We start from the raw sequence: 72,089 nt of genomic DNA on the forward strand, positions 1-72,089 counted from the left end.
GAACATTGGATATGTTTAGATTTTTCGGCTCAAGCTACGAAATTATTTGTTAAGTTTGCCCCGCTGATCTTCTAGTTTGCCCCGCTGATCTTCTAGTCTCCCCCGCTGATCTTCTAGTCTCCCCCGCTGATCTTCTAGTTTGCCCCGCTGATCTTCTAGTCTCCCCCGCTGATCTTCAAGTTTGCCCCGTTCAATTTCAAATTTGTCCCGCTGAATGTCTAGGTGTCCACCCTCAATGTCTAGGTTCTCTTCCACATATGGGGCTTTGGTGTATACATATTGCGATGAAAACGGATGGACATTACATAATCCGATGAACATGATGTATTACAAATAAAACACCATCATGGGGCGTAGCAAGCGTAATCGGATTGCGTACTGAGTTAGTAGTACGTTCCCATTGTACTATGTAAACTCAGTTGGGCCTACAATGAAGGTATGTAATATATCCACACCGTCCATCCATTTTTTCATTTATTTTGAGGGGTCTAGCCCCCAAATCGAAGCATATCAAAAGATCAAGTGGATCATACCATGGGAAACAGTGGGCATAATGATTTCTACCACCGAAACCATAGCCGGCCCAACAGTGATGTTTGTTTGTTATCAAACCTATTCACAAGATCATACATATATGGATTAATAGAAAACACAATTGTAAGCTTGAACCAAAACTTCTGTGGCCCCTAAGAAATGATCAACATTAGAAGTTCAACTCAAAATTTCATGTGGTGTGGTCCATTTGAACATTGGATATGTTTAGATTTTTCGGCTCAAGCTATGAAATTATTTGTTGAGTTTGCCCCGCTGAACTTCTAGTTTGCCCCGCTGATCTTCTAGTTTGCCCCGCTGATCTTCTAGTCTCCCCCGCTGATCTTCTAGTTTGCCCCGCTGATCTTCTAGTCTCCCCCACTGATCTTCTAGTTTGCCCCGCAGAATTTCAGGTTTGTCCCGCTGAATGTCTAGGTGTCCACCCTCAATGTCTAGGTTCCCTTCCACATATAGGGCTTTGGTGTATACATATTGCGATGAAAACGGATGGACATTACATAATCCGATGAACATGACGTATTACAAATAAAACACCATCATGGGGCGTAGCAAGCGTAATCGGATTGCGTACTGAGTTAGTAGTACGTTCCCATTGTACTCTGTAAACTCAGTTGGGTCCACAATGAATGTATGTAATATATCCACACAGTCCATCCGATTCTTCATTTATTTTGAGGGGTCTAGCCCCCAAATTGAAGCATATCAAAAGATCAAGTGGATCATACTGTGGGAAAGAGTGGGCATAATGATTTCTACCACCGAAACCATAGCCGGCCCAACAGTGATGTTTGTTTGTTATCAAACCTATTCACAAGATCATACATATATGGATTAATAGAAAACACAATTGTAAGCTTGAACCAAAACTTCTGTGGCCCCTAAGAAATGATCAACATTAGAAGTTCAACTCAAAATTTCATGTGGTGTGGTCCATTTGAACATTGGATATGTTTAGATTTTTCGGCTCAAGCTTCGAAATTATTTGTTGAGTTTGCCCCGCTGATCTTCTAGTCTCCCCCGCTGATCTTCTAGTTTGCCCCGCTGATCTTCTAGTTTGCCCTGTTCAATTTCAGGTTTGTCCCGCTAAATGTCTAGGTATCCACCCTCAATGTCTAGGTTCCCTTCCACATATGGGGCTTTGGTGTATACATATTGCGATGAAAACGGATGGACATTACATAATCCGATGAACATGATGTATTACAAATAAAACACCATCATGGGGCTTAGCAAGCGTAATCGGATTGCGTACTGAGTTAGTCAGTTGGGCCCTTATAGTTTTCCCCACTGATTTTCCAGTTTCCTCCGCTGATTTTGTAGTTTGCCCCGCTGATCTTCTAGTTTCCCCCGTTGATTTTGTAGTTTGCCCCGCTGATTTTATAGTGTCCCCCGCTGATATTCTAGTTTACCCCGCTGTTTTTGTAGTGTCCCCCGCTGATATTCTAGTTTGCCCCGCTGTTTTTGTAGTGTCCCCCGCTGATATTCTAGTTTGCCCCGCTGTTTTTGTAGTGTCCCCCGCTGATATTCTAGTTTGCCCCACTGATTTTAGGGCCCGTTTGGCTGGGTGGTTTGGAAGGGATTGAATGGTATTACGGTGGATGGCATGGATTTCTAAGTAATGATGGTGTTGGCAGTGGATTGTCTTGAGATCCATGGGATTGCTATATCCCTGGATTGCTACATCCAGTCTGCTTGGCACGCCCGGCCAATGCCGGGATTAAACCTTCCCATCCCTTCCAATCCCTCGAACTAAACACGTCCCTGGCAAATTTTAACGGATTAGGATGGATTGGATGGGATTTAAAGGTAATGATGATGTTGTCAGTGGATTGTCTTAAGATCGATGGGATTGGAATCAGATCACCGACTCTGTTTGGCACGCCCGGCCAATCCCAGGATTTCGACCTTCAGATTTTACCTAAATTTACACTTTGAATATTGAAGATATGTCCTTGCAGCGGGGCAGTCAAATCTGACCTTTGATTGAGAAATGGTGACCGGAATAAAGTCCAACAAGGCCATTTGGGTGAATTAGCGAAAGCCGGGGCCAACTGACCTAAAACCAGGGTATAAAACCCTTTAACCCCTCTCTTTCACTCACTCCTACAACAATTCCAGCAACATGGACGAAGTGTGTGTGGGTGTATTCGCCGGAGACCTCGGCCCTACCGTAGTAGATGCGAAGTGTGGTTGATAAAAGGTAACAAATTCGAGCTCTCTTCCAATTTTTGTAGCTATGGCCGCATGCATGTGTCCTGACACAACTAACACAAAGAGAACCGGAAGATAAACCGTTCGGAAAATTTCAGTACTAAAGTCTTATGCTATGATTCATGCATGTGCCTCGCTAGAATCATAGCCTAAGAACTCCTTTGTTGTTCGCTAGAATCAACTAAGAGGTGAGATCCGACCCTTGACCTAAATCCTAGGTTAATTGGATTTTCTCTTTCCAACTATCCTTATAAACTTCATGTGTTGGATAGGTTCTGACGACCCTTGACCCAAACCCTAGGTTGAAGCATTTAATTTGGTTTTCTCTTTCCAAATATCCGTAAAAATACTATACATATGTTATATTTGAGGATTATATAAATATGCAAACCCACCGATGTGTATTGTGTTTGACGAAATGCCTGTGTGGGCCTGATAATAACATTACTTGCTAAGTATGGTTGACAAAATGAGTTGAAACCTGGTTTTGCTGAGTGAGGTTGACAAAAAAGAAAAATGCCATCAGGATTATCAGCCAGGCCCTAAAATGAAGGAAAAAAGAAGAAGCAAATATCAGCTTGATCCAAAACTTCTGTGGCCCACAAAAAGTTTTTAATAAATGGTCAATCACCATTGTTTCCCATGGCATGTTCCACCTGAGATTTGGATCTATTTCATTTTTTTTTTAATTTTATGGAATATGCCTTAAGTGATCTAGAAAATTACCAGATGGACGGCATAGATATAGAATATATACATCAAGATCGGCCCCACGGTGAGGGTCGCATCATCTTGGGGAGGCCAGGCTACACCTAATCCCCTCCCAATTATCAAACATTTACAGTAATCCTTTGAATGAAATATTTTACTTTGAATTCAATATCTCGTATCATTATCACATACCCCTAGTTAGTATATAAGGGGCCGACTTTTCCAAGGAATAAGGAACGTCTATTTTGTACATCAAATCTGCACATGTGAGGCCCATGTTTGTTTTATTTGCACCGTTGATTTAATGGCACCCATCTTGGATGGACCCTGCTCAAAAACTTCCAAATATTAAGATTCTATTTTTGGTCTTTTCACCGTTGAATATGAATTGTTGGTGCATTTCTTCTTAACTACGTACTTGTGTGCTAACACTAGAAGGGGCATGGTCCATCTACAATAGTGACAATTATACTTGTTGTTGCTCGAATTTGGATGGAAAAGGACTATCCTGTCCATCTACAGTGTGACCTTACCCGGTCGACCGGGTGGACCCGGTCGACCCCATCTGGCCCTAATAGCCATTTACCCGGTCGACCCCATCTGGCTCAAATAGCCGTTTACCCGGTCGACCGGGTTGACCCGGTCGACCCCATCTCGCTGTCCTATGCGCGTAGCCGGTCGACGGTTTCGACCATTAATCTGCCTAACAACAGGCCCGAAGCCCGAAGCCCGGTCGAAATGTAAGTTATATCATCCTAAACCCATTGCCTAAAACCCACTTCCTCTTCTTCCACACACCTTCTCATCTTCTAGTCACGTTCCTTTCTTCCACAATCCTAAACCCATCATCATCTTCATTCCATTCTCTAAAATCTTTCCTACTATTTTCGGTAGTAGTTTGCTACAATGAATGTCCAGCTTGCCCTGTTCAATATCCAGTTTGCCTCGCTCAATTTGCAGTTTGCCCTGATCAAATTATAGTTTGTCTCGCACAATTTTCGGTATTTCCTCGCTCAATTTCTATTTCTAGTTCATATGAAGCTTGTTTTCAATTATGTCTGATTTTATAGACGATGTTTATCTCGTGAATTTTATGTTTGATATGTTTTTAAATCCATCTCTGCAGGTGATGAAAATTCTGCCGTAATCTCCAAGCCAATATGTAGGGGATGGGAGGAATTTTGGAAAGATGTTGCTTGTCAATAACATATGATTGCTTGTCTGTAGTATGTAGATGATATTTGTCCAGGGGATGGGAGGAATTTTTGAAAGATGTTGTATTATACGGAGTATTAATTTCATTGTTGAATGTACATTGTACATTGTTGTCCCCCTCATGTACCATTACATGTTATATACATTGTATTATATACATCGTTAAATATACATTGTACGAGGTTTACAGTAATCTTGGAGTGCATAAAATTTCCAAGTCTGTGCAGATCAGTCCGCGTTCCTTCTCTAATTACGATAGCCTTCTTTAATCACGATAACCCAATTAGTTTTAATCAGCCCTTTTGCAATCAACCCTTTAACTTGAAAATTTTCTTTAGGTGTAGGTCATCTGGTATAAAGAGCTTGTCCTTCTCTACTAATCTCGTATAACTAGTTAATGCTTTTAATCACTCAATGTTCAATTAATATATATTTTTCAGCCTCATCTGTTACCATATATCAGAACTAAGGTCATTAATGGCAGTTTCATGTTTGCCCTGCTCAATTTCATGCTTGCCCCACCCAATTCCATGTTTGCTCCGCTGATTTTCATGTTTCCTCCGCTGATTTTCTAGTTTGCCCCGCTGATTTTCATGTTTTCCCCGCTGATTTTCTAGTTTGCCTCGCTAATTTTCATGCTTCCCCCGCTGATTTTCATGTTTGCCCCGCTGATTTTCATGTTTCCCCCGCTGATTTTCTAGTTTACCCCGTTGATTTTTTAGTTTGCCCCGCTAATTTTCATGTTTCCCTCGCTGATTTTCTAGTTTGCCCCGCTGATTTTCATGTTTCCCCCGCTGATTTTCTAGTTTGCCCTGCTGGTTTTCATGTTTCCCCCACTTAATTTCATGTTTGCACCGCTCAATTTCATACTTGCCCCTTCCAACTTTCCGTTTGCCCCGCTGAACGCGCATGAGGCTGCCACTGGACCAATCAAAGCAGACAAAAATTCAAGGCTTAACTAGTATTAAGCTAGGTTTCAGTGGTCTGCCTTGCTATGGATGCTCAAAACTCAGTTCCTGATCAGATTCTTCCATCCCCATCTCAATTCCAATGGCTTTCAGTGGCAAAGTTTTTAAAAAATGGACCATATTCCAATGGTTTTATCTGCCATCCCTGTAATTGATATACCTCTGAGCACATATTCCAATGGTTTTGTTATCCATCTTTTTTCCTAAATGAGATCTACATTCAAGCAAGAATAGGTTTTCAATACAAGAAATAGATATATTCCTTAATATTATTTTTAGTGTGACTTAGAAAAGTAGGAACTCATCTCAATTCATGACTATATAGTCTACAAAGTTAAATTTTTTTGCAGGCTATATAGTCTAAGATGGATCACAAGAGTTGGCCATGGAAGATTATGTGCTCATCAGAGAGGACAGTCGCTGCAACAGACTCTGTTGCGGCTTCTTTGGCTATCTCAATTGGAAATCAAGATGCATATTTAAGTTTGCCTCACTCATTTTCAAGTTTGATTTAAATTGACTGCAAACTGATTAAAACTGAATGCGAAGTGAATGAAATGGATTTTCGACCATTGACCTGATGAAATCTTGGAAAATAATCAGGTTAATTGGCTAAAGTAGCTTCCCCTAGCCCAAAATCATATATGATACATCAAGTAAATAATTTCGGTTTAGAACATATTCTTGTTAAATGAATAAAGAAAGAAATTATAAAAAGAGAGAATTATTTTTTTTATATGCTTATATATACATATTTATATAAATATGTATTAGAAAAATGTATGTAGGTAAACATAAAGTTCTTCGTGTTAAAAAAAGAAAAAGAAAAAAAGATTGGCACGACACTACTGTTGGACTGAAATCTCATTATACCTGATGAATGCCATTAAAACAAAAGAAAAAGAAATTTAAAGAAAAGAAAAGAGACATGTTTCAATCGCCTACTGTTGGAAACAAGTTATTTGAATCTTCATTAGCCCTCCTGGTCACCGTGGCTGGCATAGGGCACTACATCAAAATACCCTCACCCCACATCAACATTCTTCTCTATGGTATAACATACAGCTCCCTATTACTCTATTCATATATCCCATGATCATATAGAGCCCCCCTTCTCCACCAAACTTCACATACATCTCATCCATGTTTCTCATTCATAGTGATCTCCACCTGTGTCTGTAGCTGGCACAGGTGGTTGAAGAGCAGGCTCAATGTTGAGCTAAGGAGGTTCTTGTATCTCTTTGGCAAAGCTGGCACATTTAAGCATCTGGGTATCATACATTCTTACCATGTCAGACATGATCCCTTGAGCACATTCAACCATCTGGGTATCATACATTCCAGGCATAGTAAGCCATTGCCACACTTTGGATTTTTAACTGGTGATAAACAATTAATCTAGCACATGACTGCAGATGAGAAGTCTTCCAACGCCTCAAACAGTTTCTTACTATGTTTGTTATGTGTGAAAAAGAAAAAAGAAGAGGGTGGTATAAATGTTGGGCGAAGAGCATGTGAGCATCAATTGAAAAAGAAAAAAGAAAAATACCTTCTTCTTCTTCTTCTTCTTCTTCTTCTTCAGTAAAGTGGGTATAACATACCTATGCTTCCAGATTAACTATCTTTTCATCCCTCAACCTCAGTGCTGCCTTCTCTCTGGAAAAGCTATGTGTGTCTCATGTCAATTCATTTTGACTACTCTCGTTATGATATAAGATAAAAAATGAGATAAATCTAAAAAAATGAATTAACTACTCTCATTATGAGATAAGACAAAAAATTAGACAAATCTAAAAAAACAAGTGAGCAAGACAACTGGCCTGACCCCAACTAGCTGACCTAGTTTATCAGGTCCCTGGACCAAGGTACCTATGGCTACGGATTCACGGTACCTATGGCTACGGTTATAATCCGTAGCCATAGAGGCTGCTAAATCCGTAGCCATAGGCTGCCTTACTAAAAACAAAACCAGTGAGTTGGGGTCGACTGGGTTGGGACCCGGTCGACCGGGTCAGAGCTTGCCCTATGGCTACGGATTATAACCGTAGCCATAACTGTAGTGCTATGCACTTTTTCTCTTTTCTCTTTTTATTTTTTTATTTTTATTTTTTACATGGAGAACATTTTTCCCCTTACATTTTTCTATAATACATAATTATGTAAATATGTATATATAACTATATAAAAATATTTTCTATCTTTTAATTCATTTCTTTGTCTATTTATTTAACAAGCATATCTCCTAAACTAGAATGATTTACTTAACTTACCACATATGATTTTGGGGTAGGAGAAGCTAATTTAGCCAACCAACCTAGTTATTTTCCAAGATTCCATCTGGTCGACAATGGTCATAAGGTTCGTGATCATCCTATTTGTATTTTTCCAGGCATGGATCATCCACAGTGGAGCCCATCTGGCTAACATTCTAGATCATAAGACCATAGCCTTCACTTATACGAGCTTATGACACAAGGATACTACTTTGAAGGAGATTTTGCTAACAACATTTCATGGGTCTCCTTTGATTCTCATTTGTGGAACGATGTTCTATTGAAACACAGAAACAACTTGATGTTCATCAGGATGTTTATGTTAAAAGATGCCGTAAGAATGTATATTGATTTAGAGTTTATTATTCCAAACCTTACTCATCTTCTAAACCTATACCTAAAGACACATATTACCCAAAACCATGTACATTGAGTCTAGGGCCCACCAAAACTGAATTTCATGAGTATGGGGCATTCATTCTCCATTGCTTTCTATCATGTGGCCCATTGAGCTTTGGATCTACATCATTTTTGGGTACATGAAAGTGAAGTGAAGGGAATTGACCATGAAATGCATTGAATTGACCTTAAAGTGAAGCGAAATGACCGTAAAATACATGAAAATATGAGCGGGGCAAACTAGAAAAACAACGGGGCAAATTGAAATATGAGCAGGACAAACTAGAAAAACAGCGGGGCAAATTGAAATATGAGTGAAGAAAATTAAAAAAACAGTGGGGCAAACTAGAAAAACAGCGGGACAAACTGAAATATAAGCGGGGCAAACTAGAAAAACAGCGGGGCAAACTGAAATATGATCGAGGCAAACTAGTAATTGCCTATTTGAGGTTGCTACGGCAAAATGCATTTCTTTGTTAAGATAAAACAAGGGCTTTATTTTTTAAAAATTTTTTGGTTTGGTGAAACATGGGCTTGTTTTTAACTTGCAAAAACACAGAGAAAGATTTGTTTAAAGCTTCTTTTTCTATTAAATAAAAAAAGAATAAGGCCCTGTATAGTAGCCACTCCTGGATTTTTAAAGCAATTTGAAAACTTAGGTATAGAAATCTAATTTTATAGGCAATTGTTGTTTGGATGAAAATTAATGATATTCCATGATTAATTGGTCTAATTTGATGAAGAATATCGTGAAATTTATGAGGTTGTGAACGAGATTACAAAGTAGAAAATTCATTCATCGTCCACCAAAATTACAAAGTATGTTATACATTAAAACACTAAATAAATTACAAAGTATGCTATTTTTCAGATATGGAAAACTTGCACTTCCGGCGATTATGTCCAGTTTATTTGCATCACCCACGCTTTGTTGTTTTCGATTCCTCTCCACGCGATGGAATTCTGAGCTTTTTGGGTCTTCCAGCTAACCTCCTTTGTCCTGGGGGTTTAATTTGTGCAAAATACTCCTTGAAGCCCACTGAAATTTCTTTCCACTCAGATAGGGATAGCCTTATCTGTTTTGCTTCGAGCCATAGTGAGAAGGATATCATCCAAAAAACTGCCCCTTCATGCATTTGTCCCTTTGAGCCCAGGATATGCTAGAGAACCCGGCTGTCAGCAGGTACCTGGAACTCGAGTACCTAAAGGACCCAACCCAATTTAAACAGATCTAGATCCACTTTCTAGACCTACTTAAAGATCTAGTCGGATTTCGGTCCATCACTTTTAAACACTGTAAATTTGGTCAGGTACAGTACTTAATTGGTTACCCATTGGATACCTGATTAGTTTAATATGAATATTGTATATATAAGTGTATTACAGTATATACTAATACAAATTATCGGTATTGCTGTTATAGGGGTTGCTGGGAGTAGAAACAACGGGGCAAATTGAAATATGAGCGGGGCAAACTGAAATAAGAGCGGGGCAAACTAGAAAAACAACGGGGCAAATTGAAATATAAGTGGGCAAACTGAAATATGAGTGGGGCAAACTAGAAAAATAGCGGGGCAAACAAGAAAAACAGCGGGGCAAACTGAAATATGAGCGGGGCAAACTAGAAAAACAGCGGGGTAAATTGAAATATGAGCGGGGCAAACTAGAAAAATAGCAGGGTAAACAAGAAAAACAGCTGGACAAACTGAAATATGAGTGGGGCAAACTAGAAAAACAGCGGGGCAAATTGAAATATGAGTGGGGCAAACTAGAAAAACAACGGGGGAAACTAGAAAAACAGCAGGGCAAACTGAAATATGAGCGAGGCAAACTAGAAAAACAGCGGGGCAAACAAGAAAAACAGCGGGACAAATTAGAAAAATAGCGAAACAAACTGAAATATGAGCGGGGAAAACAAGAAAAACAACGTGGCAAATGTCGGGTCTCATTTGTCCACGTCATTTCCAAGGACTCAAGCTAACAAGATATGCCGGATTTCTCTCTCCCAATTAGACTGCGTGCTATGCTACATGACTTTTTAAAGGAGTAGTCCTATATTTTAGCTTAGTTTTTTAAAGAAAAAAATGAAGTTCTTTATGATGTATAATCACGTATATAATTAATAAAATCATAGATAGCAAAAATAAGTCCTATATTGAAATATAATAAACTAATGTAATAACAAAAATATTAGCACGTAATTGAAATAACAAACTAATGTAATAACAAAAATATTAGCACGTAATTGAAATATAATAAACTAATGTAATAAGTCCTATATTGAAATATAATAAAAATGAAGTTCTTTCTAGTTTTCCCCACTCAATTTCATGTTTGCCTTGCTCAATTTCATGTTTGTCCCGCTGAATTTCTAGTTTGACCACGAAGTGATTCAAATTGACCATGAACTGAATGAAATGGATTTTCGACCAAAGACCCGATGGAATATTGGAAAATAACTAGGTTGATTGGCTAAATTAGCTTCTCCTACCCCAAAATCATATGTGGCAAGTTAAGTAAATCATTATAGTTTAAGAGATATGCTTGTTAAATAAATAGACAAAGAAATGAATTAAAAGATAGAAAAATATTTTTATATACTTATATATGCATATTTACATAATTATGTATTATAGAAAAATGTAAGGGGGAAAATGTTCTCCATGTAAAAAATAAAAATAAAATAAAATAATAAAAAAAAGAAGAAAAAAGTGTATAGCACTACAGTTTTGGCTACGGTTATAATCCGTAGCGATAGACCCAACTCTGACCCAGTCGACCAGGTTGACCCGGTCGACCCCAACACGCTGGCTTTTTTTTCTTTTTTTTTTTTTTTCTTCTTTTTCCCTATTGTAATCCCCACCGATTTTTGTGGGTCCCATTATGAGGTATGTGTTATATCCAAACTGTCCATCTATTTGGCGAACTCGAATTAAGGCTTGAGGTGAAAAATAAGACAGATCTAGTAATCAAGTGGACCACACTGGAAAAGGCAGTGGGGAATTGAACATCTACCATTGCAACCCTTTTAGGGGTTACACAAGTTTTGTATCATTATGAAATTTGCTTTTCCTATTCATCCAGGTCTTTGTGACCCTATGAATGAACTTAGACGGGGAGGATTTCTCACAAACATCACAGTGGGCTCCACCTGAGTTTCTAATGGTTGACGCTCATTCAAAATTGTTTCCTGTAATGTGGTACAATTGAGATTTGGATATACCTAATTTTGGCCTCATACAATAAAATGATCTGGAAAAATATATGGACGGCATGGATGAAAAGTATACAACATGGTGGGGTCCACAGACCACCGACCGTCCGCGTTAGCTGGTGGCAAGGGGGAGTACCGAATCCGTTTCCGTCATAAGGAGGGGCATTTTCGTCCTGAAATTCCGACTCCGTACGAGGAGGTCCAAGTGCGTATTCTAAGTTTGTATTGCTTCGTAAAAACCGCTGGATAAAAGGTGGGGTCCACAGTCGTAAATTTCTCAGCGAACAAAAAGAAAAGACACCAGCTAACTTTTTTATTTTCCTCTAACCTTATGACGTCCCGCTTGATGCACAACAAGGTCACACTCCCACAGACGTCAACATTCCCTGGGTAATACAAAGTTCACGGGAACTCATCTACCATTCTACCAGCCGGGAGCATGCACCGCTATGTGTAATATTGTTGTACATGCCAGTTCAACCTGCATGTGTGGGATCGAAGCGGATCATGACAGCCTCTCCATGTTGAATGTTGATGCCTTGGGCAAGGAATTTTTTTTTTTTTTTTTTTTTAAAAAGGACGAAAGAAAAAAAGAAGAAGAAGGAAATAAAGAAAAAGCCAATCTGCTTAACGCGTGGGCTGTATGCATGCAAGAGAAATGGACTCTTAGCAGAAGTTTACCAAGATCCATGTTCAATGGACGGCGTGTGGACTACCCGTTCCCAATTTCGATCAACCTGCTGTCAACACAGCTAGTCCCACATGATGAGTGGCTTGGATCCCTCACATGTGTGCGAAATTGGAACATGTGAGCGGAGAGTTGTATAAGAAAAGTGCACTTGTCATTTCCCAACAATTACTCACCCTACTATTATAAATGCACAAACCAACGTAACGATCCAACACCAACATCCAACTCTTCTACTACTCTTCTTTGAGGAGGAAGAAGAAGATGAAAATTAGTTCTAGTTCCCTCTTAGCTCTCCGCTGCCTAGCTCTACTTCAGTTTTGCACCCACAGAGCCATTGGTTGGGGGCCCACAGATCCGACAGATGGGTTTGTCTCTCTTCCTCTCAACAGCTCAAACTTGGAGATTCAAAGACCCTACGACTTGCCGGAAAGTGATCGATATAGCTTCATCGATGGTGTCCACAGGCTCTGGGTTTTCGCTACAGACAAGCCTCATGCCCTCACAAGCATGACTGCACCCCGTACTGAGATTCGCATACTCGTATACCATCTTAAACACTATGACTCTTCTATATTTGCTCTTCTTTTTTCTTTTCCTTCTTCTTTTCTTTCTGCCTAAAAGAAACTAACCGAACATAAAAACAGAGAATCATAAGCTGCAGGGCACTATACCACAAGTATGGTGCTGTGCAGACCGTCTAGACGTCAGATGGTGGGATTATAACCCGAAAAATTGCACTGTGAAGTAGGTAAATTGCTTGCCTCAACCTCACAGCCTAACAGTAGACAAGGCGTGTTTCAACATTGAGTCTTGAGTCCGAGCCCAGCTTACCTATTAAAAGAAAGTTAGTGGACATCTAATCGACGGCAGAAATGAATTGTAGAAGACCGTTCAAATTCAACATCTAATTAACTGCAGAAATGAAAAGCAGAAGACTGTCCAAATTCGACCAAAATATATCCATTAATCAGAGGTCAAGATTGCAAAATAATTATGATGTCCACCAATCTACAGTGACTCATGATACACAACTAGTTACCCATGCCAACTACTACCCACCTTCTTCTTGTTTTTCCTTTTATTATTATTATTATTATTATTATTATTATTATTTTAAATTCTTAACAGCTACTAATGACAGACCATCTGATCACAATGAGAAGTGGTGGCTATTCAAGCGGATGAGATTTCGATCATAGTCTGCCCTCATTAGTAAAATTTTCACGTGCTTGCCACAACTATGTAATCATCTTCTCCCTCTTATATATCTGTTGGGGAACCATGGAAGCACAAAGAGATGAATCAAGCAAAGTATTCCAATCACACAGTCAAGTTCAAACACAAACAAACTGAATTTTACGTGAAAAAACCCTTGCGTGAAAAAACTACGGCACAATGCAAAAGTAATGCATTATGAAAGCAGAAAATTACAAGAAATAGAGATTACCAATTTGAACAAGCATCGAATCTACTCCTCAAGTCCAAGCTATGGCCTTGAAACACTTAGGAATAAATTTAGAAAACCTAAAACACCTCTATATACTCAAAATTCCCTATTACACCCGATATATATAGCCCCCATATAGTATTAAAATCGGAATAGGAAACAAATCACGCACTTACTCAATTCTGTGCACGCGCTGAATGGAACCTTCGATGGGACTTCGATGGCATCCACAATCTGTCAATGGAGTCGAATACCTTCAATGACATCGAGTAAAACACCAAAACGTTACAGCAATAAAAGCATGATTTTTTTTGAATTTTTCCGATGGCATCAAGCATCTATTGATGGCGTCAACATCTACTCAATGGCATCGAGTGGTCTGTCGATGACATCGACAGACCCTGTTATTTACAAATTTAAGACATCAACAATAATTTTCACCATGTCTTCAATTTTCATTCTACATATCTTCATATTCTCTTTTCTAATTCCGCCTTGTATCATAGCTCTATCATCGCTTCTTGTGCACACTTTGTTTTTCTTTTTCGTTTTTTCAAAGGCTAGAGAAGTTGCATAGAACTTGAACTTCTTTATAGGAACCACTTTCGTAAGCATGTTAGTTGGATTTACACTTGTGTGAATTTTCTTTAGTGCCACGCCTCCTTCCTCAAGTACCTTAATGCTTCAGTCACTCATGTGGCCCACGCGTGCATGCCACATACATGTAGACATGGAATTCACTACAAATGCTGTAATTCCAACCATGAAGTGCTTCTGATCAATTTGTAAAAGTTTCTACTCCTCTATGCCTTCATGACTATGAGTACCTCATTTGAAATTTTAAGGACACGATTAAATCCGGTGAATTTGCACTCAAATCCATCCAGTGCTCCAAGAGATATGAAACTCTTCCTCAGCTCAAGAACGTGTCTCACCTCGATCAAGATACACTCTATGCCATCAAATATCTTGATGCGCATCAATCCAACACCAACAACTTTAACAAGCATTATCGTTACCCATAAATACCTGGCCACCATCGCACTCACTGTAACTGGTGAACCAACTCCGATGAGGGGTCATCTGGTACAAATACCTCATATTCAAATTTCATTATTCGTTGAAGTACCTAGATCTTGATGCGGTCAACACATCATTACCGTTCATTTCCTCACTTGATTCCTCTGTGCTGGCCTCCTTAAAAGAACCCTCTGAATTATCTTTTCTTGCCTTAGGATTTTGACAATCCTTCTTCATGTGCCTGTACATCCCACAATTCAAGCACTCAACTTGCATTTACCATTGCCATTGGATTTAGACCTCGATTAAGAAGATCCACTGACGCATTCAGAATTCTACCCCCTTGTAACTAGTGCATTTGTAGAGAGACCCATGTCACCCATTCTCTTTCTCATCGCCTTCGACTGAAGGGCTGAGATAACGATTTCAACGATAATAGTCGATCTACCAGTGCACAACGAGTCCTTAAATGATTTATACAAAGTCAGGAGAGAATTCGACAGGATGCATGCCTGATCCTCGTCTTTCATCATTCCCTCCACATCCAACAATTTACAAATTAACTTATTGAAGTTACTAATGTGATCCTTAACATCAGCCCCCTCCGCTATCTTCATATTGAATAGCTGAAGCTTCAAGCACAATCGATTCTCAAGAGATTTCTTTACATATATATTTTTTTAATTTGACCATGTATTTTCTGCGGTTTTCTCTCTCATGACATTATAGAGGACCTCATCCATTAGGCCCAATTGGATAGATGTTCTTACTTTCTTATCTTCCCTATTACATTCATCATCTGTCATAGATTTCAGTCGCTTTTTAAGGAGAGCATTGTCCAATCCTTGTTAAACTAGGAGACCAGTCATCTTAATCTTCTATAGTTCAAAATTATATTTTTCAACATCGAACTTTGTATTATAAGCCATTGATACTATGCCTTCAGATTCAATCTACTTCCAAATGTTATCTCTAATACCACTTGTTAGAGAATTGTGGAAGCACACGAAGATGAATCAAGAAAATTATTCCAATCGCGCAATTAAGTTCAAACAGAAAGAAATTAAATTTTATGTGGAAAAACCCTTGTGGGAAAAAAACCACGACATAAAATAATAGTAATGCACTATAAAAGCAGAAAATTATAAGAAATATAGATTACCGATTCGAACAAGCCTCGAATCTACTTGTCAAGCACAAGCTATGCCCTTGAAACCTTTAGAAATCAATTTAAAAAACATAGAACCCCTCCCTATACTCCCAAGTCCCAATTACACATGATAAATATATCCTTATATAGTATCACAATCGGAATAGAAGACAAATACCACACTTACGTAATTTTGCACGCGCACTCTAGCACCTTCGATTGGACTTTGATGGCATTGACGATCTGTCGATGGCATGAAATACCTTCGATGACATCAAGTAAAACACCAAAAAATTCTAAGGATAAAATATGGATTTTTCAATAAATTTCGATGGCATCGACATTTGCTCGATGGCATTGACAGACCTTGTTGTTTATAGATTTAAGACATCAACAACAGTCTCTTGTTCTAGAAATGAAGTCATTCCTTCAATCAGGCTGTGAAAGGCATAATAAAATAAAAATAAAAAAATAAAAAATAAAAAAACAAAAACAAAAACCAAAAAAAAAACAAAAACAAAAAAAAACAAAAGCAAAACAAAACAAAACGTAGTAAAGAAATTTACATTTGATGCATGCATCATGCATATGTGCTTGATAGATGACCTAACTAACCTAATTTATGAGCCACGGAACATACAAAGCATGGTACGCTATCAATGGCAAGACTGGACATTAAACAAATGTTCCAGAAAAAAAAAAGAAAAAAGAAAAAAAATGTTCCAGAGTGATGAGAAGGATTTGAAATCCTGCGAGTAGTCCCCGTACAATTAGACAGGCCGATCATCAGCCGCGGGAGGTGTAGGACCTCCAAAGAAGGTGGTGGCCCCCACCATTAACATATTGATCAAACATTGATGCATAGTATTTAAAGTGCATATACATTGATTATTTACTTTGTCTAATCATTCCCACGCTTAAGATATTAAACGCAACTCATTTTAAATAACCAAGACTGGCCACACGTATGAGTGAATTAATAATTAATAATTTATTTTCCTAATGACCCGAACGCCATCTCCCTGTTGCTTGATCAAAATGGCCAAAATTTACACAAGGTCACCGAAAACAAATGAAGTGTACTAGGTCATCACATTGCTAATTTTTAATAGGATTGATTTGGCCCACCGTCCCTCCATTTGGATCCTTTTCAGTAGCTCCACATTACATATAAACCCCATTTTCGGATCCCGGCACCCATTCACCAGGTTCCGATCCTGGGATACTACAAGGAGGATTTCAAATCATCAGTCTGATTCATAATGAGCATAACACAAGCATAACCCACAACTAATAACCACAAGAACACCACCACAAAATCCACTATGATCAAAAACTTTTTAGTACAATGCGACAAAAGGGAAAAATACAATGTAAAAAAGAAGCAAACTCCGAAGCTCACCGCACGCTCCAACTACGCGAGACTATGGTGCGATTGCGTCTGGCGTCACCGCACGCATCAATCGTGCATAAGCTTATGGAAAGCTTAGAGGGTGGTGTAAGTGTGTGCGCAATATAAACGTACTCAAAATGCAAGGTCAGAGTGATGCGGAATCATGGTGATGAGCACATGAATGCAATCAGCCGTACAAGGCTATGCGGTGCAAGATATGAATGCTATCGGCCATAACACGGCCATGCGATGCAAGATGCAACTCAAGCATGCCAATCCTCAACATGTATCGGTACAGTTCTCATTCTGGATAATCACCGGGGTTCAATACACTCCAAATGGCACTGTCGCTCTCCTAGCCGCACAGTCCAAATGAGCGTAAGAAACCTCACTATCCGCCTGACCAATAGTCTGCCAATACCTATCCGGCACGTCGATAGCGGACCCATTCGCGAGCTGGTCAAACTCAGCCTAGTATTGCCCCCTACCCTCGGGCGAGTAAGGCCACACTCCTTTCCAACCGACCACGACACAGTGGGAGACGCGGCCTCCTGGTATTCGGCCCTCATGCGTTCGTATATCCACTCGGTCTCGACGTTGGAGTCATCCTCTGGTACCATCGGGTTTAGGGATTTTCACCCAGGGACATCTATGGTGCCCGTATGCTAGAATCAAATATTTCAGGTATACAATCCTGCCATCCACGATGTATCTGTGGAGGCTATGGCCCTGATGTCGCTAGGGCATATAGTAACTATAATCACACAAATGCAAGTGCATGAGTCACATTATCAGTCATGCAACAGTCTGTATGTACCATGCACTTATATGGGGCAACTCCGCCTATCAGGGAGCCCATAAACAGTCTGCTCGAAGGCATATGCTATGATCAATCACTCCTCATACCAGTCATACATATGATGCGTATGATGATAAATCATGTATCTATACTAAACATGCATATAGGGATGGGCTCTGCGTATCACAGAAATGGGCCTAGACGGCCTGCAGAGTATAAGTATGAACCTATCAGTGGCTTTAAGGAGTGTGACAATGCGGACATTTAACCAACATTGTCCTTACAATGTGGACGTCAAACCAACATTGTTCCCAAGGCTTAGCCGCCATAAAGCACCATTACACAAACCATAGGAAATCACACATTGCAATGGACTAATATACATCTCATTGGGCCTCGACCCATAGTTCTCAGATACATCAAATGGGCCATCTCATATGGGCCTTATATAAATCAAGTGGGCCGCATTAGTGGGCCTTATGTACATTGCAATGGGTCATACTCCATGAGCCTTTGAAAACATCACAATGGGTCTCGTAACATGGCCTTTATGGATATCAGAGTGGGCCTCGACATCGGGCCACCAATACGTCGAATGGGCCCAACCTCATGGGCCTTATATATATATCAAGGTGGGCCTCAATAATGGCCACAAATACACATCCAGGTGGGCCTCAACAACGGCCATATGGTTGAACAACTTGGATGTAACACTTGCATCATGGTGGGGCCCATATAGGCCCACCATCAAATATATATAATATTATTATAGGTAGACATATACAATATTATATATAATAATAATATAATATTATATATATATACACACATATATGTATATACATATATAGATATGTATGCCCACACACACACACTCACACACGTGCACACACACCCACATGCATACACACGTGCGAACGAACACGTGGACCCAGAAAGGGTTTCAATGGTAGAGTTCAATTCACACTGTTTCTTGTGATGTGGGCCGCCCGAGCGCTGGATTAACCTGAATTTTGAGGGGGGTCCATGTCAAATGGTGGCCCACCAAATGGACGGTGTGGATACAAAATATACATCATGGTGGGGCCCACGGATGGAGCCGTGGGTCCCTGCCTCTTGGCCGCCCGTCACCAAATGTAAAACAAATTTTTTTTTTTTTTTTATTTATTATTTTTTTTTTTGGTTTGGGGCCCACCGAGATGTGATTCACAATCCAGCCCGTCCATTATGTGTGTCCCACTTGACTGAGGGTACAGACCAAGTTTAAGCAACATACAAAACTCAGGTGGGCCCTGCCAAATGATTTTATATGTTTTAGTATGTCTTCACATGATTTTCAATGATGTGGCCCACCGGAGTTCCATATACAGCTGAATTTTGGGGTGGACGGCTGAACTATGGGGACCCATCAAATGCACGGTGTTGATGGCCGAAATGCACCAAGGTGGGACCACAGCGGGGGGGCCGTGAGCCCAGGCCGTCCGTCCGTCAGACCGTCTGGCGCAGCCGCAGGCAGCGCGCCTGCGCCTTCTGACAGCGGCAGCAACGCTGCTGCTTCTTCTCTTCTTTTTTTTTTTTGAAAAAGAGAGTTTTTGCGGTTTTTCCTAGGTGGGGCCCGCTTCAGTACGATCCACTCCATCCATTGGTCTCTGTGGCTTGATACCATCCCATAGAGTCCAATATTGAGCCTTTTTAGATGTACAGGAGCATCAGGGAGCAAATCAAAGGTACGGACACTGTTTCCTATGGTACGGCCCGCCAGAAAATGGGATCAACTTCATTTTTCGGCTCAACGCCTAAAATGAGTTGAGGAACAACATGGACGGCTCGGATCTTACATATACATCAAGGTGGGGCCTGCATGAGTGGCCCACCACTCCTTTCTTCTCTCTCTCTCTCTCTCTTTTTTTTTTTTAATAGTCCAATGTTGCAACGTCCAGCGTCCAGGGACGCTGGACGGTTTGTATATATACTCACAAAAATGTGGTGGGTCCCACGTGAATGTGGCCCACCAATACTTATACATATATTATATTATATTATATATATAATACATATTATATTATATATATTATATATATTATATAAAATATAACATATATTTACATATATATAAAGTATTTGGCCCACCTAACGGTGGATGGTGTGGATCATCACCTACAATAAGATGGGCCACACCGTCTAATGTAGAGGGACGGGTAGATGTAACACATATTGGTGGGATTCACACCATCACAAAGGAAGAGAGAGAGAGATAGAAAGAGAGATATACGGTGAGATAGAGGAACCCCGCCACTATGGGCCCTCTTGATTAAATCACATACATCCAAATGGGTCCCACCAACAAGTGGGCCCTATAATTTTAGAATAATGGCAAAACACCCACCTTATCTTCCTTCTCCTAGCTCCCTTGGACTCCTTAGCTCCTTACCTTCACTTTTAATGGAGATTGATGAAGGATGAATGGTTGAGATTGGAGATGAGAGGGTGGGTCACACTTGAAGTTGAGAGAGGAGTGTTGGATGAGTGAAATTTCTCATGGGATTTGGAAATTTTGCTAGAGAATGAGAGGGAGAGATAGAAATAATGGATGGAGGGATGGGTGGAGTGGTGGTTGTAAGAAAGGAGTGATGAGAGGTATGGTTTAGTTTGAAATTGGTGGAGAAGAGGGATGGTTGAGGTTGAAAATGAGAAAAGAGGAATGGTGAGGTGGAAAGATGGTGGACTTTTGGAAAAAGAGGGAATGGGTGAGGTACTTTGAGGTATGGTTGCATTTATGGTTAATTAGTGGGACTAATTGTGTAGAGATTCCCTCGAAATCCGCAACGCGCGGTGTTTCTTCGGAATAAACGCTGATCGGCATCTTCTTACCTGGGTATCGGTTCGGTGCGCAAGTCACGGCGTTGGAACCGCGGCGACGACGCGATCACCAAGACATAAGTTTCGGATCGAGCCGACGTCGGTGTGCGGGACCTGACTTAGGATCGTGCGCAAATACCGAATACGGTGCGAAGGTTGCCGGAATTTGACCAGAAGGACCGCGGAAGCTAATGAAATGGTACGGATTAGGACACGGGTCTTACAGCTCTCCCCACCAAATAAAAATTTCGTCCTCGAAATTTAAACAATAAACACAAGAAAAATAAATCATAGGAGAAGAGGAAGCAAAGCATCGCCATAAAAATATCAGAGACAGCATACAACATACAACATACAATCAATCATAAAAAAAGATGAGGATAGCGCTCTCGAATCTCAGCCTCGCGCTCCCAAGATGCCTCATCCACAGAATGGTGACCCCACTGAACCTTCACCAAGGGAATGACCTTGGTTCGGAGGACCTGCTCCTTCCGATCAAGGATACGAACTGGCTGCTCGATGTAAGAAGCGTCCTCACGAACCTCCAACGGCTGCCAATCGATAACAGGAACTATGTCTGACCCACACTTCCTCAACATAGAGACGTGAAAAACGTTGTGGACGCCAGACAACTGAGATGGTAAGGCAAGCCGATAGGCCACAGCGCCAATGCGCTCAGTGATCTCGAAAGGTCCTATGAATCTCGGGGCAAGCTTACCCTTCGCTCCAAATCTAACTACGCCCTTCATAGGCGAGACCTTGAGATACACATGGTCCCCTACATCAAACTCTAAGGGACGACGCCGGCGATCAGCAACACTCTTCTGCCGGCTCTGCGCATCCTCTGCCTGATAATATCAATAACCTCTGATGTCTCCTGCACAAGCTCGGGACCTAGGAGACGCCGCTCTCCAACCTCGGTCCAACAACTCGGAGATCTGCATGGTCTGCCATATAATGCCTCAAAAGGAGCCATGCCAATGGTCGCCTGATAGCTGTTATTGTATGCGAACTCAGCCAATCGCAGATGCTCATCCCAGCTACCCCCGAAATCAATCGCGCAGGCCCGAAGCATATCCTCAAGGATCTGGTTGACCCTTTCGGTCTGGCCATCGGTCTGCGGATGATACGCGGTACTGAGCTGCAAATCAGTGCCCATAGCTCTCTGAAAACTCCTCCAAAACTGAGACGTAAACCTCGGGTCTCGGTCAGATACGATCGAGACTGGTACGCCGTGCAGTCTCACAATCTCCTCAATGAACAACCTTGCAAGCCGGTCTAAGGGCCAAGTCGCACGAATCGCAAGAAAATGTGCCGACTTCGTCAGACGGTCCACGACAACCCAGATAGCGTCATGACCGCGCTGAGTCCTCGGCAAACCCATAATGAAATCTGTAGATACGTGCTCCCACTTCCACGTCGGGATGCTCAACGGCTGCAATAGACCAGGGGGTCTCTGATGATCGGCCTTGACACGCTGGCATGTGTCACACTCGGCCACAAAACTAGCAATCTTGCGCTTCATCCCTGCCCAATAATACTGCCTCCTCATATCACGGTACATCTTCGTCGAGCCAGGGTGGATAGAAAATCGCGATCGATGTGCCTCGGTCATAAGATCTCTGCGCAACTCAGGAATATCCGGGACACACAATCGGCCTCTAAAGCGAAGTCCACCATCAGCACCCATCTGCCAATCTGTCTGACTCTCAGATGCCGCATCTGCTCGGTAACCCTGTAACGACTCATCTGTCTGCTGAGCCTCGATCACCCTTGCGACAAGAGAGGGTTGAATCGACAGGCTCGATAACTGAACGATAGAAGACTGCAGACCAAAATCAAAGTCGTACTCTGCTATATCCTCGAGCATCTTCCACTCCTGAATCATCATATGTGCCACCAGGCCTCGTGGCTGACGGCTAAGGGCATCCGCCACCACATTCGCCTTGCCTGGGTGGTACTGGAGGTCAAAATCATAATCCTTCAGAAGCTCCATCCAGCGTCTGTCTCATGTTCAGCTCAGACTGAGAAAATAGATACTTCAAGCTCTTGTGGTCGGAGAAGAGCTCGAACCTAACCCCATAGAGATAGTGTCTCCACACCTTCAGTGCGAAGACGACTGCTGCCAGCTCTAAGTCATGCGTGGGGTAGTTCAGCTCATGAACCTTGAGCTGACGAGACGCAAAGGCTACAGGTCTGCCGTGCTGCATCAGGACAGCACCCAATCCAATACGCGAAGCATCAGTAAATACCACGAATCCATCACTCCCAGAGGGAAGAGTGAGGACAGGAGCGGACGTCAGACGGTCCTTCAGCTCCATAAATGCTCGCTCACAGGCGTCACTCCAAATAAACTCTGCGCCCTTCCGAGTCAACCTGGTCAACGGGGCTGCAATACGGGAGAAGCCCTCAATGAAACGCCGATAATATCCCGCTAAACCAAGGAAATTATTGCGGATCTCGGACGCGATCGTGGATTGGCCCCACTGACGCCTTGCCTCAACCTTCGAGGGGTCCATCTGCTTCTCCCTCCGCTCGTCACCACGTGACCGAGGAATCTCACCTCCTCCTGCCAAAACTCACACTTCTCCAGCTTCGCATATAGCTGGTGGGCACGGAGGGTCTGCAAGGCGATCTCCAGATGCTGCATATGGTCCTCACGGGTCCTCGAATATATCAGAATGTCATCGATGAAGACCACAACAAACTGATCGAGATATGGACGAAAGACCTCGTTCATCAACTGCATGAAGACCGCGGGTGCATTGGTCACCTGAAACATGACCCGAAACTCAAAATGACCATAACGCGTCCGAAAGGCTCTTTGGGATGTCCTCCTCTCGGACACGAATCGATGATAACCAGAACGCAGTCAATCTTCGAAAAGAACGGTGCACAGCTGATCAAATAAATCGTCTATCCTCGGGAGCGGGTACTTGTTCTTAATCGTGACCCGGTTGAGCTCGCGGTAATCTACGCAGAGCCTCAACGAGCCATCCTTCTTCCTAACGAAGAGTACCGGCGCTCCCCAAGGCGAGCTGCTCGGACGAATAAATCCCAACTCACGCAACTCGTCCAACTGACGCTGCAGCTCACGCAACTCCATCGGTGCCATACGGTACGGGGCCTTCGAGATAGGCGCAGTACCGGGCACAAGATCGATCTGAAACTCGATATGACGGCGAGGAGGCAATCCGGGAATCTCCTGGAATACGTCGGGGAAGTCGCAAACAACCGGCCACTGATCAATACACAAGGCAATAGGCTCCTCGACGGCGCAGGACATCAGGCAAGATAACGGCTCTCCTCTGGGCTCAGCGATGAACTGGAACTGCGGCAAGCCTGGTATGCAGAATGTGACTGTCCTCGCAGAACAGTCCAAGATAGCGTGGTACTCGGCAAGCCAATCCATGCCCAAGATAACGTCGAAATCTGTCATCGGCAGCACAAACAAGTCAGCAGGCAAAAAGATATCACCGACAAGAACCGGGCAAGATGGACAGAAACGGCCCAATACTGCGGTCCTCCCCAAGGGCGTCGATACGGTCAATCCCTCACTAGTAGACTCTGTCTGCCATCCAGTCGATCGGCAGAAACCCTCGGACATGAATGAGTGAGAAGCGCCAGAATCAAATAATACTCGAGCGATGCATGAAGAGACGGGAAGTATACCCTCGACAACTCCTCCGGATGACTGCGGGTCCTGCTGAGCCGCGTAGAACCTAGCCTGAGCTGGCTGGGGAGGTGCCTGTCCCCTCTAAGGTCCCCAGTGCTGCTGCTGCCTCTGCGGCGGCCTATCCTGCTCTGCTGCTGCTGGGGCCTCGGTGGCCTGAGGTGGCGTGGTCGCTTGATGGGGTCATTCTTTGTCTTTGGAGCTCTGAGGTCTCGAGGTCATTTCTTTGTCTTTGAAAGGCTTGTGGTGCTCTCGACGGATGTAGGTGAGGCTGCTGTGATCCTCTCGGCTGCTGCAGTGAGGGCGAGGCACTCAGACAGGCGATGCCCTGTCCCACCACATCAAAACAAGTCCTATGGCAGGCTGGGGTGGTCTTTGGAGGTCTTCTTTGAATCTGGTGCTCTAGCGGTGGGTGGCTCCTATACCTCTGTGGTCGCGCTGCTTTGGGAGCTCTTGGAGAGCTGCCTCTTCTGACCCCTCCTCTGATCTCTGTCGGCCTGCGCGCCAGCCCACTCAGTCTCGTAGATCTGAGCCCTCCGCACTACAGCCTGAAAGGTCGGAAGCTCGTGCCCGATCACACGGCCTCGAAGACCGTAACGTAGGCCGCTCTCGAAACGGCGGGCCTTCCGCCCCTCATCATCAACCATATAAGGCGCAAACCTCGATAGCGCCACGAAACGAGCCGCGTACTGAGCCACGGTCATGTCTCCCTGCACCAAAGTCTCGAACTCTAGTGCTCTTTGACGTCGAATATGGTCAGGGAAGTACTGCTCCTCGAATCGGTCTACAAAATCATCCCATGTCCAGATGTAGTCAGGTCCTGCGACGCGGGTAACCGAGGTCCACCAGTGCTCGGCCTCGCCCTGAAAAAGAAACACTGCCAACCGAACTCGCTGCTCGGTCGTACATGACATGGTATCAAAAATCTTCTCCACATCGGAGCGCCACCTCTCAGCTGCTGTCGGATCTGGCTCGCCCTGGAAACGCGGAGGGTCAAACTGTCGGAACTCTCGAAGTAGGGCACTCGCGCGCTCCTGCTCTGCCTGGGCCGGTGAAACAACCGGGTGTCTACTCTGCCCCTGGAGTGCGGCCGTCACAGCATGCAGCATCTGCTGCAACTGAGAAGCACTCACAGATACGGTCGGATCCGCACTAGTATCTGGTGGAGGTGTAGCATCCTCAGGATGGGCGGTATGAATCTCTGGTAGAGGAGCGACATCCTCAGGCTGAGCGGTAGGAATCTCTGGTGGCGGAGCAGGTGTCGTAGGTGGTAGTGCGGGAGCCGCAGGTGGTGGAGCTGAAGTCTCAGGTGGTGCGGGAGTCGATCGGGTCACTCTCCTACGCGCCATGTCCTACAGGAAAGAGCGAAGGTGCCTATCAACTTAAAGGCTCTCGTTAAGGGTCTGTAATAAAAGATCGCTAGGCTATCCGAACTTAGGACTTAATCATTCATAGCAGACATGTAATGTTGTTCTTGGTTATTCCCGAGTTATGCTCTGATACCAACTTCTGTCACGCCCCGAACTCGGAAACCGGGCTCACAAAATTTCCGATCGCCGAATCCGGCGCCGACAGCCTCCGTAGAACCCCATTTTCGGATCCCGGCACCCATTCACCAGGTTCCGATCCTGGGATACTACAAGGAGGATTTCAAATCATCAGTCTGATTCATAATGAGCATAACAAAAGCATAACCCACAACTAATAACCACAAGAACACCACCACAAAATCCACTATGATCAAAAACTTTTTAGTACAATGCGACAAAAGGGAAAAATACAATTTAACAAAAGAAGCAAACTCCAGAGCTCAGCTGCACGCTCCAACTACGGCGAGACTATGGCTGCGCCTGCGTCCGGCGTCACTGCACGCATCAATCGTGCATAAACATGGAAAGCTTAGAGGGTGGTGTAAGTGTGTGCGCAATATAAAGCGTACTCAAAATGCAAGGTCGAGTGATGCGGAATCATGGTGATGAGCACATGAATGCAATCACCCGTCAGGCTATGCGGTGCAAGATATGAATGCTATCGGCCATAACACGGCCATGCGATGCAAGATGCAACTCAAGCATGCCAATCCTCAACATGTATCGGTACAGTTCTCTCTGGATAATCACAGGGGTTCAATACACTCCAAATGGCACTGCGGCTCTCCGCGCAGTCCAAATGAGCGTAAGAAACCTCACTATCCGCGACCAATAGTCGCCAATACCTATCCGCCGCACGTCGATAGCGGACCCATTCGCGAGTGGTCAAACTCGGCCTAGTATTGCCCCTACCCTCGGGCGAGTAAGGCCACACTCCTTTCCAACCGACCACGACACGGTGGGAGACGCGGCCTCCTGGTATTCGGCCCTCATGCGCTCGTATATCCACTCGGTCTCGGCGTTGGAGTCATCCTCTGGTACCATCGAGTTTAGGGATTTTCACCCAGGGACGTCTATGGCGCCCGTATGCTAGAACTAAATATTTCCGGTTTCCAATCCTGCCATCCACGATGTATCTGTGGAGGCTATGGCCCTGATGTCGCTAGGGCATATAGTAACTATAATCACACAAATGCAAATGCATGAGTCACATTATCGTCATGCAACAGTCTGTATGTACCATGCACTTATATGGGCAACTCCGCCTATCAGGGAGCTCGTAACAATCTGCTCGAAGGCATATGCTATGATCAATCACTCCTCATACCAGTCATACATATGATGCGTATGATGATAAATCATGTATCTATACTAAACATGCATATAGGGATGGGCTCTGCGTATCACGGACATGTGCCTAGACGGCCTGCAGAGTATAAGTATGAACCTATCAGTGGCTTTAAGGAGTGTGACAATGCGGACATTTAACCAACATTGTCCTTACAATGTGGACGTCAAACCAACATTGTTCCCAAGGCTTAGCCCGCCATAAAGCACCATTACACAAACCATAGGAAATCACACATTGCAATGGACTAATATACATCTCATTGGGCCTCGACCCATAGTTCTCAGAGATACATCAAATGGGCCATCTCATATGGGCCTTATATAAATCAAGTGGGCCGCATTAGTGGGCCTTATGTACATTGCAATGGGTCATACTCCATGAGCCTTTGAAAACATCACAATGGGTCTCGTAACATGGCCTTTATGGATATCAGAGTGGGCCTCGACATCGGGCCACCAATACGTCGAATGGGCCCAACCTCATGGGCCTTATATATATATCAAGGTGGGCCTCAATAATGGCCACAAATACACATCCAGGTGGGCCTCAACAACGGCCATATGGTTGAACAACTTGGATGTAACACTTGCATCATGGTGGGGCCCATATAGGCCCACCATCAAATATATATAATATTATTATAGGTAGACATATACAATATTATATATAATAATAATATAATATTATATATATATACACACATATATGTATATACATATATAGATATGTATGCCCACACACACACACTCACACACGTGCACACACACCCACATGCATACACACGTGCGAACGAACACGTGGACCCAGAAAGGGTTTCAATGGTAGAGTTCAATTCACACTGTTTCTTGTGATGTGGGCCGCCGAGCGTTGGATTGGCCTAATTTTTAGAGGGGGTCCATGTCGAATGGTGGCCCACCAAATGGGCGGTGTTGATACAAAATATACATCATGGTGGGGCCCACGGATGGAGCCGTGGGTCCCTGCCTCTTGGCCGTCGCCCGTACTGCAGCAGCAGCAGCGCTGCTGCTGCTGTAAAAATTTTTATTTTTTTTTTGTTTTGGGGCCCACCGAGATGTGATTCACAATCCAGCCCGTTGAATTGTGAGTCTTTTGGCTTGCATTGATGATACATCATTTTTATTGTCTATAACTTGGAACCAATATATAACTTGCATGAGTTTTGAGGAGGAATTATAAGATGTGGATCTTTTACTGATGTGCCTGGTCTTTAGAAGTGGGTGTGTTGTTCGGTAATCATGACCGTTGGCATATGGGCCCCATAAATTCTTCCATATTGACGGATCCTAGCTATTCAAGCTTTCCCTTCTTTCAGTAAAGTTGCTTTTTTTTTTTTCCACAACTGTTTATTTGTAGGCCACTGATTGAAGAGTTATGATTCTGATCTGGATGTTTTTCATGCATCTTCCTTCCAAAATGAGGCCCATCAGATCAACATTCTGGATCAACCTAACCACGGGTCCGACTTGTACAGATGGTACGGCCCGCCAGAAAATGGGATCAACTTCATTTTTCGGCTCAACGCCTAAAATGAGTTGAGGAACAACATGGACGGCTCGGATCTTACATATACATCAAGGTGGGGCCTGCATGAGTGGCCCACCACTCCTTTCTTCTCTCTCTCTCTCTTTTTTTTTTTTTTTTAATAGTCCAATGTTGCAACGTCCAGCGTCCAGGGACGCTGGACGGTTTGTATATATACTCACAAAAATGTGGTGGGTCCCACGTGAATGTGGCCCACCAATACTTATACATATATTATATTATATTATATATATAATACATATTATATTATATATATTATATATATTATATAAAATATAACATATATTTACATATATATAAAGTATTTGGCCCACCTAACGGTGGATGGTGTGGATCATCACCTACAATAAGATGGGCCACACCGTCTAATGTAGAGGGACGGGTAGATGTAACACATATTGGTGGGATTCACACCATCACAAAGGAAGAGAGAGCGAGAGGGAGAGAGATATACGGTGAGATAGAGGAACCCCGCCACTATGGGCCCTCTTGATTAAATCACATACATCCAAATGGGTCCCACCAACAAGTGGGCCCTATAATTTTAGAATAATGGCAAAACACCCACCTTATCTTCCTTCTCCTAGCTCCCTTGGACTCCTTAGCTCCTTACCTTCACTTTTAATGGAGATTGATGAAGGATGAATGGTTGAGATTGGAGATGAGAGGGTGGGTCACACTTGAAGTTGAGAGAGGAGTGTTGGATGAGTGAAATTTCTCATGGGATTTGGAAATTTTGCTAGAGAATGAGAGGGAGAGATAGAAATAATGGATGGAGGGATGGGTGGAGTGGTGGTTGTAAGAAAGGAGTGATGAGAGGTATGGTTTAGTTTGAAATTGGTGGAGAAGAGGGATGGTTGAGGTTGAAAATGAGAAAAGAGGAATGGTGAGGTGGAAAGATGGTGGACTTTTGGAAAAAGAGGGAATGGGTGAGGTACTTTGAGGTATGGTTGCATTTATGGTTAATTAGTGGGACTAATTGTGTAGAGATTCCTTCGAAATACAGCACGCGGTGTTTCTTCGGAATAAAGGCAGATCGATCTTCTGGCACAGGTATCGGTTCGGTGCGCAAGTCACGGCGTTGGAACCGCGGCGGCAGCGCGATCACCAAGACATAAGTTTCGGATCGAGCCGACGTCGGTGTGCGGGACTGACTTAGGATCGTGCGCAAATACCGAATACGGTGCGAAGGTTGCCGGAATTTGACCGGAAGGACCGCGGAAGCTAATGAAATGGTACGGATTAGGACACGGGTCTTACGATTTGGCCCACCGTCCCTCCATTTGGATCCTTTTCAGTAGCTCCACATTACATATAAACCAAACCATGCATTCACGGCATCCATGCCCAAATTTCACTGCGTCCCATTAACGTCCCTTCTTCTGCTATTGTTGCTTCTTCTTATTGAGTTGGTTAAGGGAAGGACATAATTTCTGTCTTTCCTTTAGCCTTTACTGCCATCGTCCTTCTATGCATCCATGGGTGCATTGGGTTGGGCCTCTAGTGACCCCACATACGGGTTTGTCGCTGTTCCACTCAATAACTCGAACTTTCACATCCAGAAAACCCTACGACCTGCCCATTAGCGAGCATTATAGCTTCACAGATGGAGTCCGTACAGGCTGTGGGTCTTCTCTACCGAAAAACCTCTCTCTCTCTCTCTCAAACAAGTAACACAAATCCTGGCACTGAGATACTTATAATACGAGTAAACGATTTCATACCCTCAATGTCTCTCTATTTTATTTTTTTATTTTTTTTTATTTTTATTTTTTTGTTTTTTGTAATAGGTGGGAAGGAACCACCTATAATTATTATTGAAAGGAAACAGGAAGTACAAGCTCATTCGAGCGGGCCCACAAAACCACACCGATGCTATACAGACAAAGACTTGAACTCCCCTCCAAACTATACAAAAGAAGAGGCAATCCTGGACCCGAACTTTCCCTAGCCTTTGTTAACCCTTTACATTCCTAATAGCACCAATCCCCACGTTAATCAAAGTTAGAAGACCCTGAACGTGGAACTCCGATCTAGAAAGAAAAGTTCTCCATTAGTTCATTATTTGATCTTTACATTATAAAGCATTCGATTATATTGTTACTACTATAGCTTGTCAATGTTGTGGTATTCAAGAGAGAAATAATCTCTACCCTAATCTAGGGATGTGCTTCAAATTCAGTGGTGGGGTTTTCTAATATGAGGATTGATGACTCTTACTTCAGATCTCCAAAATCAAGGATTGACAACTCCTGAAGAAGGGAATTATTGCACATCACAACTAGGAAAGGTCACATCAATTGTCTACTACTGTGATTAGCATACTACTAATATGAGAGGGTAACAAGTCGTCCTTACCGTAAACAAAAATGACAACTAATGTAATTATGACGTGGGCAACTATCATTGCAATAATATCCTCTAAAAATGTTACTAAGATAGCCATCCCTTTTCACAAGAGACCATTAATTAGCTTTTTCACTCTTTCTAATTGTACTGATTTTACAAATTTCTCACTCAGGGATATGATTATTCTTCTGGAGTCTGGCAATTTGAAGGGTATGGATTTGTGCCGAATGGGACAACGGGTGTGTGCATCATGCAGGTCTTTGGTGCAAGCACCCGTGCCACAACTGCAATGATGAGGGTGTACAATGGTTCTCTCACGTACTACAGGACCCCGATCATTGTCCCTTACATCTACGATCAATGGTTCCGCCTAAATGTTATCCATGATGTCGATACGAAAAAAGTTAGCATTTTCATCGATGGGGTTCTAAAATTAACAGCGGATGATCATGGAGGGGCCTCTCATTACTTCAAATGTGGTGTTTATGCACAGAATGACCGCTCCTACTACATGGAGTCTCGTTGGATGGATATCAAGGTCCTAAAAAAATGTGACTAGCATGCGTGCTTGGGACACGATGTACTATGGTGTGCTTAGGAACGTAGGTTTGGTTTGTCTTGTCTTAGCCTACTGGTGCAATAAATCTTGTGTTGTACCATACAAAGGGGTTATAGAAATGATCTGGCCCTTGATGTCTTTGTTTGCCCTTGTATCTGGGCAATGCCTTAGCAGCCCGTGTTTGCTTGTTTTTCTTAATAAAATTCTTACCTACGAAATAAAAACAAATAATTTTGGGTCTGTATACTTTGTAATCTTGTACCATGCTTGCTCAACCTCGTACAATATACTTCGAGTGCTCAGGCATTTTATTTTTCTTTACACAAGGAGGCCCACAATTCAGTAGTAGTACAGATCATTTATATGATGGGGCTGACAGTGGATGGACCATTTACAAAAATCTCCCATTTGTATAATAATGAATCTTCAATTGTTAAACAGACATTAAGGAAGAAATTACAGCAACGGTCCACATTCAACTGGAAAAGGACAATTCATGAAAGGCCTGTTTGGATAGAATGCAAACTTGCAGGCGGGAGAATTGAATTTTGAACCTCTCGTCCTCCGCCGGCGGGATTTCCAGTGGCCCGGCATTTCCCCCGGCTCCTCTACCATCGCCCTTTCGGGGGAGAGCGACTTTGAGAAGTTGCTCGATCAGGATCTGTGCATCGACTAAAGCCATGGCCGCTTGAACTGGGCACATGTCGGGCTCCCTCCCCAACCCCTATGGAAGGGGTTCGAAGGATACGACTTGGGAGACTACCCGAAATAGATGCGCAAGGGAGGTTGGGTGGAGTCTCTTCGTCGGTAACCTCGCCTTCTCCGTTACAGAAGATGATCTCAGAAAGCGATTCGCCCAATTTGGGGATGCCTCGGATATATAAATCCCATCTTTTGCAGGCACCGAAAGAAGCAAAGGATATGGCTTCGTCCGCTTCGCGAAGAAGGAGGAGGCAGTCTCGACAAGGGATCTCCTTCACGATCGCTTCCTGACTCGCCGTAGGATGGTGGTCAAGGACGCTATCCAATGGAAAAACCCCCCTTCCTCCTCCACTCCAACTACCAGACCTGTCCTGCCACCTTGACCCATTGTCGCTAAACCCCTTGCCCGGCTCCCCCACCTCACCCATCCCACAGTGCTGCAGCTCACCCACCCCCTCACACATATGTTGGAGTTCTCCAACCCCCCAACCCTCCTAAGCCTTCTGACTCCCTCATCGTGCCGAAATGGATAACAGATCAAGGTCGTGCAGATCTGGCCAATGCTCTAGTAGCCGAACTTATGACTCTAAATGACGCATCCAGTGACCTTGCAGGGATCGTTCTTCTACGTTTTGCAACACTCCGGTGGAGATTTTCAGGATCTCAAGCACAAGGTACCTTCTCCAATTTCAAGCGAAAGAAAGCCTCAAATCCTTCTCGAGTGCAACGACCCTCCACAAAAAAATCTCTCTGGTTAACCCACACCGTTGGAACTCAAGCATGCTGATCTCGGGTCAGGACTTCTGGATTCGAATTGACGGCAATCCCCTCCTAGCTTGGTGTGAGCAAACCATCCGCCAAATCGCAGAACAGATGGGGTCTATCCTCGAGCTCGACAGGTGTTCGATAGAAGGCCAGAACTGCTACTTTGCTAGGGCTAAGGTCCTCCCACACCCGAATGCTCCCCTATTTCAACAGATCACTCTCTTGGTCGAGGGCCACCCCCACCATATTTTCACATCCCTGGATTATCCCCATTACCCTCCTGGGGATTCTCAGATTGCTAAAGCTCATTCACCTCAGGAAAACACCAAGCAATGGGTGGCCCGGACATTTGCAAATCAGCCCACCATCACCATAAACGGAGAAAGACGCCCATATGAGGGGGGGCTTTTGGTGGTTAGCACTCATCCCACGACTCAACCGATCACCTTGTTTGCCTTGAACCTACTCAGCCTTCTCGGTCGTCACCCATAGCCTCTCATTCTTCCACAACACCTCTGCCTCTTCCTATCTCCCCCCCTTCCCCACCTATTCCCCAACCCCAGCCCCTCACTACTCAGCCTCCCATCCTTCCAGCAAGCCACCATTTTCTCTCACCCTCTCCTCCCGTCCCAGTGCCCCTGCATCTCCCTCCCCCTTCCTTCCAATGGGCCTCGTCACTCCCTGACCACCAAACGCTTGATATGATCCCCGGTCCTCGGTGGTACCCCCTCTCTTTCGTTGCAGGCTCCCCTGCCTCTTTAATCTATCCACTCCCCCATTCTCTCCGCCCCTCAACCCCTGACCCTTGCAACCTATCCCAACCCCATCACAACTCCTCTCTCAGATCGACCACCCCTACCTTCTACCCCGGTCCCATGGCCCTATCCTAACCCGATCGTTATGGAGGCATAGGAGAAATGGTTATCAGGGGTCAAGGACCTTTTTAAGGATAAGCGGTCTACTCCCCTGAGCTGTGCCTCTCCAACTCGATCCTTCTCCCTGGTAGAAGGAGAAGTCGTGGCTACCCGCCTTTCCCCGACATTACAGTAACGCCACCGTAGAGCGTGTTCTGATGAAATGTTGAACAAGAGTCTCTTCCCATGAGCAATGGAAGCTGGCATCATATCATCGGTGGATGCTGACTAGCACCCATCTTCTAAACAGCCCCAGGTCAAGAAGGTTCCTAGTCTCACCCATTGGGTGGACATTCAAGGCCATCCCAACCACAGGAATTCCCCTAAGGCTACTTCTGCAAGCAATAACGCTGAGGATGGCCCCACACGTAGGATTGCAAGGAAATCAGATAGTTTGCTGAAACAGAAACTGAGTCAGATCAAGAGGAAAAGCCAGAGGCTGAAGACCAAATAGAAAAGGGCTAGGAAAAAAGGTTGGTCTTCTGATGTCTAACTTCCTTTCATGGAATGTGAGAGGGGTCAGCAATACCCCTACTTCTCGATACCTGAAACGGCTGATCAAAAAGCACAAACCAGCCGTTCTTCTTCTCCAAGAGCCTATGATCAGGGATTCTAAGAAACTGGCAGTGGCTGCCAAGCTAGGCTTCTCAAACCACATCTTCGGCAATGCACTTGGGAACAAAATTTGGATCTTGACTTCCGAGAACATTGTCACCCAGACCGTAGGCGATTCCAGCTAATGCCTTTCCCTAAAGCTCTCCTCCAGCGACTACCCCCTCCCTATCACCATCTTCACTGTTTATGTGAGTTGCTCAAGAACTCAAAGGAAGGCTCTTTGGGACGAACTGAGGTTTATTCACGCTTCTATTCAAGGCCCCTGGTTGATCAGTGGGGACTTTAACACCACATTATCCCCGGCCGACAGACTAGGTGGACCACCCCAAATGTCCGCTGCTATGCAGGACTTTTTAGATGTGGTTAATGACACAGGCATGCTAGATTTGGGATTCTCTGAATCCCAATTCACTTGGTGTAACAACAAGTCAGGTACCAGTCGTCGTTGGGCAAGGCTAGACAGAATGCTCGTCAACGTATCCTGGCTGAGTGCTTTCCCAGCTTCCAAGGTAAACCATCTTTCCAGAGCTCACTTGGACCACTCCCCTCTGCTCCTCACTATTGCCCAAGAGCCCCAAATTTTCCCCCGCCCTTTCAAGTTCCAGCGGATGTGGACTATTCACCACGACGTCCACAAGGTTGTTCCGGATACCTGGAGCGTAGAAATTATCGCCACTCCCATGTTCAAATTCTCCATCAAGCTAAAGATCTTCAAAAATAGACTGAAATCATGGAACAAAGACATGTTTGGGGATGTTCACAAAAAAGTTCAGGAAGCTGAGTCACAAGTCTTCAAGGCAGAGTAAGATCTCCTCTCCTCTCAGTCTGATGTTAATTAGATTAACCTTCACAAAGCCCAGACGATCCTCAAGAAGACCCTGCTATAAGAGGAAATTTTTTGGAAACAAAAATCATGGATCCAGTGGCTTGAGGAGGGTGACAGAAACACTCAGTTCTTCCATAAATCTATCCTCATCAAGCACAAACATCTGACTATCACCAATCTGAAGACGCCATCGGGTGAGATAAAAGGTACTTTGGAGGAGATAGGCAACAAAGCAATCAATCATTTTCAACATTACTTCTCCTCGGTAGGCATTTCCTCAAATCAGTCCATTCTTAACTCCATCCCAAGGTTAGTAATTGACCGGATGAACTCCCTCCTCTTACGCCCTCTGTCAATAGAGGAGGTCAAGCAAGCGGTCTCTTCCGTTCTGCTTGACAATGCCTCGGGCCCCGATGGATTTGGAGGTGCAAAAGATTTTCTTAAGGGAGGTCCCATTCCCAAAGCCTTCCTTTATACCAATATATGCCTCATTCCAAGAAAGTAAAACCCAGCTCTCATTACAGATTTTAGACCAATCATTTTATGCAACTATGTCATGAAAATCCTATCCAAGATTTTGACGTCCAGACTATCTCCCATCCTTCCAGCTGTCATCTCCCCAGAACAAGGGGCCTTCGTCAAGGGGTGCCTCATTGCTGATAACATCTCAATTGCTCACGAGATGATCCACGAGATTGACCGTAAAGTCTTTGGAGGTAACCTCATTGTCAAGCTCGATATGGAAAAGGCCTACGATCATTTGGAATGGACTTTCATATCTCAAGTCCTTCAGAGGTTTTCATCAGCAATGGATTGCTCAGGTGGAGCATTGCTGGAGGGACGTTTGGTTCTCTATTCTCATTAATGGCCACAGTTTCGAGTTCTTCTAGGCTACTAGAGGCATCAGACAAGGCGATCCTCTCTCCTCGTCAATTTTCATCCTTGCTGCTGAAGTGTTTAGCAAAGGCCTCTCTCAGCTTTTATCATTTGGGATCTGCCATCCCTATAGCCTACCCAGGCAATGCCCGACCATCACCCACCTTTTTTTTTTTATACTGACGATGTGATCTTGTTTCTAAATGGCAGGTATCACAACGTGCGTAATTTGCTAACCTTCATTCGTGATTACGAAGCTTGCTCAGGCTAAAAGGTCAATATAAGTCCAAGACTATCTTCATCACTCCAGCTAAAACTCCTAGACGCAAGGCCCATCGACTGTCTATTCTCATAGGCTTCAACCAAGGCTTCCTCCCAACAACCTATCTCGGTGTCCCTCTGTCCAAAGAGAAAATCAGGAACACTATGCTTCATCAGCTTGTCCATAAGATTACAAGGAAAATTGATGGTTGGAAGGCCAAACTCCTAAATCCTGCTGCAAAGCTGACTCTCATAAAGCATGTCTTAACTAGCATGCCCATCCACCTTCTTTCAGTAGTTAACATCCCCAAGTCAGTCCTCATCTCCCTCAATCGTGCTTTTGCCAACTTCTTCTGGGGTAGTACTGAGGAGGGGCCCAAAAAACATTGGATCAAATGGACGAAGCTATGCACCCCTTTTCACAAAGGAGGTTTGGGAATCAGACATATTGAAGACGTGATGTATGCTGCTAGAGTTAAAATGTGCTGGAACCTCCTTCAGAACATATCCCTATGGGCCTGCTTCTTCACTGCAAAATTCTTCTGGAAATTTATCTTCCATGGCGGGGTAGTTGGGTCAGCCTCCTCACCAACCTGGAAAGAGATTCTTAAAGCAATGCCCACAGCTCTGCATCACTCCAGATGGCTTGTTGGAGAAGGTAAAATCAGCATTTAGACTCACAACTAGTTGGGATGCGGTCTTCTTGCAACTGCCACTGTGAGATCGGTTCCTCCCTCTCTTCTCTTAGCTACTATCAGTGACTTCTTCTCCCGTAATGGCCACTAGGATTTCTCTAACATTCACGATTTCATCACCCCCTCTACAATGCAATCCATCGCTGTCTCCCAGGTGACTTTGTCTAACCAGCATGATAAGATGATTTGGGATTTAACCACCTCAGGTAAATTCTCCTTAAAATCTGCATGAAACGTCATCAGATCCCATCACCCGCTAGCCCCCTGGAGAAAATGGTTATGGCACAGATCTCTCCCTCCTAAAATATCTATCTTTACTTGGAAAGCATTTCACAAAGCCATCCCTGTGGACCAAGCTGTGAAGAGGTTTGGCGTCAACCTTGCCTCTTGATGCGAGTGCTGCAGACATCCCTGCCTAGCTTCCTCCTCTTCACCTTCTTCCTCTCCAGCACCCCCTCATTACAGTTCCCCTCTATCATTGCTCAGCTCATCCTGCACCCACCATCAACTTAGGCAGCATCATGATCTTGCGGCTGCCACCCCTGGGGGTGAAGAGGAATCAACCAATCACCTCTTCTACCACGACATCATAGCCAGGCAAGTCTGGGCCCACTTTCACCACCTGTTTCGCATCCCGATTATCCCCAATCAACTCCTATGCCCGCTCGTCCTTCAGTGGTTCTCACCTGCCAGCGATACTTCCTGCATTTCCACGCTCATTGGTCTCCTCCCCACCCTTGTTACTTGGGAGATCTGGTTAGGCAGAAATTCAGCCCGCTTTGAGAATCATAACATGTTAGCACAATCCATCATCTTCAGGGTGTCCTGCTGGCTCAACGAGATTGGTTCGTCCCTCCCAGCAGATTCCAAGATCACCTCTGCTACTGCTCCATTCTTAAGTCCTTGAAGATCGCTAAACCCCTCCTACTAGCAGCGCCCCCCCATTTTGTTAGGTGGACAAAGTAACCCTTTGGCTGCCTGAAGCTTAACACAGATGGCTCCTCAAGGAACAACCTAGGTATCAGTGGTGGTGGGGGTGTCTGTAGGGATCATACTAGTAATTTGCTCTTTACGTTTACCAGATAATATGGCATTGTGTCTAACATCGTGGCGGAGGCTTGGGCCATGCTTGATGGCCTATCTTTATGTCAGAATTTGGGCTTATCTAACATCATAGTAGAATCTGACTCGACCACTTCTGTCAATGCGGCTAAGGACCCAACAACGGCATGTCCTTGGAACATTTGGTACATAATGGGTGCTATTCTCTCTATGCGTAACTCTCTGAACTTCCACTTCGACCACATCTTCCGCGAAGGCAACGCGGTGGCGGACGCTCTTGCAAGGATGGCGAGCGATGGGTGCCCTGACACAATCTATTAGCGTACATCCGATCTCCCTATCCCCATTTGAGGAGCGCTCTTTCTTGATAACTCAGGCCTGGGATCCATGAGAACTCCTTAGCTGCGTTTCCCCTGCTGCATCCTCCCTGTCCCTGTTCTTTTGTTCATAGTTTCTTGATATGATAGGAGCAGTCCGTAGTCTTTTTGTTTCGGCCCTCCTGAATTTTGTACATTTCCCCCATCAATGGAATCAGTGCCTTAAAAAAAATTAAATTGGAAAAGGACAGTTTTGATGGTTAGAATTTCACACTATGGGAATTTTTTTTTTATTTTCTTTTTGTTAATTTGGCATCCATATTAGGGACCATCACATCTATGGGATGTTTTGTTTTTTTTTTTTCTCATTTGGCATCCATATTAAGAACCATTATATCAATGGTTTTGATCATTGACCCCATGGTCTAATATATATATATATATATATATATATATATATATATAGAGAGAGAGAGAGAGAGAGAGAGAGAGAGAGAGATCGGGCAAATGGTGCATCATTTTTCGTCGACAGTTCTGATCCCATTTGCTTACTACGGGTACCCTAAGATCCGAGCAGTTCATCAAATTGTTCGCATCCCGTTCCAGTAGATTGTTCTCATCTTTCTACTGTGCAATTGATTAGTATGGGAACTTGAGTAGATTATTCTCACCTGTTTATTTTTAGCACAAATCGAGGCCCATTCAATAAATGAAATTTGCTGGATACTTTACACAGCTACCTTATAGTAGGACCTTTACACAACTACCTTTATAGCAGGACCTACGTGATGAATGGCTATGATCTCTCAGATCTTCCTACCATGTTGAGTGCTCACATATGAATTATTATAGTACGATCCTGACTGTTGTTGAGATGTGGAGCCACATCTGGGGCCGTCCTCGATCGGTTGTGAGCCATTCTCGACCGATCGTGGGGCCCGCTCGACCGGTCGTGGACCGGCTCGACTCAAAGTCCAGTGACCATCATTTTTTTTTTGTCCCGACGTGCTCGACCAGTCGTGGCCCATTCACGATTTGTTTCCGAATCTGATGCGGACTGCGGATTTTGGTGTCACCTTTCGCAAGGGTGTAAAAGGAAAGTTGCTTAAACTATAAATAGGTGTTCCTAGGGCTATTTTAGGGTAAAGGTGAATAGATGGAAAGATTTCTAAGGTGTGAACAAGGGATTTTTATGTTCTTCCAAGGGAGAGGTTAGTATATTGCCTTATAATCTTCGTTCTTCATAGTGGAAGTTTGCATCCGTGCTTTTTTTACCCTAGTTTGGGATTTTTCTACATATACCTTGTCTTGTGGTTTGTTTGGATTGCTTTGATCTGTTTCTAGTTTATATTTCTTCTTATTTATCATTTGTGGGTGAGGCTTGAGATTGGATCTAGGCTCACTGCATTATTGGTGTGCTACGCAACAACTGGTATCAGAGCTATTGGTTTAGTTCTATTGGGAGCGATGATAGAAGAAGAGAAAACTAGAATTGAGAAGTTTGATGGCTCAAACTTTACCTTCTGGAAGATGCAGATGGAGGATTATCTGTATTAGAAGGACCTCTATATTCCTATAGGAGGAAAAGAGAAGAAACCAGAAAAGATGACAGATGATGAATGATTTTTACTCGATAGAAAGGCTTTAGGAACGATTCGACTGTCTTTGTCTAAGAGCGTCGCCTTCAATATATCCAAGGTGAAAACTATAAAAGAATTAATGGAAGCCCTAGCTACGATATATGAAAAGCCCTTATCATCCAACAAGGTTCATCTTATGAAACAGCTATTCAACATAAAGATGTCAGATGGTGGGAGTGTGGCTGAACATCTAAACGAGTTTAATACAGTCACGAGCCAGTTGGAATCCTTTGGCATTATTTATGAGGATGAGGTCAGAGCGTTATTGATCTTATCTAGTTTACTAGACAGTTGAGATGGTTTGGTGATTGCAGTGAGCAATTCCTTAGGGTCAATAAAGTTGAAATTTGATGATGTGGCCAGTCTAATTCTCAACGAAAAATCTAGAAGAAAGGCATCTGGAGTTTCAGGGGATTCAGGGAATGCTCCAAACGTTGAAGGAAGAGGAAGATCACTGAATAAAGGAGGCAATAAATACGGGCATTCTAAGTCTAGGAAGAAGTCCAAGGGACCGAAAGATAAAGACGGGTGTTGGCATTGCGGAAAAAAGGGGCACATGAAACGTGATTGCAGGGTGCTTAAGAAATAATAAAGAAATTCTCAAGGTGGGAAGGATTCAGTGAATCTATCTGAGGAGAGCGACATAGAAGCGTTGATCTTGTCCCTTGATGCGATAAATGAGCCTTAGGTTATAGACTCGGGTGCTTCGTTTCATGTCACTTCATGTAAGGAAGTTCTGCGTGATTATGTGTCAGGTGACTTTGAGAGAATCTACCTGGGTGATGATGAGCCGTGCAGTATTTTTAGAAAGGGGGGCATTCATGTCAATCAGAAAGATGGAACAGTTTTGAAATTGAATGATGTCAGACATGTACCGAGTTTAAAACGTAACTTGATCTCATTGGGGCAGTTGTCCAATACCGATTATGTGACGACATTCACCAGTGATTCCTGGAAAATCACAAAAGGTTCCTTGGTGATATCTCGAGGCAAGAAGGAAGGTACTTTATATATGACTTCAGGATTGTATAGTTCACTCTCAGTCGCATTAACTGGAGTGAATGGGAAGTTATGGCATCAAAGGTTAGGACATATTAGTGAAAAGGGGATGAAAGTACTATTGTCAAAAGGGAAGCTATCAGGGTTGAAGTCTATCGACTTGGAATTCTGCGAGGACTGCCTGTATGGCAAGCAGAAGATGGTAAGTTTTAAGAAGACGGGACGCGCTCCAAAGACGCATCTGTTGGAGCTTGTACACACTAATGTGTGGGGACCGACACAGGTATTATCTCTTAGTGACTCACATTATTTTGTTTCCTTCATTGATGATGCTAGTAGGAAACTGTGGTCTATTTCTTAAAATATAAATCTTATGCATTTGATGTATTTAAGAGTGGAAAGTTATGGTAGAAAATGAGACAGGTAAAACAGTAAAATGTCTCAGATCTGATAATGGGGGAGAGTACTGTGATAAGAGATTTGAGGAGTATTGTGCAACAAATGGAATCAAACATTAGAAAACGATTCTAGGGACACCACAGCAGAATGGTGTGGTTGAGCGAATTAACAGGACCATCCTTGAGCGCGCCAGGAGCATGAGGTTACATGCAGGGTTACTCAAGACCTATTGGGCAAATGCTGTGAATACTGTTACATATCTCATCATTAGAAGTCCCTCAGCACCATTGGATGGTGGGCTATCAGAAGAAGAGTGGACTGGGAAAGAAGTGAACCTTACACATCTCAGAGTGTTCAATTTCACTTCATATGTTCACATTGATGCAAAGCACAGAAACAAGCTGGATGCGAAGTCCAGGAGGTGTACGTTTATAGGTTATGGGTAGCATGATTTTAGCTACAGGTTTTGGGATGCAGAAAACAGGAAAATCATCAGAAGCAAGGATGTACTCTTCAATGAAAAAGTGATGCATAAGGACAGTGTGCAGGAAAATAAGGTCGTGCAGAAAGAATTCATAGAGATGGAAGAGTTACAGGACACGGGTGTTACAATGCCACAGGATGATCATGCATAAGAGCATTATGAGGTAGAGTCGAATACACCAGTTGTGAGGAGGTCTACTCGGGAGAGGAGACCCACGGTCCGATATTTACCCTCCTTATATTATCTGCTGCTGATTGATAATGGTGAGCTAGAGTGTTTTAAAGAGGCGTTACAGTCAGATACACGGGTTAAGTGGGAGCAGGCCATGAATGAGGAGATGGACTCTCTTAAGTCTAATCATACATGAGAGCTAGTCACTCTTCCTAAGGGTAAGAAAGCTCTTCATAACAAGTGGGCTTACAGACTAAAGGAGGAGCATGATGGTTCGAAACAGTACAAGGCCAGATTGGTTGTGAAAGGGTTTCAACAAAAGGCAGGTATCGATTTCACTGAAATATTTTCACCTGTGGTGAAAATGTCTTCAATTCGCATGGTCTTAAGTATAGTGGCTACAAAGGAGTTACATCTAGAGCAGCTAGATGTTAAGATAGCCTTACTTCATAGGGACCTTAAAGAAGAGATATATATGCAACAGCCGACATGATACGTGGCACCAGGAAAGGAGAAGAAGGTGTGTAAACTGAAGAAGAGTGTATATGGCCTGAATGTAAGACCCGTATCCTAGCCCATACCATTCCATAACTTCCACAGTTCCCTCTAGTCGAGTTTCGGCGACCCGGGACGAGTAGATAGCATTGGCGCATGCTCTTGAGTCACATCCTGTAAACCCGAGCCGACTCAAAATGAGACCTATGTCATTTTGACCGCGCTGTCGCCGCGGTTCCGACGATGCATCTTGTGCGTCAATACGATGCTCAGATTATAAGATCCGGCCCGTGCATTATCTAGGCCGTTGATCGCTTGATTGTGGGACCCACCTATCCCTATTGTTGTACTTCCCTAGAAACATTAATTACTATGATGTCACCCTAGGGGTGACATCACCCTACCCTACCACCTTACCTTCCCTTTTCCCCATAAGTCAAACTCATTAATTCCCATTACCTCACCATCCCTCTCTCCCACCACTCCCTTACATCATTTCTCTCTTTCACTTCTCTCCATTCCAAGCAACCATAAGAGCCAACGTCCACCTCCATGAGAGAATGCCATGTGTGGCCCACCTTCTTACTTTCCATCTCCACCATCCAAAGTCCATCTCAACCGTCGGAATCGTTTTCTTGGAGCTTTATATCGTGTTGGCGGAAGAAGTCTAAGAGGATCATGAGGTGGGTGCATCTTTAGGGTAAATCTCTCCACTTTTATGATGTGGGTGATTTTCTACCATTTTTTTTAATGATTTGAGGGCCCACATATGGTGGGATCCATCTCGATATATGTGATTGTAAGCTAGAGGGGCCCATAGTGGCGGGGTCCCTCTTACTCCCTCCGATCTCTCTCTTTTTCTCTATTTCTCTCTCTTTATCTCTTTTGATATGTGTGGTCCACCCTGATGCAATCCCATCATGATGTATGTATTAGACCCATGCCATCCAACTAGTGGGCCACCTTGATCTCGGTTGGGGCCTACATGATTGGATGGTTACATAGGCCCAGATGAGAGGGAAAGTGGAATATCTGCTTGACCGAAATCCCATGGCCCACTACGTGGGACCACCATGATGAAGTGCATCATCCAGCCAACGCTGGATACTTACCTGATATAAATATGTATGTACATATGTAGTATATAATATTATATTATATTATATTATAATATCATGTAATATTATATATATATATATATATCTATTCATGCATATAGACGTATGTACGTCCGTACGTGTGGGCCCCAGGTGGGACCCACCTGTTTTGGAAAGCAGGTTGGCTAGTGCAGCTAGCCACACGGCTGCTGTATGCAACAGTTGCAGTGGGCCTGGTGCATGCGCCTCATCTCAGCCATCCATCCATTCTAATGGTGGAAACCACCAGGTACAGGTGCCTCATCCCAGCCGTCCATTCATTCTGACGGTGGGATCACCTGGTGACACGCTGAGATCCACCGTCCATGGCACCATCCAGCAAGGGACGGTGCTGGATCACCAAGATGTATCTGTTTCATCCCCCTCCCCGCCAGATGGGATGGTGGGGCCCCTACTTTGATGAATGTGTTGATCATCACCGTCCATTGCTTGGATGGTGGGACCCACCCTGCACGTGGGCATGTGTGAGGTGTGGGGCCTGCCATGATGGATGTGTTTGTACCCTCACCGTCCAGGGAAAGGACGGTGAAAAGCAGATTGGCTGGTGTACTTCGCACCAGCAGAATAGCTGTCGTTGACGTCACTAAGTTATGTGGGACCCACCTCACTGTGTATCCACATCGTCCATTTGGACGGTGTGCTGTGAGCTGCACCGTGCTCTGCAGCCACACCGTCCATCTGATGTGTGTTGGGTGGGCCACCATGATGTGTGGGTTTGATCCAACCGTCCAGTTTATTGGATGCTGGGACCCACCTTTGATGTATATGTCTTACATCCAACCGTCCATCTGGACGTGGGCTACCTCGATGTATATCTTTACCGCCCACTGCTGTATAAAGTCCAGCATGATACAATTGTTTCAGCTAGATCATCCCTCTTAGGCCCTGCACGTGTTGCAATTCGCACCGCCTACTGTTTGGGACGGTGGGACCCACTGTAGTGTGTGTTTTATCCTCACTATCCGTCAAGTCAGTGGGACTCCACCATGATGGTTGTGTTGCATAGCATCCATCTATGGGGTCAGCTGTGATGTATTTGTTATCCATGCCGTCCAACTATGTGGACCCCACTGGTAATTCAGTTGCTTTGTCAACATCAGCAAGTTCCATGGGTCTGATCATGGGTATGTGTTATGTCCCAACCTTCCAGCCCATTGGACATGGACCTCGCTTTGGGGTGGTATTCTATCCACCGTCCAGTCCATTGGACGTGGACCCCACCTTAATGAGATGTATCTATGGCCCATGGGCAAGGCCTTTGTGGTGTAATTGTGGCCTATTTGGTGTGGCCCATTGATGCGGCCGACTGGATGTATATGAGACCAATTGATGCGGCCCACTTGATGTGTATGAGGCCCATTAGTGCGGTCCATTGGTGCATCTCACTTGACGTGTATATAACCCTTACATGCGGCCACGAGCTCATTAAATGTTTTGACTTTATATGTAGGCCACTCCTTGGGAACAATGATGGTTAAATGTCCACATTGATGGGCAATGATGATTGATTGACCACATTATGACTTTCCATTAGGCCTTGTTAGGCCCATTCCGATTTCGATTGTCGTGACCGATTTGCCGACTCTGATTATCGATCGATCCCGATTGTCGTGACCGATTTACCGATTTGATTATCGATCGATCCGATTGTCGTGACCGATTTGCCGATCTGATTATCGATCGATCCGATTGTCGGGACCGATTTGCCGACTCTGATTATTGATCGATCCCGATTGTCGTGACCGATTTGCCGACTCTGATTATCGATCGATCCCGATTGTCGTGACCGATTTGCCGACTCTGCTTATCGATCGATTCCGATTGTCATGACCAACTTACCGATTTGATTATCGATCGATCTAATTGTCGTGACCGATTTGCCGACTCTGCTTATCGATCGATTTCGATTGTCGTGACCAATTTACTGATTTGATTATCGATCGATTCGATTGTCGTGACCGATTTGTCGACTCTGCTTATCGATCGATTCCGATTGTCGTGATCAATTTACCGATTTGATTATCGATCGATCCGATTGTCGTGACCGATTTGCCGACTCTGATTATCGATCGATTCTGATTCTCGTGACCGATTTGCCGATTTGATTATCGATCGATCCGATTGTCGTGATCAATTTGCCGACTCTGCTTATCGATCGATTCCGATTGTCGTAACCGATTTACCGATTTGATTATCGATCGATCCGATTGTCGTGACCGATTTACCGATCTGATTATCGATCGATCCCGATTGTCGTGACCGATTTACCGATTTGATTATCGATCGATCTGATTGTCGTGACCGATTTGCCGACTCTGATTATCGATCGATCCCGATTGTCGTGACCGATTTTACCGATTTGATTATCGATCGATCCGATTGTCGTGACCGATTTGCCGATCTGATTATCGATCGATCCGATTGTCGAGACCGATTTGCCGACTCTGATTATTGATCGATCCCGATTGTCGTGACCGATTTGCCGACTCTGATTATCGATCGATCCCGATTGTCGTGACCGATTTGCCGACTCTGCTTATCGATCGATTCCGATTGTCGTGACCAACTTACCGATTTGATTATCGATCGATCCAATTGTCGTGACCGATTTGCCGACTCTGCTTATCGATCGATTCCGATTGTCGTGACCAATTTACCGATTTGATTATCGATCGATCCGATTGTCGTGACCGATTTGCCGACTCTGCTTATCGATCGATTTCGATTGTCGTGATCGATTTACCGATTTGATTATCGATCGATCCGATTGTCGTGACCGATTTGCCGACTCTGCTTATCGATCGATTCCGATTGTCGTAACCGATTTACCGATTTGATTATCGATCGATCCGATTGTCGTGACCGATTTGCCGACTCTGATTATCGATCGATTCTGATTCTCGTGACTGATTTGCCGATTTGATTATCGATCGATCCGATTGTCGTGACCGATTTGCCGACTCTGATAATCGATCGATTCCAATTGTCGTGACTGATTGCCGATTGACATGACCGATTTGTCGATTCTGACTATCGATCGACCCCGATTGTTGTAACCGATTGCCGATTGATGTGACCGATTTGCCGATTCTGATTGTCGATCAATTCCTATTTATTGAGGCCAATTGTATAGGCCGATTCTGATTGCTGGGGCCGAGTATCGAGGCCGGTTCCGAGTGTCGAATATGATTGTTAAGGCCGATTTCGATTACCAAGGCCTATTGTTGATGCCTACATGATGCATATGCGACCCGTAGTTGAGGCCCATTGTGATGTATTTGAGGCTCATGGGCAAGGCCCATTGTAATGTATTCGAGCTCCGTGGGCGTGACCCATTGTGATACATTCGAGGCCCTTATATGGAGCTCGATGTGATGTATGTGAGGCCCATGAGCAAGGCCCGCCTGTTGTGTATATGTGTCCCTTCAGTAAGGCCCACTGTGTTGTATATCGGGCCTTTGTGTGAGACCGTGGACCCATTATATGTTTGGTTCTATGTGGGTCATTCCTTGGGGGCAATATTGGTTAAATATCTACATTATTTAGGTTGATTGTCGATGCCGATTGTTGATACTGGTTATGAGTATGTGACAACATAGCATCATGATACATGCCCATACGCATCATCTGCATGTTTGTTATGAGATGTAGTTGATCATTGCATATGACATTGAGCATGTCGTTATGAGGCTCCCTGATAGGTGGAGGTTATCTTACATGAGCACGCAGTATGCGTAGGATTGATGCATGACTGGATTGTATGACTCATGCATCTCACATTATGATTTCTGTACGCCCTAGCGACATCAGGGTCGTAGCCTCCACAGGCGTATCGTGGATGGCCAAATGGGACACCGGAAATATTTGGTTCTAGCATACGGGCGCCATAGATGTCCCTGGGTGAAAATTCCTAAACCTCCGTGGCCAGGAGACGCCCCGACGTCGAGACCGAGTGGATACATGAGCGCCCGAGTGCCGAATACCAGGAGGCCGCATCTCTCACTGTGTCGCGGTCGGTTGGGAGGGGGTGTGGCCTTACCCGCCCGAGGGTAGGGGGCAATATTAGGCTGAGTTTGACCAGCTCGTGAATGGGTCCGCTATCGACGTGCTGGTAGGTATTGGTAGACTATTGGCCAAGCAGATAGTGAAGTTTCTTACGCTCACCTGACCATGCGCCTGGGAAAGGGGTAGTGTCATTTGGAGTGTACTAAACCCCGATGATGATTCCAGAGATGAACCGTACTGATATGTGGATTTAGTGAGCAGGAGTTGCATACTCATTCATGCATTCATTCATTCACTATCTACTCGGGTTGGTGGTAAGCAACTAGTTGATACGTGTGCCTTCGCAATGGCCAGGATTTCGGTTGGGGCGCGCGACTAACCTGAGATCAGGAGTCTACCACATTGAGTCCGACTATCCAAATTTAGGTATGGGACTGGTTTGGATAGAAGTCTCTTGTGATGGACCCCATAGCCTGCGATACTACGTACTACCATCCCGACTTCACACTCCAGTATGGTCATTCCATCCGCACTGCATATTGCATTACATCCGCGGCATACGACATCTTGGGTTACTGTGTTTCTGCATTTATATGGTTTAGATATGGCTGACATATTTGTGAACACATAAGGAATTATATACCCAATTGCATTTATATGGTTATATGGTCTAGGTACGACTGATGCTATTTGTGTTACTCATCAGAAATGTATATTGTATTGCATCCTCTACATTTGATATTTGGCTCTTTATGACTCCTCGTTTGCGTAGCTGTTATATATTGCGTATATATTGATTGGCTCATGGACTTGTTCATATTTCCGCTTACTCTGTTATCGTATGATCTATGATCTTGTGAGTATTTCTGTTTACTCAGATAATTCATGATCTTGCTAGTATCTTTGCTTATTCCGATATTGTACGGTTTATGGATTACCAGTACTTCCAGTTTGTATGATAATGGCATTGTATCGAATACTTGGCACTTACCTTGTGCACACACTTACACCACCCTCTAAGCTTTCTATAAGCTTATGCACGATAGATGCGTGCAGGTGTTTTTAGGTTGCAGCAGCGTTGAGCTTGGAGCGTGCAGTTGTATTCTGGAGCTTTGATTTCGATATATGTATTTCCCTTTCAGCATTGTATTCAAATGATTATATTAGTGGATATGTGATGATGATGTTGCCTTTATGATTTGGGTATACTTGTGGTTATGCTTATTACGAGATAAATGTACATTGGCAAAAAAAAAAAAATCCTCCTTGTAGGATCCCAGGATCGGAATCTGGCGTGTGAACGCTAGGATCCGAGAATGGGGTACTACGGAGGCTGTCGGCACCAGATTCGGCAATCGGGATTCCTATGAATCCGATTTCCGGGTTTGGGGCGTGACACTGAAGCAGGCCCCAAGGCAGTGGTATAAGAAGTTCGATAGTTTCATGTCAGGAAACGGTTATAGGAGATGTCATGTTGACCACTGTTGCTATTTGAAGAAGTTTGATACATCATACATCATCCTTCTTCTGTACGTTGATGACATACATGTGGCTGGTTTAAGCATGAAGGATATCTCAGATCTCAAAAGACAACTGTTTAGAGAATTTACCATGAAGGATTTAGGAGTTGTAAAATAAATCCTAGGCATGAGGATACAGCGTGACAGGGAAAATAAAAAACTGGTTTTGTCATAGGCAGAGTACATAGCTAAGGTACTTGATCGATTCAATGTGGGAGGTGCTAAGTCGGTTAACACTCCATTAGCCAACCACTTCAAGCTATCTAAGAAGCAAGGTACAAAGACGCAGGAAGAATGGAACTACATGGCTAAAGTCTCATATGCGTTAGCTATTGGGAGTCTCATGTATGCTATGGTGAGCACGAGGCCAGACATTGCTCAAGCAGTAGGAGTTGTTAGCAGGTTCATGAACAACTCCGGGAAGGAACATTGGGAAGCTGTAAAGTGGATGCTTAGATACCTGGTAGGTACTAAGGATGTAGGGTAGTGCTATAGTAGATCGAAAATCAAGCTACAGGGTTATGTGGATTCAGATTTGGCAGGAGATATCGACAGTAGAAGAAGCACTACCAGTTATGTCTTTACTCTGGGTAGTGCTGCAGTCAGTTGAGTCTCTCAGTTACAGAAGATAGTATCTATAAGTATGACAGAAGCAGAATATGTTGCAGCTATAGAAGCGTGCAAGGAAATGGTGTGGATGCAAGGTTTCATGAAAGAGTTGGATAAGAAGCAAGTAGATTGTAAGCTGTACAGTGACAGTCAAAGTGCAATACACTTGGCTAAGAATTCAGCCTTTCCTTTAATGACCAAGCATATTGCCATCAGATATCACTTTATATGTTTGTTACTGGAAGATGGATCGATTGCTTCGGAGAAGATTCATACAAGTAAGAATCCTGCGGATATGTTGACCAAGGCGGTCACACGGGAGAAGCTGAAACTCTGTTCAGCTTTGATTGATCTTCAGTCTTGAAGACAGGGATGAGGTGCACTCCAGATGAAGAAGATGAAGGTTTATGGCGATGTATCTCCAAGTGGGAGATTGTTGAGATGTGGAGCCACATCTGGGGCTGTCCACGACCAGTCGTGATCCATTCTCGACCGGTCGTGGGGCTCGCTCCACCGGTCGTGGGCCGGCTCGACTTAAAGTCCGGCAAACATCATTTTTTGTCCCGAGGTGCTCGACTGGTCATAGCCCATTCACGACCGGTCGTAGGGTTCGCTCGACCGGTTGTGCAGGCTGTACGACCAGTTGTAGTTATGCAGATTCATTTCCGAATCCGATGCGAACTACGGATTTTGGTGTCGCCTTTCGTAAGGGTGCGAAAGGGTAGTTGCCTAAACTATAAATAGGCATTCATAGGGCTATTATAGGGTTAAGGTGAATAGACGGAAAGATTTATAAGGTGTGGGCAAGGGATTTTCTATGTTCTTCCAAGCGAGAGGTTAGTATATTGCCTTGTAATCTTCGTTCTTCATAGTGAAAGTTTGCATTCGTAGTTTTTTTACCCTAGTTTGGGATTTTTCCACGTATATCTTGTCTTGTGGTTTGTTTGGATTGCTTTGATCTGTTTCTAGTTTATATTTCTTCTTGTTTATCGTTTGTGGGTGAGGCCTGAGATTGGATCTAGGCTCACTGCGTTGTTGGCGTCCTGCGCAACAACTATTGCGTGTTACAACTGCGTAATCATCTTCGATCTCCCTCGTATGTCTCCTGTTGTTGAAATGAAGCCATTCCTGCAATCAGACTATGAAAGACAGACAAAGAACAAAAAAGGGAGAGAAATTTACACTTGATCCATGTATCATGCATATGTGCTTGATAGAAGACCTAACTAACCTGATTTATGAGCCACGGAACATACAAAGCATGGCCCACTATCAATGGCCTGACTGGACCTCAAACAAATGTTCCTCAGTGATGAGAAGGTTTTGAAATCCTGCGAGTTGACAGGCCGATCATTAGCTGGGGAGGTGTAGGACCTCCAAAGAAGGTGGTGGCCCCCACCTTCAACATCTCGTGATAAAACATTGATGAATAGTATTTAAACTGTACATTGAATATTTACTTTGTCTAATCATTTCCGCGCTTAAGATATTAAACACAACTTATTTTACATAACCAAGACTGGCCACAGGTATGAGTGAATTAATAATTAATAATTAATTTTAATAATGACCCGAAGGTCAGCTCACTGTTGCTTGATAGAAATGACCAAATTAATTTTACACAAGGTCACCTAAAACAAATGAACGCAGTAGTAGGTCATGACGTTGCTAATTTTTAATAGGACTGATTTGGCCCACCATCCCTCCATTCGGATCCTTTTCAGTACTTCCACATTACATATAAACCAAAACATGCATTCATGGCATCCGTCCCCAAATTTTACCGCGTCCCATTTCCATCTCTTCTTCTCCTGCTATTGTTGCTTCTTCTTATAGAGTAAGTTAAGGGAAGGACATGAGTTCTATCTTTCCTTTAGCCTTTGCCGCCATCTCCCTTCTATGCATCCATGGTGCATTGGGCTGGGCCTCTAGTGACCCCACATACGGGTTTGTCTCTGTTCCACTCAATAGCTCGAACTTTCACATCCAAAAACCCTACGACCTGCAGATTAGTGATCGTTATAGCTTCATAGATGGAGTTCACAAGCTGTGGGTCTACTCTACCGACAAGCCTCTCTCTCGAGGAAGCAACACAAATCCTCGCAGTGAGATACTTATACGAGTAAACAATTTCATACTCTCAATCTCTCTCCATTATTATTTTATTTATTTATTTTTTAAATTTAGTTTTAAAAAAAAAAAGTGGGAAGGAAACACCTAGAATTATTATTGAAAGGAAACGGGAAGTACAAGCTCATTCGGGCAGGCCCACAAAAAGATCGGGCCACACCTATCATATACACCCATGCCATACAGACAGATATTTGACGTCCCCTCCAAACTATACAAAAGAAGAGGCAATCCTCGACCGAAACTCGCGCTAGCCTTTGTTATCCCTTTACCTTCCTAATAGCACCATTCCGGGCATTATCCAAGGCTAGAAGACGCCAAATGTGTTCCAGGAGCTCCGAGATAAAAAAGAAAAAAGAAAAAAAGAAAAGTTCTCCATTAGTTAATTATTTAATCTTTACATTATAATGCATTCGATTATATTGCTACTACTATAGTTTGTCAATGTTGTGGAATTCAAGAGATGGAAATATAATGTTACAGATCTTAATAGTCATCCCATAAGGGAAGTTTGGATTGTTGAATTTGTCAACGTTCCATTCGCTAATCTAGGGATGTGTGCTTCAAATTCAGTGCTTGGACCCTCAAGGGGTTGGCTAATATCAGGATTGATGAGTCTGACCTCAAATCTACAAAATTAAGGATTGACAACTCCTGAAGAAGGGAATTGTTGGCGTACTTTACAACCAGGAAAGGTCACATTAATTGTTTCCTGTGATTAGCATACTACCAATATGAGACTAACAATTCATCCTTACCGTAAACAAAAACGACAACTAATGTAAATATGACGTGGGCAACTCATTGCAATAATATCTTCTAAAAATGTTACTAAGATAGCCAACCCTTTTCACAAGGGACCATTAATTAGCTTTTTTCAATCTTTCTCATTGTACTGATATTACAAATTTCTCACTCAGGGATATAGTTATTCTTCCGGAGTCTGGCAATTTGAAGGGTATGGATTTGTGCCGAATGGGACAACGGGTGTGTGCATTATGCAGGTCTTTGGTGCAAGCACACGCAACACGACTGCGATGATGAGGGTGTACAATGGTTCTCTCACATACTACAGGACCCCGATCATTGTCCCTTACATCTATGATCGATGGTTCCGTCTAAATGTCATCCACGATGTCGGTGCGAAAAAAGTTAGCATTTTCATCGATGGGGTTTTAAAGTTAACAGTGGATGATCATGGAGGGGCCTCTCATTACTTCAAATGTGGTGTTTATGAACAGAATGACCCTTCCTACTACATGGAGTCTCGTTGGAAGGATATCAAGGTCTTGAAAAAATGTGACTAACCTACATGCTTGCGACATGATGTACTATAGTGTGCTTAGGAACGTAGGTTTGGTCTGTCATGTCTTTGCTAGCCTACTAGTGCAATAAATCTTGCGTCGTACCATACAAGGGGGTTATAGAAACTATCTGGCCCTTGATGTCTTTGTTTGTCACTGTAGCTGGGCAATGCCTTGGCAGCCCCGTGTTTGCTTGTTTTTCATAATAAAGTTCTTACCTACTAAATAAAAACAAATTATTTTGGGGCTGTATACTTTGTAGTCTTGTACCATGCTCGGGCTTGTACAATATGCTTTGTGTACTCAGGCAATTTTTTATTTTTATTTTTCTTTACACAAGCGAGGCCCACGATTCACTTGTAGCACAGATCGTTTATGATGGGGCTGACAGTGGATGGACCATTTACAAAAATCTTCAACATGTATAATGATGAATCTTCCATTGTTCGCTAGTTTTTTTTTTTTTTTTTAATAGGAATTTTATTTATTATTATTATTATTATTTCATTTCTAAACGAGATTTCAAAAGCTATACAGCTGACCCACCATGGTGAGAAGCGAAGGAAAGCCGGGAGCAAAACAAATCAGGCCCCCCGCAGGTTGCCCAACCCAATTTTGTCTAAAAATAGAAAACGACGAATGTTTGAGGGAGATCTCCCATTGATCGGTAGAGGTGGTCTGCTTGACCGTCAGTGCCCAATCTTGCCAGGCCTTTCGCATCAGAGTTAGCCTCCCTAGGGTTGTGGGTGATGAGCACATCCATACAGTGTATGAGGGAGTCGATCCTAGCCCTCCATTACCACATGGACCACAAGGATAGAGATTGATTAGAGAGGGCTGACACCACTGAGCTTGAATCGATCGCCATCTCCACCTTAGTGAAACCAAGACTCACACACTGAGTAAGGCCATCCAGGATCGCCCTAATCTCAGCCCGTGTATTGGAGCCAAAGCTGTATCTAGTGGAGAAAGTAAAGAGGAGCTCTCTCGAGCTATTTCTTCCAAGTCCCCCTCCCCTTGAAGGACCTGGGTTTCCTAGCGCAGATCCGTCGACGTTGTCTTGATCCATCCTTGCTGAGGTCTGGCCCATTTGACAACCTGAACTTTGGCCAGTTTGGTAGTTGGGACTTCGATTCCCAAAGCTCTGAGAGTTAGCTTCATGGACAATTTAGGGACTTGGGTGGTGGCAGAAAGGGGCTGATCAGGCTAAGCCAGTGGTGGATATTTGAGATTACCTCGAAGGCACAAATCTCAGAACCTTCGAATCGGGCGATGTTTCTACCCTTCCATGGCTTTGAGAAGATGAAGCTGGGAATGATGCCCTTAAGGGGAAAGCACTTACTTGAGGACGTAGATGTCGCCCACTAATTGTTGGCCCTTCCTACAACTGTTGTAGGGGTAGGCCCACGCATGCTGAGAAGTCATCCGAAATAACCCTAGACTTGCAGTGCCTTATCACCCGAGGAGAAGACGTGGTTAATCGTTTCAATCTGGGGCGAAGATGTTGAAGGGTAGCAGTCGCATTTTGATATGATGGAGACACATTTACTTTGAATTCTAGCATCCACCGGGACTGCCTTGTGGATGATCTTCCAGGCTAGGAGATAGTGCTTAGGTGGGAGTTTAGCATGCCCCACCCACTTCGACCAAGACTTCTTCTCATCATGCTATCTAATGTGTTGCCAAGCCAGTTGTTCACAACCCCAAGTGCAGGGTCATGCTGTAGTAATAACTCGGTGAGACCGAGGTCGAATCCACATGAACAATTAGCTTGTACGTATTTTAAAAATAATTAGAACTAAAACTAGAATAAGATCTAAACTAAAATCTTGAATAGTTGAGAATAATTGTGAATAAACTATTAATCATAAAAGGGAAATAGAGCACCAAGGATCCACTTGTAGCTATTAAGATGCTACCTTACTTGATTCAATAAAACACAACTAGAATTGAAGTCCCATCCTATCCAATTGGAAAACAAAATAGTTGAAGCACAATGTGAACTTCTTATTGAAATAGTTCACCCATTAAGAACCACTGTGGTGATTTGAAGGGAATTCAACCATCCACCATGCCCAAGAGATGATGGTGAATCATGAATTTTACTAATCTCAACAACATCAAAACATATAAGAAGATATTCAAAGCCATCACAACATCTATTGTAATTTGAGTCACAATAAATCATAGAAAACTAAAAATATTCCTTAATTCAAACTAAAAATCAATGAAGTTAAACATAAACATGAATCAAATGTAATGACTCGAAAAATTTCGTGCCAAGACCCGAGTACTACCTCAAATTTCCTTAGAAGTTATGTGTGGGTTAATTAGCGATAAACTCAATTGCTTGTGAAATTAGCACCAATCACTTTAAATGTGATATGCAGGACTCAAAACCTGTAGAATCGTTACCGCTATGTTACTCTGAAATCTAGGATTCAACGCTAAATCCAATTGCTCTCGGGAGTACTTAGAAACTTTGTATCGGACCTGGACTGCGCGTCGAAAGTCCGATATCGATGATCTTAGACAATCATAATCTCTTTGTTGGGCTTGACCATCAGCTCAAAAATCAAGTCCAGATGATGTCCTGAGTCGTTTTGCTTGAGTCCAGAGTAAAGAGTGTGAGAAAGCTGATAAATTAAATATAATTTATGAAATCTGAGTCGTGTCGCTTACGCGCCGTTTCTAAGCTTTCTGACCATTGGATTCTGACCCAATTTCACCCTCGGATAAGGGAAGATGGCCCATGCATGTCCTAGTGCCGGTGGACTTGATCGAGTTTCGGTGACCGTTGAATTGAGAGTGGTCCGCCACGGCTGATTTGTAAATCCGATCGGTACGAAAACTCAGACTGACCTAGATCTATGGTCAGTGAGCTTAAGTCTGACCGCACGTGGAGAAAGGACCACCAGAAGTGCTCCATTGGATCAAAATAGACCCAATTTGGTTATAACCTAAGTATACCTTGGCCCTGTGGCTATTTTCATCCATATTAGGCCTATATAAAGACCTTAAAACCCTCACTCTCTATTCCATACGAATTTTCTAACCCTAGCTAAGAGAGAGAGAGAGAGAGGAAAAGAGAGAGAAAGTGAGAGTGAAGTTGGTGAATCATCTTGAGATTCTTTCCTGTTATTCTGCATACCTAAACCATCACTTTTGTATTGTTATTCTGGCGATTCTAAGTTCATTCTTGGGTAAGTCAGTCAAACCTTAATTTGTTTTAGAGCTTAGACTTGTTTAAGTGTTGATGTAGCTTATTTTATCCATGCCTTAGGTTATCTAGTCACCGTTGACGAAGACTTATCGTCTGAATCAGATCTGTGTGCTTTTTCTGGTTTAAGGTGCGGACTATATTCATATAGGTTATGATTTTCAAGGCTTTCAATGTCGGTTAATGGTTTATTATTGTTGTGGCTGTAATTTCACATGTTAAATGCGATGTTTATTTTGCGTTCCTGATATATATGAGATATATTGAGATTTGTGTATTCTATGTATAGGTAGAAAGTATCATATACGTATGAAATATGAACATGTGTTTGCCATGATTAATCGTCATGTATTTGTGTTAGTTGTATGTGTATCAACTCCTTGGCAAAAGGAATTGTCCAAGTGTGTGTTATCACCAACATACGTCATGTATGTTGAAATATGTAGTTTAAGTATTTGTAGAAATGTATGAATGATCTAGCGTGTAATATATTATTCTGTTTACGGGCGTTGAGAAGAGATTCTCAACTATCCTATTGGTGTGTATGATTTGCTACATGCAATTTACATTATTTGTTGTTTAAATTTAAGCACTACTTATGTGTTAATTCATGTTAAGTTGATATTCTTCAAATGCTCATATATTGTATGATTAGCATGGTTGTTCCATTACTATTCTAAATTGTTAGTATGAATATTTGTTATAATTGACAATGTTTGGGACTATGGAATAGTCCAGGAAATCGGTAACGAGCTTGAATTTGTGGCTGAGGTTGTTTTCGTCACGTAGGACGTGTTTGACGAACCCGAGTCGTATTAGGGTTGTCGGCAGTGGTTTGGCCACAAGGGGTGTTTGCGCACTCTATGTCGTTCAACTCAACGTGCGCTCGTGCTAGTTGAGTTCGTCAAGTAACCCGATTGTCCCGGTGGATGTACGCCATGTATGGACGTTATTGCTTGAACCTAGGGTACCAAACTTACCAATGCAATCCCATTAACCATTGTACCTTGATCCACTAAGACTCATGAGCCGGGCATGGAGGTATGAGACACCTTGGTCGAGCTGTCGGCCTACGCTGGAGTGACGAGTCTCCCCGTAGTGACCAGTGAGCACACCAGACTCGTGAGTCGATTATAGTGGTATGGGACACTATATTCGTGCTGTCGGCCTACATTGATTGGTGACGAGCCCTTTGTAGTGACCTCGAGCATACCTTGCTACTGCATTGAGGCGACGGGCCTTAAGGTAGTAACTAGGGTATAATAGGCATGCATTGATTGGTGATGAGCCCTTTGCAGCGACCTAGAACCACAATATCGTATGAGATTGTCTAGGACTGACGACCCTAGAATGGATCACTGTTTGGGACTTAATATGAGAAAGGTACCTTAGCTTCCCAATCCTTCTGTATGAAAAGGACTAATAACAACTTGGTAATCATGTTCATGCACCGCATTGCATGTGCGTTGGCGTCGTTGGCACTGCGGGAGGTTGTCATGCGTACCGTAAGATGAAGACGCTGAGGGAGTGCAGGAGAGAGCATGCATCATTTCTACATACATTCTTGCATTAACAAGAGTAATTAGGATGTGTTTGATTGTATTGCCTTATCATTACTGCATGATTGATTTGATAACATGTTAACTTTTACTGTATAGTTCCACTGAGTTGATCACTCACTCCCACATTCTGGGACGGTGTTTCAACACCAACCAGACTCTGTCTTAGATGCAGATGATGGCGCGACCCCTGAGGCAGAGCAGGAGTATGAGGATGATGAGGACGCGTTTTCTTTTATGCAGTTCTCAGGCGGGTTCATGTGAGTCGTGTCCTGATCTACGGAGATTCTGAGTTTTCTTTGTAATAGATGATTTCATTTTGATACTTATATTTTGAAAACAACACTTGTAATTATAACCTGGTAGAGTATAGATATTATAAGGACTTGCACATTTACACATATATTTCTTTAAGCCTTCCGCTTGCGTCTTTCACTTATCCCTGAATTATGTTTGCAGTTTGGCTTAATCTATTCCATGCTTTATGCACTCATACAGATAATATACATCCATTATTAACTATGTTGCATAAGTGATGTTGTGAAACTTGGGAGCTGAGTTGTACTCGACCCCCGAATTTCAGGGCGTTACAAGTTAGTATCAGAGCATGAATTGGATTAAACCGGACCTAGGTTATGGTCACACAACGCACGTTGTCGCCACCTTAGTGTAGGAGGGTGTGAGTTTATTTTAGAATCTGTGTAAGTTTTTCCATTGCTCCTATCGGCGAAAGTTTACTGAAAATGATCGCCGAGATCGAGTCCGTGCACACTCCTGATCACACACAGCGACCCCAAATCTCTTCTAGACCGTCCATTATCGGGTTTAGATGGTGTCTTATCCCTTTCCATCCATTAGAAAGTCGGTAATAGTCTGTTTGTATCAGATTCTCTTCCTAGTGGCCCGATAAGTGTCGAATCAGACTAAGGGCCCAATCGGGGCAATTCCAAGGGGACCCACATCATTTTGGAGCATAAGGGCCAGGAGGACCTCACCTAAACGGTGAGTCATCGCCGAACTATCCAGAGACTGGCGATGACCTCACCGCCCAGCGGGTTAGGCTGGGCGGGCCGTCTCGGGTCGACGCATGTGGGGTCTAGTGTGGCCCACTTATCCAGGGTTTCATGATTTTAACTCTTTCTAAACCCTACTTCACAAAACCACCATCCAAGCTTTCCTTTTATTGAAATTTCTCTCAAAACCCCACAAAAAGCCCTCCCCAAACCCTTTCTTCTTCCATTTTCATGCATACCCATCCTACCCATCTCAAAACCCATCTCTATTGCTATTTTCCCTCTCTTTCCTTTTCATTTAAGCACTCAAATCTTTCCTTTGGGTCTCAAATTCGTGGAAGCCTCATCATTCTTCTCATTTTCCTCTTTTCTTCCATTTTCCATGGCCTTATTCGAGCTTATTACGGCCATATTTTTCATCTCCTCCATTCTCTCTTTCATGGGGAAGAAGAGAGCGCCCGTTGATGAAGCCGGGCCTAGCTTCCCAACCAGTGCACAGAGGCCGAGAGGTGCCGCCGCGAGCACGACCGCCACTCGAGAGTTTCAGACGAAGTGGGACCTCGATCCTTAAGCTCCCGTTAGAAGAACTCTATTAGCGGAGCTATCTCATGGAGTTTATGAAGGCCGTAGGGTCCTTTTTAAAGCTCATGTAGATCCGCGACTATTTGGTGAATTTCTCTTATTGGAGAGTCTGGAAGGGGCCGATTGGTGTCCCCTGTTCGAGGGAAAATACCGCGCCAATGTGGGTACTGTTCGAGCTTTCTATGCCCACATTCGGGAACCTTCGCTGGAGCCTTTGCAGTTCAAGATCCCTTGTGGAAGAGATCGGGAGGCCACGATCAACGTCACTTTGATATCCTGACTTCTGAACATGCTGCTTGGCGATGTTCATACTAATGAGAAGAATCTGAGTAGTACACGCGAGAGGGATCGCCTCACGTGATTCCTGTGTGGTCGTCTGGTCGAATGGCAGCCAAATAGAAGCCTTTTAGCTACCAACATGACGGAGGACTTCCGCTTACTTCACCATATGTGCACATTCAATGTTTATCCAAGGTGGAGCAACTACAGCGAGTGTACATGCCTGATGGTAGATTTCCTGTATCAGGTGGGGCAAGGAGAGAAGCTTTGTGTGCCAATGTACATCTTGCATCAGATTGTCCTTATCGCTCGTTCGAATAGGAGGACCTAATCGCTCCCATTTGGCCGACTTATCTGTAAGCTTGCACTTGAGTTTGGCTATAGGTTTGGGGCGAAAAAGCCGATACCTGTTCGTTACATTAATGAGACGACCCTTAATCAGATGGATATTGGGCCTCGTCGACGACAAGCCTCACTTGAAAAAGTGAGGATGAGACTGAGAGTGATGAGGAAGAGAGTAATGGCGAGGGTGGAGCTGAGATAGGGGAAGAAAAAGAGCAGGATGAGGAAGAAGTGGAGACCCAGGACACAAGTGAGAGTTTTCTTCCTATGGCACCAGAGCAGGGCGCAGATCAGGCCGCCAGGGATGCCCGTATAGCTCGGCTTGAGGAGGGTCAGGCTGTCTTATGCCAGGATATTATGAATTTTTGAGGCCTCGTGAAGCATAAGTTTAAGAAGATGTCTCGAACTCTGAAATCTATCCTGTGTTGTCTACAGGATAAGGGTGCCCCTCCTCCATCTCCTGATTCTGACGAGTAGCTGCAGATGTAGTCGTCCCTTGCTCTGTTTTGTTGTTTGTTTTTGTGTGTAGCCGTTAGAGGCGTAGTAGTTTAGAAGTTATTTTGTGGTTTGAAGCTTAAGTTGTATGAGCTCACATGCTTTCTCTGTCGCGATCCATGTAATGCTGCACTTTTTGTATTGCAACAATTTTGTTAAATGAAATGCATGTTGTTTTCCTTGTGTTGTGATGTAAATGCTGTGTGAGTGGATTATGTAGATGTTGAATCTCATAGGTTGCATCCTCTTTTGAATGCAGGGTATGCCTCCTAAGGGTTCGAAGACTTCGGCTCGTCTCTCTTTGGGCGAGTCGCTTGCCGGGGTTTCTCTCCTAGGTGATAGCCAGATGGATCCATAGTTAAGCCCGTCTCATTTTGGTGCTGGGCCGGACTCTCAGCCAGCTACTGGCCCCGCTGCTGGGCCGCCTGCTGTGATTCCACCCATGGCTACACCAGTCACGCCTTCGATTCTTGAGCCGAACCGTGCATCTGCATCGACGCCCTATGCATCTTCATCCGCTCCGCCTCTTGATAGGTTTGAGCAGATGATGTTGTTGATGCAGCAACAACAGATCCAGCAGCAGCAGCACCAGCACCAGCAGTAGTTTTTATCTTCCATGGCTGGCATCTTTGCTCAGTCGATGGGGGCGACTCCACCTGCTTCACCTATGCACCCATCTGGGACTAGTAGTGCGAGCGGCACATTTGAGCGATTTCAGCGCTTACGACCTCCCACATTTGCGGGTTCTCATAGACCCGAGGAGGCCGAGTACTGGATTGACAGCATCTCTAAGATGCTGAGGCCACTTCACTGTTCTGAGGCTGAGCAGGTCGAGCTTGCCTCCTTCATGTTTGAGAAGGAGGCCAGTTTATGGTGGGACAGTGTTCTCGCACTATTGCAGAGGGTTTTGAGTGGACGTGGCAGGCGTTTGAGGCACGCTTCCACAAGAAGTATTTCACGGTTACGTACTGATACGAGAAGGAGAGTGAGTTCCTTCACCTCCGTCAGGGAGGGATGTCGGTGACGGAGTATGAGAACTGGTTTACTGAGCTGGGTTGATATGCTCCATTGCTTCTGGGTGATCAACCGATGCGGATGCGGCATTTTTCTGAGGGGTTGAGGCCTGAGATCCGATCGAAGATGTGCTGTGCTAGCATATCTTCTTATGCTGAGTTGGTGAGCATGTCCCTGCGAGCTGAGCAGGATGGGGATAGGTTGTCCCGTATGCGAGTACCTATGGTTCTCAGGCCGCGACCTAACTTTTCGAGTACACCATTTCTCAGTAAGAGGCCGCGGGAAGATTCTCCTCTGAGACGTGCAGCGCCACCCGTTCAGCCGATGCGTTCTGACTTGCGTTGTTCGTACTGTGGGAAGATTGGGCATTCAGATCGTAATTGCTTCACGCGAATGCGGGACAATGGATTTACTCCACCGCAGAGGATCAGCCGTCCGATGCCTCAGGTCATATCTCCTCCACCCCTTCGTTCAGCGCCAGCTTACCCATCCTTCAGACCTTCTGTACCTCGCTTCAGGCCACCTCAACGGCCCATGGTTCCACTGCTGAATCGCCCACAGCAGGCTCGAGTTCACGCGCTTATAGCTGAAGCGCCTGGGGCTGACTTGACACCGAGATCTTTCGAGGTGACAGCTTACATTCACGGTATTCCCGTTTCCTTGTTGGTGGATATAAGGTCCACTACCTCTATTATATCGTATGTGGCAGTTAAGCGCTTGAGTTTGGGCACTGTTACTATGAAGGGAGTGACACTCACTATCTCTATAGGGACATCCTCTGATATTACCAAGATGTGTATGGGTTGTTTGATTGATCTAGGGAGTAGATCAATTTTTGTTAACCTGTTTGTCGCACCTCTATACTATTACGATGTCATTTTGGGTATGAATTGGCTCACGAAGATACGAGTAGAGATTGATTGTGAAGCTAGGCTGGTGATAGTCCATGGACCTGAGGGCGAGACATTTACTTTCCCTGTTCAGGTCAGTTACCCTTTCCCTTTTGGTTATTATACTTCTCTATTGGAGAGCATTACAAGTTCGACGCTTGAAAGCACGCCTGTAGTTCAGGAGTTTGAAGATGTGTTCGAGTCGATTCCTGGATTACCCCCTCGGCGCGAGATTGATTTTACTATCGATCCCATGCCTGGTGTGACACCTATTTCTTTGCCCACCTATCGTATGCCTCCGAGTGAAATGGAGGAGTTGAGGAAGCAGATAGATGGCTTGTTGAATTTGGATTTTATTCGACCTAGTGTGTCTCCTTGGAGAGCACCTGTTCTGTTTGTCAAGAAGAAGGATGGTTCCTTGCGATTATGTATAGATTATCGCAGGTTAAATCAGGTGACTGTGAAGAACAAGTATCCTTGCCCAGGATCGATGATCTATTTGATCAGTTGAAGGGGGCACAATACTTTTCGAAGGTTGATTTCCAGTCAGGGTATCATCAGTTGCGCGTCAAGAATGAGGACGTGCAGAAGACCGCATTCAGGACTAGTTTCGGCCATTATGAGTTCCTTGTGATGTCGTTCGGTCTTACGAACACACCGGCCGTGTTCAGGGATCTGATGAACAGGGTGTTTCGGCTATTTTTGTTCTGATTCGTCATTGTCTTTATCGATGACATTTTGATATACTCTGTGAGATGGGAAGAGCACGAGGAGCATTAAGAGCAGTCTTGGATACTCTCAGGAAGAATCAGCTTTTTGCGCAGTTCAAGAGATGTGATTTCTGGAAAGAGGAAGTTAAGTTCCTAGGACATGTGGTATCCAAGGAAGGGATAGCTGTCGATCTCGCTAAGGTAGCTGCAGTTCAGGACTGGAAGCAGCCTGGTTCAGTTACTAAGGTGAGGAGCTTTCTGGGTCTAGCAGGCTATTATCGACGCTTCATAAGAGACTCCTCGAAGATAGCCAGACCGTTGTCTCAGTTGACACGGAAAGACTTGATGTTTGCTTGGAATGAAAAGGCGGAAATAGCTTTTCAGGAGCTGAAGGACAAGTTGACGTCCGCCCCTGTGCTAGTATTGCCAGAGCAAGGGGTTAAGTATACGATATATACTGACGCCTCTGGCATTGGTCTGGGTTGTGTCCTTATGCAGAAGGACAGGGTGATTGCATATGCTTCGAGACAGTTGAGGAAACACTAAGAGAATTACCCTACACACGACCTGGAGTTGGCAGCTGTCATTTTCGCATTAAAGCTCTGGAGACATTACCTCTATGGAGAGGAGTTCGAGCTCTTTTGGGACCACAAGAGCCTTAAGTATATTTTCACACAGCGTGACTTAAATATGAGGCAACGCCGATGGATGGAAACATTGAAAGACTTTAAGTTCGATGTTTCATACCATCCGGGCAAGGCAAACCTTGTGGCAGACGCGTTGAGTCGCAAGAAGGCTATAGAGTTTGTGGCTCCGCTAATTATAGCAGAATGGGACATGATAGAGTTTGTGCGAGACTTTGAGCAGAAACTTATGGTGAAAGAGCCGTATGAGGTTATCGCACACATTCGAGTACAACCCCTCATTGACGAGAGGATCATTGCAGCTCAGGCAGATGATGAGCTATTGGCGAAGATGAGAGAGCAGGTTAGTACAGATGAGGACTCCGAGTGGAGTGTTGGTTCAGATGGGGGCCTACGATATCGTGGCCGGCTATGTGTCCCAGACATGCCTGACTTGAGACGGGAGATTCTCGAGTCTGCCCATAATTCTAAGCTTGCTATGCATTCAGGTAGTACGAAGATGTATCAAGATATGAGGAGATCCTATTAGTGGGACAACATTAAGGTTCACATTGCTGAGTTCGTATCTCGTTGTCTCACATGCCAGCAGGTCAAGGAAGAGCGTCACCGACCTCATGGACTGCTTCAGCCTATGCCCATAGCAGAATGGAAGTGGGACTTCATCTCTATGGATTTTATTTCAGGGTTGCCCAGAACAAGGAAGGGACATAACTCTATTTGGGTGATCGTTTACTAATTGACGAAGTCAGCTCATTTCTTACCGATCAGAGTCATAAACTTTGCAGACGAGTTGGCTAGGTTGTACATTAAGGAGATTATACGTCTGCACGGAGTTCCCTTGGAAATTGTGTCTGATAGGGACACGCGATTCACATCTATCTTCTGGACTCGTATTCAGGAAGCGATAGGTGTGAAATTGAAGTTCAGCACCGCGTTTCATCCACAGACAGACGGGCAGACGGAACGTGTGAATCAGGTTTTTGAAGACATGTTGCGAGCTTGTGTTTTAGATTTCAAGGACAGTTGAGATGATTGTCTCCCTTATGCAGAGTTCGCGTATAACAATAGCTTCCAAGTGAGTATCGGCATGGCTCTCTACGAGGCATTGTATGGTCGCCCATGTAGAGCACCGCATTGCTGGGCAGAAGTTGGCGAGCGTAGTTTGATTGGCCTAGAGTTGGTATAAGTGACTTCAGAGAAAATTGATATTATTTGACGTCGACTTCTGACAGCCCAGAGTAGGCAGAAGAGTTACGCTGATACGAGGCGGCGACCGCTTGAGTTTGAGGTTGGAGACCACATATTTCTTAAGGTTTCCGCCACGTTTGACGTGTTTGACGAACCCGAGTCATATTAGGGTTGTCGGCAGTGGTTTGGCCACACGGGGTGTTTGCGCACTCTATGTCGTTCAACTCAACGTGCGCTCATGCTAGTCGAGTTCGTCAAGTAATCCGATTGTCCCGATGGTTGTACACCATGTATGAACGCTATTGCTTGAATCTAGGGTACCAAACTTACCAATGTAATCCCGTTAACCATTGTACCTTGATCTGCTAGGACTCATGAGCCGGGCATGGTGGTATGAGACACTGTGGTGGAGCTGTCGGCCTACGCTGTGGTGACGAGCCTCCCCATAGTGACCAGTGAGCACACCAGACTCGTGAGCCGATTATGGTGGTATAGGACACTATATTCGTGCTGTCGGCCTACATTGATTGGTGACGAGCCCTTTGTAGTGACCTCGAACATACCTTGCTATTGCATTGAGGCGACGAGCCTTAGGGTAGTAACTAAGGTATAATAGGCATGCAGTGATTGGTGACGAGCCCTTTGCAGCGACCTAGAACCACAATATTGTATGAGAATGTCTAGGATTGACAACCCTAGAATGAATCACTGTTTGGGACTTAATATGAGAAAGGTACCTTAGCTTCCCAATCCTTCTGTATGAAAAGGACTAATAACAACTTGGTAATCATGTTCATGCACCGCATTGCATGTGCGTTGGCGTCGTTGGCACTGCGGAAGGTTGTCATACGTACCATAAGATGAAGACGCTGAGGGAGTGCAGGCGAGAGCATGCATCATTTCTACATACATCCTTGCATTAACAAGAGTAATTAGGACGTGTTTGATTGTATTGCCATATCATTACTGCATGATTGATTTGATAACATGTTAACTTTTACTGTATAATTCCACCGAGTTGATCACTCACTCCCACATTCTAGGACGGTGTTTCAACACTAACCAGACTCTGTCTTAGATGCAGATGATGGCGCGACCCCTGAGGCAGAGCAGGAGTATGATGATAATGAGGACATGTTTTCTTTTATGCAGTTCTCAGGCGGGTTCATGTGAGCCGTGTCCTGATCTACGGGGATTCTGGGTTTTCTTTGTAATAGATGATTTCATTTTGATACTTATATTTTGAAAACAACACTTGTAATTATGACCTGGCAGAGTATACATATTACAGGGACTTGCACATATACACATATGTTTTTTTAAGTCTTCTACTTGCGTCTTTCACTTATCCGTGAATTATGTTTACAGTTTGGCTTAATCTATTCCATGCTTTATGCACTCATATAGACAACATACATCCATCATTAACTATGTTGCATAAGTGATGTTGTGAAACTCGTGAGCTGAGTTATGCTCGACCCCCGAATTTCAAGGTGTTACATCAAAGCAAAATAAACATCCCAATAACTATAAGCTTCACCTCCAGCCCTATCGAAGAGGTTTAGTTAACTATATACATGATTAAGACTAAAACCCTTAAACAAAACATGAAAAATAAATTAAGTAGAAAATCTTTTAGGAGGCTGCTCTACCCTTTTAGTTTGCTCCTTAAACCCTAATTCATATTTAGAACTCCTTAAATAACACAAATAGATAGGCCTTTTTTGGTCGACTTTGGAAACCACCTCAAATTTATGCACTCTGCGTAACACCTTCGATGCCATCGAAGGAAGAATCCCAGTTTGAATTGGATTTGAAAGTCGCGCCCTTTTGCATTGCGTAAGTAGTTAATGCCAATAGCGTCCCTTCGATGCCCTCGAACAGATCTTCGATTCCATCGAACATGTCTTCGAGCCATCGGAAAAGTGTCCAGAATGTTCCAGGTAGTTTCTCCAATATTCTTCAAAAATTTCAATCCCATCAGACAGTCTTGATGCCATCGAACTGAGTTTCGATGAATCGGACATGTGGTCGATGCCATCGAGAAATGTACCCAATTAGTCCAGCAACCAAACTTGATTTTTATGTAAGTTTTAATGTAATTGATCAGGTCTCAATACCATTGAATACTTACTTCAATGTCATCGAAGGGTATTCGATGTTATTGACAGTGAAGCTTCAGATTTTTAGATTTCTACACTTTGATCTGTTGAGTTTCTTCGTTCTTCACTTGGTTTCCTTGAATCTTAGGGACTTGAGATCTTCAATATGGTCTCCTAAGATCCACCCCTTTCTTTGGTGATCTTCAAGCATCAATTCCATGCTTTTAACACAAAAGCACTCTTTCATTCCAAAATCTTAGATTTATCTCGCAAGACAAACATGCATAAAATATACCTATTAAGCATTATCATGTTCATAAAATCAATAAATAAATAGGGTGAAATATGCAATATTTGACAATCAACACAGCCCCCAACCAACATTTTGCTAGTCCTGAGTAAAATATGCGTGAAGATATCCTCAATTCTCAATGTCCAAACCTATTTAAAAAAAACAATCTTTTGTGCAACCAAGTATGAATGAGTGAAATCATGACGTGAAAGTGGAACTTTGAAAACCTAGAGCCGAATCTCATAAGCAATCATTCAAATAGGTTCTTTATCAATCACTTAGGAGCATAAGTTCATATATCAAGTTTCTCAATGTGCTCAGTGAATTCTAACTTACTTTCCATAAAAATACTATCATTTCATAATGTTAGCCATGTTCATCACCTTAAGATTAATTGAATAATCAAGTACCAATTCCAAGCTTATCCAATTTTTCTTCTTTTTCCAGTTTTTGATTTTATATCAATGGTCCCCTTTATTTATTCATTCTTTCCTAGTCTTTTCATCTTTATTCTTTTCAGTTTTTTCATTTTTTTTCCAGTCTTTTCATCATACATGACCTTTTTATGGTTCTTTCTATTTTTATCTAGTTCTTTTCATCTTTTTAAGGCATATAAAATTCTCCAGACTTAATTATTAATATCTATCAATGATAAACATGCTAACAATCAGAAATTCTAGCATTATTCATAGAAAGAAAATTGAATGTGTCTTGTGATTTAGATCAACATGATATTCAAACTTCCTCTTAATCAATTAAATGAAAGAACTTAATTGATAGTTTACTAAGTTGATCAAACTCCAACAATTCAAAATTCAATCTCTATCTTACCATCATATTCAAAGCATTCTTAACTACACAAATTATCACTTTCTAAACCAGTTTTTAATTTGAAAAATTGAAAATTTTCAAAATTTTTGCTTTAGGACTAAGAAAATATTGATTAGTTTGCCTAATCCACACTCCCCAACAAAAAAAAAATCCACATTTCCCTTACTGTAAAAGATATAAGCATGCAATGCTTATGAGACAATGAAAAGAAATGAGAGGCGATGGGAAGGTAGTACTTGAAGAAGGAGAATTGAGGCTTTTCCAAAGTTCTCAACATGTAAATGTGTTAGCATAAAAACTAAACAAAAGGAATTCAAATTACCTAAATTTTAAATCCTATGAAAGAAATAAACCTAACTACACCTCCATCAGACTAGGAGGTCAACCCTGATACACAGGATCAATCAGAGGCATGGACATTACGTCTGAATCAAACTTCTCAACAAATGGCTTAAGACGATGTCCATTTGCTTTGAAAACATTATCATTCATCAGATTCTTTATCTCGACGGCCCCATGAGGATAGACGTTCATAATGGTGAATGGGCCAGTCCAATGAGAGTGAAGTTTACCCAAAAAAAGATGTAAGCGAGAATCGTACAAAAAGACTTTTTGACCAGTTATGAAAGATTTCTGAAGGATATTCCGATCATGAAACACCTTCATCTTATCCCTGTAAATTCTTGAGTTCTCATATCCATTGTTTCAAATTTCCTCGAGTTCATTCAATTGAAGCTTGCGTAGCGATCTAGCGTTGTCTAAGTTAAAGTTCAGATTTTTGATAGCCCAGTAAGCTCTATGCTCCAACTCCATAGGCAAGTGGTAAGCTTTCCCATGAATGAGTATAAATGGAGACATTCTAGTGGGGTCTTAGAAGTTGTATGGTAATCCCATAAGGCATCAGTCAGGCGGATTGACCAATTCTTATGGTCAGGGTTAACCATTTTTCCATAATTTGTTTAATCTCCCTGTTGGAATCTCAGCTTGCCCACTTGTTTGCGGGTGGTATGAAGTGCTTACTTTATGAGAGATGCTATATTTCTTCATTAAGTTCTCGAATGACCTATTACAAAAGTATGAACCTCCATCACTAATGATAGCCCGATGCATTCTAAACTGGGAAAAAATATTTTCTTTTAAGAATCTAATAACTATTTAATTATCATTGTTCTAGTACAGGATTGCTTCGATGCACTTAGTGACATAGTCTATTGCTAACAAAATGTAAATATTTCCAAAGGATTGGGGGATTGACCCCATGAAATCGATCCCCCAACAATTAAATGCTTCAATTATAAGAATGGGGTTTAGTGGCATCATATTTCAACATGAAAATCCTCCCAATTTCTGACAATGCTTACAAGTTTTGCAAAACTCATGAGTATCTTTGAATATAGTAGGACAGTAAAAGCCACACTGCAGAATTTTGGCCATAGTTTTTTAGCTAAAAAGTAACCACCACAGGCCTAAAAATGACAAAAGGAGATTGCGCTTTAATGCTCATTATCTAGCACACATCTCATTAGAATTTGGTCTGGGCAATATTTAAAAAGATAAGGAGCATCCCAAAAAAACTTACATATCTCGGTAAAAAAAATCTTATCTTACGAAGTCTAATATGCTAACATGAAACCTATGGCAAGATAATTCGCAATGTCAGCTAACCAAGGTAATCGTGAGAGTTTAAATAATTGTCCATCAGGGAACATATCATTTATCGGTGTTGGCTCAAGGGAATCAGGTAAATCAAGTCTAAAGAGATGGTAAGCCACTACGCTCTCCTTTTTGTCTTGTATTTCTATGTTAAACTCTTGGAGTAGAAGGATCCATCTTATCAAGGGAGGCTTAGCATCTTTCTTAAAAAGGAGGTACTTCAGTGCCGCATGATCAGTGTAGATGAGGATCTTAGATCCTATTATGTATAACCTAAATTTGTCCAAAGTGAACACTACAACTAAGAGTTCATTCTCCGTAGTAGAGTAGTTTACTTGGGCAGAATTTAGAGTTCGACTTGCATAGTGAATCACATAGGGCTTCTTCTCTTTTCTCTGGCATAACACCGCACGAATAGCATAGTCGGATACATCGTATAAAATCTTAAAAGGGATACTCCAATCGGGTGGCTGCATGATAGGAGCAGTTGTCAACATAGCCTTGAACTTGGTAAAAGGTTCCTGGCATTGCTCAGTCCACTCGTATGGTGTATCCATTTGAAGTAGATTATATAAAGGATGAGAGATATAATTAAAGTCCTTTATGAATCGTCTATAAAATCCGACGTGTCCTAAGAATGACCGCATGTCACGTATGCTTTTGGGTGGAGGTAGGTTAGAGATAAGGTCAATTTTACCTTGTCCACCTTAATTCCCTTGGATGAAATTATATGTCCAAACACTATTCCCTTGGGGACCATGAAATGGCACTTCTCCTAATTCAAAACCAAATTCTTTTCCTCAAATCACTTCAGCACATTTTTAAGATTTTCCAGACACTCGATGAGGGATGGACCAAAAGCAGAGAAGTTGTCCATGAAGACATCTAAATAATGCCTCACAATGTTAGAAAATATGTTAAACATGCATCGTTGGAATGTGGCGAGGGTATTACATAGTCCAAATGACATCCTTCAATAAGCAAATGTGCCAAAGGGACATGTGAATGTAGTTTTCTCTTGATATTCAATGGCAATCTTTATCTGGTTGTAGCCCGAATACCCATCAAGGAAGCAGTAGTAAGAGTGACTAGCTAGCTTTTCCTTGGTCTAGACGGTATTCTCCCCGTGTTGCCTGACTTTGATTTCCTCCCCCAACATGTGATAAAACACATCTGCCGGGGAGGTTTCCGTACCTCAGATGGCCCAGATTCTTGTATATGGGCCCGAGACCCGTCAGGTAGGCTCTCGGTGAAATCGGCTTGGAACGTTAGCAGGTTAGAAGGGCAGTGGAGGGGATGGGCCAAATGGGTGTGGCATGCCAAATTGCCATCCAAAATCTCTATGTTTGTCTGAAGACTGTTGGAGGGGGCCATCCCTGTTGACGGAAGGATTCAGAGGAAAGGAGTCTCCCTTACTTCCAAACGCGTCTGCTGCGTTGAGGCCTAGGGTCGCTACCCAAAAGAAGAGTCGCTGGAACACCTTTTTATTCAGGGTACAATGGCCAAAGTAGTCTGGAAGCATTTCAGCTCTCTCTTTAGTTTAGTCCTCCCTAATCAGAAAT

The 72,089-nt window shown here is 43.5% G+C and overlaps 2 protein-coding genes across 2 annotated transcripts; both read left to right on the forward strand.

Annotated features, from left to right (window-relative positions):
* Positions 1-12,157: 12,157 nt before the first annotated feature.
* On the forward strand, positions 12,158-31,967 carry LOC131229974 (citrate-binding protein-like). The gene is made up of 2 exons (XM_058225999.1): positions 12,158-12,774; positions 31,381-31,967. The coding sequence occupies exons 1-2, from the start codon at positions 12,496-12,498 to the stop codon at positions 31,765-31,767; spliced, it is 666 nt and encodes a 221-aa protein (XP_058081982.1). The 5' UTR covers positions 12,158-12,495; the 3' UTR covers positions 31,768-31,967.
* Positions 31,968-52,118: 20,151 nt separating this feature from the next.
* On the forward strand, positions 52,119-53,965 carry LOC131229990 (citrate-binding protein-like). The gene is made up of 2 exons (XM_058226000.1): positions 52,119-52,401; positions 53,330-53,965. Exons 1-2 carry the CDS (start codon positions 52,135-52,137, stop codon positions 53,714-53,716), a joined length of 654 nt encoding a protein of 217 aa, XP_058081983.1. The 5' UTR covers positions 52,119-52,134; the 3' UTR covers positions 53,717-53,965.
* The last annotated feature ends 18,124 nt before the right edge of the window (positions 53,966-72,089 follow it).

Source organism: Magnolia sinica, chromosome 2 (assembly GCF_029962835.1).
Source record: "Magnolia sinica isolate HGM2019 chromosome 2, MsV1, whole genome shotgun sequence".
Taxonomy (NCBI): Eukaryota; Viridiplantae; Streptophyta; class Magnoliopsida; order Magnoliales; family Magnoliaceae; genus Magnolia; species Magnolia sinica.

Bases quoted from the DNA above. Each gene is read 5' to 3' on its own strand.
- LOC131229974 (XM_058225999.1), top strand. From the start codon at position 12,496: ATGAAAATTAGTTCTAGTTCCCTCTTAGCTCTCCGCTGCCTAGCTCTA. The intron at 12,775-31,380 runs GTATACCATCTT...TTTCTCACTCAG, and splicing joins GTACTGAGATTCGCATACTC to GGATATGATTATTCTTCTGG.
- LOC131229990 (XM_058226000.1), top strand. From the start codon at position 52,135: ATGAGTTCTATCTTTCCTTTAGCCTTTGCCGCCATCTCCCTTCTATGC. The intron at 52,402-53,329 runs GTAAACAATTTC...TTTCTCACTCAG, and splicing joins GCAGTGAGATACTTATACGA to GGATATAGTTATTCTTCCGG.